This window comes from Lathyrus oleraceus, chromosome 4 (assembly GCF_024323335.1).
Source record: "Lathyrus oleraceus cultivar Zhongwan6 chromosome 4, CAAS_Psat_ZW6_1.0, whole genome shotgun sequence".
NCBI classification, from domain to species: domain Eukaryota; kingdom Viridiplantae; phylum Streptophyta; class Magnoliopsida; order Fabales; family Fabaceae; genus Lathyrus; species Lathyrus oleraceus.
This window is the reverse complement of record NC_066582.1, coordinates 214785959-214858047: the sequence shown is the minus strand read 5'-3', so window position 1 is coordinate 214858047 and position 72089 is coordinate 214785959. Positions and strand designations below refer to the sequence as shown.

At 38.5% G+C, this 72089-nt stretch overlaps 2 protein-coding genes across 3 annotated transcripts; both read left to right on the top strand.

Annotated features, from left to right (window-relative positions):
- The first annotated feature begins 25688 nt into the window (after positions 1–25688).
- On the top strand, positions 25689–28822 carry LOC127136736 (uncharacterized). Its single transcript, XM_051063263.1, has 4 exons — positions 25689–25850; positions 28069–28299; positions 28374–28707; positions 28806–28822. The coding sequence occupies exons 1-4, from the start codon at positions 25689–25691 to the stop codon at positions 28820–28822; spliced, it is 744 nt and encodes a 247-aa protein (XP_050919220.1).
- Positions 28823–47901: 19079 nt separating this feature from the next.
- LOC127074608 (salicylate carboxymethyltransferase) lies at positions 47902–49513 on the top strand. 2 transcript variants are annotated; one of them, XM_051015941.1, is made up of 4 exons: positions 47902–48054; positions 48156–48560; positions 48633–48890; positions 49056–49513. In XM_051015941.1, exons 1-4 carry the CDS (start codon positions 48022–48024, stop codon positions 49431–49433), a joined length of 1074 nt encoding a protein of 357 aa, XP_050871898.1. In that variant the 5' UTR covers positions 47902–48021; the 3' UTR covers positions 49434–49513. The 2 variants fall into 2 exon arrangements, with proteins under 2 accessions (XP_050871898.1, XP_050871897.1); XM_051015940.1 differs by having other exon boundaries at positions 47919–48084.
- The last annotated feature ends 22576 nt before the right edge of the window (positions 49514–72089 follow it).

Genomic DNA, 72089 nt, shown 5'->3' with positions numbered 1-72089 from the left:
AGGAGGTCTTTGACTCTGTACAGGGACAAAGTAAACATACACAAGCATTGCCTCTTAAGGAGGACTTCAGACAATTTGCCCGGCCAAAATAACAAGCCGGGACTCCAGACTACATGAAGTAAAAGAAATTATACCTCAAGCAAATTGCTAAATAGCAAAGCAAAGCAAATCAAGTTCAGAGAACTTAAGCAACTAAAAGTACCTGCAAAAGTCAAACAGATTAGTTCACAGTTCCACAGTTAAAGCCAAAAGGAATGGATAAACAGTCAACTACAGAAGGTCAACTGTGCAAAGCAAGACTCAAACACATGAGTCAAACCTACAAAACAAAGGTTAGTACATGATATGTAATCAAAACCAATCACATTTGCATGATCTCAATGGCAATGGTGCTTAACCTGAAACAGAAACTCAATAGTAAGCACAGAAGACCACTAGGACTAGCCTAGGGTCAAGGATGGAAGAAAAAGTCAAGGTAGCAAGGAAAAGTCAACCAAAACCAAAGTCAAACATTTGAGAAGCTATCACAATTGGTTTCAAACTCAAATCATGCATTATGATCAATTCATGAACATTTGAAGTCAAAGTAAGGCAAAAGGGAGCATACAAAAGTCAACAGAATGACTCGCATCAAAAGTCAACTCAAACAATTTCAAAAATCACCAAATAAATCACACTCAATCCTAACATCTAACATGGTAAGCACGTCAAATTTCATGGCATTTGGATGAGAGGAAGGCAGTCAATTAAAATCAAGAAGTCAAACCAAGTTCAAGCATGCACAATGAAAGTCAACAAGCATGGGTCAACTTCAAAAAATCATATCAAATTGAAAACAGATGAGAAATGAATGAGATTAACACCAATGCAAGATGTCTAGTTATCACATATGAAATTTCATGATCATGTGATATGTTATAAGAATTTCCCAAAAGATTTGGCAACATGTAGCACAAAAAGTCAACCATGGACTAGGCAGGGAAGAAAAATCACAATCAAATGGAAAATTGCACAATAAATTTCAAGAAAATTCACACATCAAATAGACATATAAAGGATCATTCATGCAAAAAATGGGGTCAATTGGATGCAAGGAAGCATGTGAACAAAATTAGGGGAAATGCATGGTCATGGTATGACACCAAATGTGACACATAACTTCAAAAAAATCATATCCAGCAAACCACAAATGGGAAATCCACAAACTCTATATGGAAACAAAGGTCAACATGTCTAGTTTCATCACAAAAAATTTCAAGCTCATTGGATGCAACATCATTATTTCACAATTGAAATGGCAAGAGATATCATTTATGCATACATGTTGGGAAAACAATTGCCAATTAAAATCCAGTCAATGAAAAAATGATAAAAAATCATAATTAAAAACTAGACTCAATCATGAACATGATAGAAAAAATCTCATATTTTTTGGAGTTGAAATGAATAAAAAATAGATTTCACAAAATGGATGAACAAATGACATATTTAAGAATTGAATTAATGTTGAGAAAAAAGGCAAGGCTGGATTCGCAGTGGGGTCCAAACAACCAATAGAATGTTGCCAAGCACAGAGCCCAGCGCCCCATTCAATGGGCCAACACATGGGGACAAGCGGCAGACTGGCACGGCTAATCATTGGAACCATTAATATGTTCCTCTAACGGCCAGCATGCGCAGGAAAGATGCAGACCAACAAATGCTAAAAGCCTGGCTACAAAAGGAATAGCAGGACCTGGCCCACTGTCACGTCAACTACCTCCTCTTTTTCAGAAAAACGCAGGGCAATAAATGGACTGCAAGGCAATAAATGAAATGCAGTAAATTAAAGTTTAAAAGCAAGCAACATTCTGTGCCTGTCGGAGTGATGGGACACTATTCAAAAGCTGGGATTTGGGATCCCTAAACCGGTGGGCCCACGGCCAAACAAAAAATTTCTTTTTAGAAAAAGAAAAAACATACGCACAGCCAATAAGAAAACAGGGACGCATACAGTAGATAAAAACCTGGGTTTTTAATGCTTATTACAGTAAACAATTTCAACATCAATTGTTCATCATTCAAGCATCAATTGTAACCAAACATCAATAATCCAAACAAGCACTATATCATCATCATTAAGCACCCTCAACCAACAACAAAACAAGCATATCGTAGGGAATTCTGGGCAGGGTAGGTTGCAAACAGCAGCATGTATACATTCATCATCATGCATCTCAAAATTCAATGTGCCCAGAAATTAAATGTGAGCATACCAATAGCATCAACAAACCTTAAGCAACAAGAATATATCATCACTTTTCATTAAATCATTGCAAGCAAGCCAAATCGAACAGAAATGCATTTGTACACAAAAATGAAAATCAGGTTTTAAGACAGCATAGTTCACCATTTAATGTGATTCAAGTTGCATAATGCTCAGCAAGGAAGGAACTACACATGGCATGGCATAATTTTGAGAAAAGAATCGGTCAAAACCTTACTTGATTTGGGAGGAAGATGTGAAATCGTTGTTGTTTGAAGGATGCAAGCCCAAACAGTAGTTCACCAAGCTTTGGAATGAAGGAAACTCGAAGGAAATGAGCTCAAACGGGCTTGGAAGCAACCAAATCGAAAACTGCCATTGTTGTAGCTTGAGAAAAACAGAATGTGAAAATGGTTGTACAGCTGGTGTTTGATGCCACAAATCGCTTCTAGATGATGTCCATGTGATGAACCAACCAAGAGTTACTCGAGCTCTTTGAGGATTGGAGCAAAAAATCGAAATGAAAAAAAAGAGTGTTTTGAGAGAAAGAATTTTTTTTCTGTTTGTACTGATGGCTGCTGCTAGCTCTCTAGGTTTAGAAATGCAGAAAAGTGGTTTTTATATGACTGTTTAACATCCCTTAATGAAAAGCTAAACTGGTTTTAACTTAATGACTCTATTTGCAAAAAAAATGCTAAGCTGCACATATGTGGAAATGGAGGGTATGCCTTGCACGAGCTGGGCCTCAAAACAGGCTGCATATGGCAATTGCATTTGCTGTTTGATGTCTGTACATGAAGTGCTTGGCTTGGATTTGCTTAATGAACCAAAATGCAAAAATGCTAGAATGCACATAAGTGAAAAGAGAGGTGTGTTGCTGCACGTTTGGGCCTTGGAAACAGGCTGCAATTGATCTTAACAAATGCTGTTTAAGGACTGCACATGAAATGCTAACCATGCCTTCACTTAATGGAGCTATTTGCAAAAAATGCCAATTTCACACTTTTGGCCAAAATGATAGCATGACGATGAAATGAACATGGAATTAAGCTTGGAACATGTCACAAATATGGTATAGAGTGAATTCCAATTGGCCAATTGCGCAAAAAGTCCATAAATCAAAAAGTCAACCTTGGGTCAAACTTTGATTTTTAATGAAAAAGGTCAAAAAATGCCATTTTGAATGGTAAGGTTTTAGGTCATGAAATTTATATTTTTGGAAAGAGGATGAAAAATGTGGTTTGTAGGAAAAAACCCCACCAAATTTGGCCTTATGGTTTGAGAGATATGCCTCTTTGAAGTTCAAGATTTTGTGAAAATGATTTGATCATATCTTGACAACCATACATGGGATTTGAGAGTTCTTGGACTTTTTGAAAATGGGAGAACAAGATCTTCAACTTTCATGTTGGGCAAAAATTCATTTGGAGCTTGTATCATGATGCAAGTTGAGGATCAAGAAGTTTCTATTTTTGGCAGTTGAAATTACAGGTCCACTTTCTATTTTGGGAAATTTTCTGATTGGCTTCAAATTCTTCCATGATGTTGATTGCCATGACACATGAGGCCTATTAGGACATGAATAAGCTCTCTCAAACCATTTCCATCCATCAAAACCAAAGAATCAATCACAGTTGACCAACTTTGACTTTCTAGGGTTTTGGACTTGACTGAACACTTCTGATGAATTCCAAACCCTAAATCCTTGAGATTTTGACTTCAAATGATGTCCCAAGACATATGAACTCTTGATGACTGATCATGGTGCCCAAATTCCACAAGAATGGCCACCATCCACTGCTTTGACTGACTATTGACTTTCTAGGGTTTTTGCTTGGCTATGCATGAACTGCTGGCTTCTGAACATCCAACCCTTGACTTGAACACTTCAAATGAACCCTCAAGTCATGTGAGCTTGATGGGCAAACCCTAGGGCTTTGATTCCTTGAGAAACAACTTTGCTTGATTGGTTGAGTGATCTCCTGATCAGTTTGACCTAATTCTTGCTTGCTTGCCCTTGAGGCAACTGGGGACAATGCAAATGCTATGCAATGTATCATGATATGCTATGGCTTAATATGAAATGGTATGCACAATGGTAGGTGCAAATTTGAGGTGCTACAGCTGCCCCTATTCAATCAGCTGGGAACCCGAACGGATGATAGCAACGGTTGTCAGACTTTCAGGGTAAACAGGGATTGAATACAAAGAACCGTAGAATTTGCACAATAGGGTTCCACCAATGGAAACGTCCACTGGGATTTGATTTTTATTACTGGGTATATATTTTTTGGGTTTTTGTTTTCAAAGAGTACGGCCACATCCAGACATCGCAACGACGATGAATGGGAAAAGAAAATCACAACTAGCTGCCGACGGACAACTAGGAAAAACTCAACGTTTATCGGAACCAACGGAGAGGTAACCAGACATTATGAATGACTGGGAGGAATACAACCATACGTCAACGGACGACATGGGAAAAACTCAACGTTTACCAAGACCAACGGAGAGGTAAACAACTGGGGACGACCAGGAAAAACTCGACGTTTATCGAAACCAACGGAGAGGTAACCAGACATTAATGAATGACTGGAAGAGGTACAACCATACGTCAACGGACGACATGGGAAAAACTCAACGTTTACCAAGACCAACGGAGAGGTAAACAACTGGGGACGACCAGGAAAAACTCGACGTTTACAGACATCGAAAGATGATGTTTACAGACACCAAAAGGATCAACCAGACATTTACAGATGAATGGGAAGGCTCGACCAGACATCAACGGATGAATGGGAGAAAACTCGACGTTTACAGACATCGAAGGATGATGTTTACAGACACCAAAAAGATCGACCAGACATTTACAGATGAATGGGAATAAGAGAAAAACAACCAGACGTCAACGGACGACTGGGAAAAACTCAACGTTTATCGAAACCAACGGAGAGGTAAATCCACATGGGGAGGGTACAACTAGACGTCATAGGACGAATAGGAAAAACTCGACGTTTATCGACACCAACGGAGAGGAGAAATCTTCACTAGGGAAGGGATAACGATGTTACGAACATCGAAAGATGATGTTTACAGACATCAAAAGAAAACCAGACACTTGCGCATGACTGGAAATCACCGAAAGATGGTGTTTACCGACACCAAAGAAGACCAGACACTTACGCATGACCGGAAATCACCGAAAGATGGTGTTTACCGACACCAAAGAAGACCAGACACTTACGCATGACTGGAAATCACCGAAAGATGGTGTTTACCGACACCAAAGAAGACCAGACACTTACGCATGACTGGAAATCACCGAAAGATGGTGTTTACCGACACCAAAGAAGACCAGACACTTACGCATGACTGGAAATCACCGAAGGATGGTGTTTACCGACACCAAAGAAACAAACACACGCGGGTGCTGACGGGGTATTGATATTCTCAAGATGACAGGGCTAGGCTGAACACTTGCAGGGGGTCTCACTGGGGAGAAACAAACTTTCTGTCACCAACAGGTGAGGAAATAAACCTCTGTGGGGACACCAAATGCTGACTGGAGCAACTGTAGCAAATGCGTTGTACAGGTTGAACAATAATCCGTCTCTGCAGGGGATACGGTCTGACGGGGTTTCGAACACATGAATGCATATGTTTGAATTTTTCTATAGCGTAATGCTCCATTTAGGAATGGAAATGCTACGCGATTTTTGAAGATGCAATGATCACTACATGCAAAATGCAAATGAACCCTGGCTAGGGAGCCAAAAAGATCAGACATTCCAACTCTGTGGGGACACTCTGACTGAGGAAATGCTCTGCGGGGAACTCTGCTTGGGGAATAGCAAAGCGACCTCACTGGGAAGAAGACCCAACCAATCCTCGGATAGGATAAACTCTGCTTGGAGAATATCTGTTATTCCGCTGGGGATGACCCATGCCGTCTATAGGTAGAATCAACTCAGCTGGGGATGCAAATATCAGTCTACTGTAGAAACTCGTCCAATCCACTGGTAGGATGAACTCTGCTGGAGTGAATAATTCTACTCTACTAGGGACGACCCAACCAATCCATATGTAGGTGAATTACTGCTGGAGATGTATTTCACTGAAACCCGCTCCACTCGGGGAACTTGCTGAGAAAAAAAACCCGCTTCCTTCTGCTGATGAGAACAACCATAGTGGTGAGAGTAACAACTCTGTTGAGGATGATAGCACGTCATTTCATACTGGAGATGAATTTCCACAAACCTGCTGGGGATAAGCACTCACGGCCATACTGGAGATAACAACATCACAAACCCAATTGTTGGGGAATCACACAAACAGTCTAACGATAGACTCCGCCGGGGTGCTCCCGAGGAAAATAACTGCCAGGCACTCAGTGGGGATTACCAACTGGGGAAATCTGCAAGCACAGGCCTGCTGGGGAAAGAAGGTACTGTCCACAGACACCTCTGCAGGGGAAATAACTCTGATAGCTTCAATACGGGCTTGGGCCGGGGAACCGCCCTCTACTCTGAGAAACAATCTGCCCCTGCCCCTGCTGGGGATGTGATAACCTTCGGGCTTGCTGAAGAAACAAAGATCGCGAATCTGTCGGGGAGATCACACTCTCAATCCTCTTGGGAGACATAGCTTATTTGACAGGGATGTCGGCCAACTCGTCGAACACTGGTATCCATCATCCACCCACAGTGTTGACTTTCCACTTTTAAGAACTCCCAGACTCTTCTGGACTTTTCTGCTCCATCATCTTGTATTCCCAACTCGTCCGTACTTCACGGAGACCGAACTCCTGGGTTTATACATACTTTCCAGTTATCAGACTTTGAAGAGTCTTCTTGATTAACTTTCCAGGATCGTCGTCGTGACTCTATCGCGGTCCTCACACTGTTCAACTATCTCTTGCCCCTGATCAGGCTCCGCAGCAGAGATTGTTAGATAAAAGCGTGCCCCAGGTATGCCCCAGATGTTCTGGTATTTCAACACTTAGGTCACTCAAACTTCCGAGCAATATTTCCAGATTTCAGCCTCATAAGCATGCATCGAAGGGACCTATATGTTTTAAAATGCAAATATTCTTATCAAAACGAATGGATGTTTTTCGTAATCAAAGCGGTAATGAAAACAAAAACAAAACTATTTGAGCGAACACACGCCTTATTGACTGGAATAAAAGATGGCTCACAATCGAGCAACACCCGAGAAGCAAACCCTGGAAAGAGGTGATTGCACATAAAAGGAAAAAAATCTATCCTAATGGCAACGTGAAACCATGATCTCATCGGGTTCCAACTCAGTTACACCTCCTATGTCCTCAAGACTTTCCGCACTTTCTGTCTTCTGAACAAGGCGCTTCCAATCGGTCTCTGTCAGAGCTTGTCCCAGTCATCATGAGCACAAACGATCATGCCGGACGCAGTTGTTCGTTTCATTCCCCCTTTTGCCTGGACCGCCCTTTCGGGTTTCAGTCCACCGGGATACCCTTTTTTGCCCAAGTCGCCCTTGCGGGTTTTCGACTTGCCGGGTGTACAGTTTTTTTTCTTTATTATCCCTAATTTTTGCCCGAACCTTTTCTCTTTTTTCTTGGTTCGCCGGGATGCCCATTTTTGCCTGGACTCTTTTATTCTTTCTGTCCAGCGGGTCTCTTTCACGAAGTATTTTCTAACTGCGTCCGCACTCAAAGTGGATAGAAAATCGTCGTCATCCGTGGTTATCAACAATCTGGCCTGGTCCGAGAAAACCCTCTTGACCACGAATGAGACACTCATAATTGTTTATCCATCTGCCCCACGATCGTCTTGAGGAGGAAGGATCCTTTTCAACCAATTCTTCCACGTGGTACGCTCGAGGTCACACTTCTCAGTTAACACCACGCTTCGCTCACTGAGTACAATTGCCCCAGGTAGATGCACGTACCGACGTACAACACTCAGGATACCAACTTCGTACTCAGCCACCATCGTTGGTGCATTCAAATGTTAACGAGGAAACCCTAGCTCCTTCACTTTAAACTCTCCCCATCAGACATCAAAATCCGTTCGAATTCAGGGCCAGACCCCTCCTCCGGGATCGGTCACTCTCATTCTTTCGATTCGAGTACCTCGAGATGTCCTCATCAGGGACTTCAGACTTCCTTGATTGAGAATCAACGATGGGTTGCTACTAGCTTTTCAAACATATACCAAATCCATTTTGGATATCCACGAAGTGGTATGAATCAACATACACTGTCTCAGTCGGCGAGCAGCCTATGCCAAAGTACATCAAGTTTTTTCGAACAGTGAGTGTATTGTTTCACCGTCGATAAACTCTTTGCTTAGGTAAATTGCATACTCTTTTCGACAAGACTAGCCATGCTGACTTAGTACGCACCTCATAGACCTCTCGAGGGCTGCCGAGTACCAGATTAACAGTCGTTTTCTTCAGAGGTTCCTGCCACCCCCCCTTTTTTTTTTTTTTTTTTTTTTTTTTTTTTTTTGCAGGATCGACCTCAATTCCTCTTTCATTCGCAACATGCCTCGGCAGCTTGCTGGATAGCACTCCATAAGTGCACTGATTCGAACTCAACAGTATGAGTTATCTTTAAACCGGTCAACCAAACTTGATCAAGTCCACCGGATGCCCCTCTTCTTCTTGGGACTTTGCCATCATGTCATCAACATGGCATTTGCTTTCATGATGAATCATATCATGAAACAAAGTCACCGTAGACCTCTGATACGTGGCACCGGCCTCTTGTGATTGAACGACATCACCTTAGAACGAGAAGGTGCCCCTTGTGTGATGGACCTGGCTTACTTCATATCATCTGGCAGCAATTCAATCTGGTCTTGGCCAAGAAGCCATCCATGAAGATAAACACTGAGACCTGAGCCATATAATCAACCAATACCTCATTGTGAAGTACCGGGAATTCATCCTTCAGATTAGCTCTGTTCGCATCTTGGTGGTCCATACACCCTCTCATCTCACACTTTGTCGGCCTCAGCTTTTGCACAGTCTGAAGAATAGTCCTCTGTTAATGGTAGCTCGTGCCCCACAACATTGGTATTCTACCTTGGTGCATCTAGATACAACCGGGCGCACATATACCATCCTGTTCTTGACTTGTCTCTGAAGCGGCCTCAACTTCCGATTTCTGACCTCGGCGGTGTTTGGAAACAACTTTGAATCACTCCCCGGGTGGTTGAATCACCTTCTCCTCTTGTTTCAATGACTTGGCCAATTCCAGCAGATCACAATCTTCTTCGCCTTCTTCTTCGCCATGATAGATCAGATTGTCGAAGTCATACAGAGATGTAACCGAATCGTTATCGATGAGATCAGGAAAGTAATCACTTGTGAGGTGAGGCAAATTCAAAAGGAAATAGAACAAAAAACATTGCCATTTTTATTTGTTTTTAAAACTGTAAAAATAAACGAAAAACAAGGAACACTGCTTTTAATTACAAAAACATCCATTTATTACTGATGCAAAATGTTGCAAAATGAAACACATGAGGTGGCCCTTACAATGGACCAGTACGTTTCGGGCAAAACGTATGGCTTTCATGCAAACAAGATTAAAACACAGAAATACTACACTCCTGGATGAGTGACAGTGTTGCCTTTGGAGGCCTTCCAATTGCCTGGCACGCACGACTTTATCCACGCTTCAAGCTCGCGGTCGCTGTCAACATCTTCAACCACTGAACGGGCATGACCAGGATCCAACATCCCTGCACTGACGAAGGTGTATGGTGGGCGACATCCTCTATTTGGTCTAGACGACTCTTGACCCGGCTGATAACCGACCCCAAACATGTCTGCTTTTATCACAATGTCGATAATCCTTCCCCAGCCTTGGGCCTCTTTGTTCTTCACCACTTCCAGAGCTTGTTTATAAGAAGAAATGGACAGCTTCTTCTCTTTCTCGGCGACAAGAGCGTTCTCCACCTGGACGGTTTCAACTGCCAGACTGGGTGCCTTACCTCTTTCATTGTCCATTTCTACTTTCTTCATCTTCTGGGTCGGGTCTTCCATCAATACACACCTTTCTGTAGTGATAGTCGCACAAGCATTATCAACAGCAGGGAAAGCTCCATCCTGCATCAGAGATCTTGGGACCACAGCCATTGGAACCTTTAGCTGATCCTCCTTAATCATCTTCATTCCCTTCTTGGCCTTCTGCACCATCTTGACTTGTGCAGAACCCTTCCTGAGCACAGGGTTGACATCCTCCTTCATAATCTGGGCCAAGTTAATGGTCTCGGAGTCCACCAAGTCCTGGACAACCTGCTTAAAAGCTCTGCAGCCCTCAATGTTGTGTCCAGGTGCCCCAGAGTGAAACTCGCATTTGGTATTCTCATCATAGTTTGGTGGCCTCTTCTGCCGTTCTATAGGAAGCAATATCCTTGGCCGTACCAAAGCAAGATCCATCAACCTTTGGAACAGAAGGGCGTAAGTCACGGGTGGTTCCTCGAACCGACGATCCTTTCTACTCTTTTTCACCTGGCTTTCAGCCCTCAGTGTCTTCTGTTGAGGTGGCAGTTGTTGCTGTTGAGCAGGTGGATTGCTGACAGGAGTGGTTACAGTGGCAACATAAGGATGATAACGATCTTTACTACGTTCTTTCTTTGCAGGCGCACCAACCGGCTCAACCTTCTTCTTAAATGAACCACTGTCGGAGGGTTTCTTTGCTACAGTACCAGAAGGTTTGTTCACTTCGGGAGACGGAGCCTTCCCCTGGGCTTTCTCTGCTATCAGCCATTTCTCGATCCTTTCCAAACTTTCAGATATAGCTTTCTGCCCCAAGGCAAGTCCTTGCACAACACTAAACAACTCCCTCATCATCTCTTTCAGCTCAAAGATGTCGGCGTTGGGAAGATCCATCAGCTTGGATTTGTTGACCCCCAGCAGGTTATCTGAACAGATGAGCTACGCGCACTGGTTGAATACTGAGACCTACAAAACAGCAAATGGGTTAGTATGACTCACCCATGCAATGTCTGTCCGTACTAGGAATATTCAGTCCTCTTTTTTTTTCTGGTTTCATTGAGACAGATAAAATTTCATCAACAACATTTTGACATCTGGATGTCTCTCAACCGGGGTTTTTAATTTAAAAATAATGGACCCTGAGTACGGACAGACATGAGTTGAATGCAGATGAATGCGAGATGATATGATGCAAATGAATGCAGGCCACTGTGCCGCCAAGTCAACTGTAGACCCACTGCTTTTCTGAACCAGTCAATTTGCGGGACCAAGTCACCATAAATCCAACTTGGGGAGTTCCGAAATAAACGGAACCGGAGATTACATCACTAGCTTCACAGGAACAAACACTGATCTGGTGACAAACAGATCCTCTGAACAAATGCTCTCAATTCAACCCGGGGATCCGAAATAAACGGAACCCGCTGACAGATATCACGGACAGAATTCTGGCGTCCCAGAAATAAACGTCCATAATTCACAGTCATCATTAGTACCAAGAGTCACCAACAAGTCACCAACCAGTCAGCAACTGTACCTGTAATAATCAACCCCTCCCCACTCACGGGTGTCATCTAGGTCAGGGTAAGGTCAAGAGAAACGCAGCATAAATAACCTTTCGCAGAATATCATCCTGTGCACACCCGATGTATGCACCGATAATATCCCACCAGGGTCTGAACTGCTCGTGATATCAATGTTCCGCTAAGTGGCGCCATACCACCCGCTTCCCATGAATCACTCTATTCCTAAGTTTCCTAGATTGCACTCATAGCCTGGGTATTGGGCCTTTTACCTCAAGTAACACCCACCCCCAATCAGAGAAAACACAGCCAGCACAGCATATGAATAGGAATGAATGCAAACATAAATGCACACATTGAATGCAAACAGTAAATGAAATGAATGCAATAAATAACAGCAGATAGCAACCAAAGCCCTAACCTAGAGAGCGCTAGGAGAGACTCGCTTAGGGAAGAAGGACCAGCACAGGTCAACTTCTCTACATCCCCAGCAGAGTCGCCAGCTGTCGCATCGCGCGAAAAACCGGCGGGAAAAGAAAGAAACAACAGAGCCGCCACCGTGCGTTATTTATCCCAAAAGAGGGAAAGGAAACGCTCGAAGTAAACCTAGGAAAGAACATGGTCTCGCGACCAAAGAGAATGGGTTTGGGAGTCGGTTATGCGAAGGGAAGGTGTTAGGCACCCTACGCATCCGTAGTACTCTACGGGATCCACGCACAAAAGGAAAGAATATGGTTGCTAAACACTGCTCAAACACACACACACTGGCTGAAAGAGACAAAAGAAACTGACTGAAACTGACTCGGCAGGATATCGTATCCTGGGCCTACTTAGTCTATCAGGCATAGACATCAGAGTCGAAGTAGTTCGGACTGGGGAAACGACACATGCTCGCTAGGATATCGCATCCTATGCATACGTATCTTCTCGGACGAGAGAAGAATCAGAGCATTCGTAGCTCGGCTGACACGCACACAAACAAAGCAGGCAAAGGCAAACGTGGAGCCCGACTGCCAATCACTGGACTTACATCAGCATCCGAACCTAAACAACGCAACAGATAGATAGGGAGTCTGGGACTCAGCCTACAACTGTCAAACACAAACAAACAGACAGACAGCAAATGCTAAGGAGTCAGGGACTCGAGCCTAGCAAAGGTCAGACAACACACACAAAAAGAAAAAAGGGCGCCCGGAGAGATCAGCTCAATCTCCTGCCTACATACTTCATCTGGTGTGAAGATCAGGGCGATGTAGTTCCCCTACGCAGGGACAAGGATCTAGCCTAACCAGATAACAGAGGGAGACACAACTCTAGGGAGACTACGACTCGAGCCTAGATGTTGTCATGCAAAAGTCAACCCTAAGTTAAGGTTTCTAGCTAAATGGCACAAGGGCCAACCTATCCTAGACACGGCTTGCACAGGAAGCAAGGGTCTCGATTGCAACTAGGGCAAGAGAAAGGGGAGGTCTCAATCACAACAGGGGTGAGAGAAAAGAATTAGATGTTAGTGGTTAGTCAAACTCGGCAAGACATCGCGTCTCGTGCCTACGTATCTCACCTGAACGTGAGAATCAGAGTTGCCGTAGTTCGGCCGAACAGTTCTAAGCATGGCTCACACAAGGGTTAAGCCACACAACCTACCTTGCACACGGGCAAGTCCAAGCTAAACCTAAAGAGGCAGAGCAAACAGGCAATCACAAAAACAAGAAGCACACTCTATATGCATACAAGAGGCTCAAGCAAAGGGTTAGGCACTAGGGCCAACTGGAATAGGGTAAGTGTGCTCTTAACCTTGCCATTGAGAGGCTAAGGTGAAGCAGATGAAAGGAGATGAGGGGTGTGCCTCATTGCTTCTATCCCTGGCCTGGGAGAGCATTTTTGACAAGAATGTGTGGGTTCAGAAAGTGGGAACCCTTCTACACATTTAAAACTGACTCAACTGTGCAATTGCACAAGATCTTGGGTTTTTATCTGAAGTGCATCAACACAGTGGTGTGAGCAAGACAAAAGACACACTGAATAGTGGGGGATAGACTGCATATCCCTACCTTCCACCAATTGCCTCTTCACTTAGGAGGTCTTTGACTCTGTACAGGGACAAAGTAAACATACACAAGCATTGCCTCTTAAGGAGGACTTCAGACAATTTGCCCGGCCAAAATAACAAGCCGGGACTCCAGACTACATGAAGTAAAAGAAATTATACCTCAAGCAAATTGCTAAATAGCAAAGCAAAGCAAATCAAGTTCAGAGAACTTAAGCAACTAAAAGTACCTGCAAAAGTCAAACAGATTAGTTCACAGTTCCACAGTTAAAGCCAAAAGGAATGGATAAACAGTCAACTACAGAAGGTCAACTGTGCAAAGCAAGACTCAAACACATGAGTCAAACCTACAAAACAAAGGTTAGTACATGATATGTAATCAAAACCAATCACATTTGCATGATCTCAATGGCAATGGTGCTTAACCTGAAACAGAAACTCAATAGTAAGCACAGAAGACCACTAGGACTAGCCTAGGGTCAAGGATGGAAGAAAAAGTCAAGGTAGCAAGGAAAAGTCAACCAAAACCAAAGTCAAACATTTGAGAAGCTATCACAATTGGTTTCAAACTCAAATCATGCATTATGATCAATTCATGAACATTTGAAGTCAAAGTAAGGCAAAAGGGAGCATACAAAAGTCAACAGAATGACTCGCATCAAAAGTCAACTCAAACAATTTCAAAAATCACCAAATAAATCACACTCAATCCTAACATCTAACATGGTAAGCACGTCAAATTTCATGGCATTTGGATGAGAGGAAGGCAGTCAATTAAAATCAAGAAGTCAAACCAAGTTCAAGCATGCACAATGAAAGTCAACAAGCATGGGTCAACTTCAAAAAATCATATCAAATTGAAAACAGATGAGAAATGAATGAGATTAACACCAATGCAAGATGTCTAGTTATCACATATGAAATTTCATGATCATGTGATATGTTATAAGAATTTCCCAAAAGATTTGGCAACATGTAGCACAAAAAGTCAACCATGGACTAGGCAGGGAAGAAAAATCACAATCAAATGGAAAATTGCACAATAAATTTCAAGAAAATTCACACATCAAATAGACATATAAAGGATCATTCATGCAAAAAATGGGGTCAATTGGATGCAAGGAAGCATGTGAACAAAATTAGGGGAAATGCATGGTCATGGTATGACACCAAATGTGACACATAACTTCAAAAAAATCATATCCAGCAAACCACAAATGGGAAATCCACAAACTCTATATGGAAACAAAGGTCAACATGTCTAGTTTCATCACAAAAAATTTCAAGCTCATTGGATGCAACATCATTATTTCACAATTGAAATGGCAAGAGATATCATTTATGCATACATGTTGGGAAAACAATTGCCAATTAAAATCCAGTCAATGAAAAAATGATAAAAAAATCATAATTAAAAACTAGACTCAATCATGAACATGATAGAAAAAATCTCATATTTTTTGGAGTTGAAATGAATAAAAAATAGATTTCACAAAATGGATGAACAAATGACATATTTAAGAATTGAATTAATGTTGAGAAAAAAGGCAAGGCTGGATTCGCAGTGGGGTCCAAACAACCAATAGAATGTTGCCAAGCACAGAGCCCAGCGCCCCATTCAATGGGCCAACACATGGGGACAAGCGGCAGACTGGCACGGCTAATCATTGGAACCATTAATATGTTCCTCTAACGGCCAGCATGCGCAGGAAAGATGCAGACCAACAAATGCTAAAAGCCTGGCTACAAAAGGAATAGCAGGACCTGGCCCACTGTCACGTCAACTACCTCCTCTTTTTCAGAAAAACGCAGGGCAATAAATGGACTGCAAGGCAATAAATGAAATGCAGTAAATTAAAGTTTAAAAGCAAGCAACATTCTGTGCCTGTCGGAGTGATGGGACACTATTCAAAAGCTGGGATTTGGGATCCCTAAACCGGTGGGCCCACGGCCAAACAAAAAATTTCTTTTTAGAAAAAGAAAAAACATACGCACAGCCAATAAGAAAACAGGGACGCATACAGTAGATAAAAACCTGGGTTTTTAATGCTTATTACAGTAAACAATTTCAACATCAATTGTTCATCATTCAAGCATCAATTGTAACCAAACATCAATAATCCAAACAAGCACTATATCATCATCATTAAGCACCCTCAACCAACAACAAAACAAGCATATCGTAGGGAATTCTGGGCAGGGTAGGTTGCAAACAGCAGCATGTATACATTCATCATCATGCATCTCAAAATTCAATGTGCCCAGAAATTAAATGTGAGCATACCAATAGCATCAACAAACCTTAAGCAACAAGAATATATCATCACTTTTCATTAAATCATTGCAAGCAAGCCAAATCGAACAGAAATGCATTTGTACACAAAAATGAAAATCAGGTTTTAAGACAGCATAGTTCACCATTTAATGTGATTCAAGTTGCATAATGCTCAGCAAGGAAGGAACTACACATGGCATGGCATAATTTTGAGAAAAGAATCGGTCAAAACCTTACTTGATTTGGGAGGAAGATGTGAAATCGTTGTTGTTTGAAGGATGCAAGCCCAAACAGTAGTTCACCAAGCTTTGGAATGAAGGAAACTCGAAGGAAATGAGCTCAAACGGGCTTGGAAGCAACCAAATCGAAAACTGCCATTGTTGTAGCTTGAGAAAAACAGAATGTGAAAATGGTTGTACAGCTGGTGTTTGATGCCACAAATCGCTTCTAGATGATGTCCATGTGATGAACCAACCAAGAGTTACTCGAGCTCTTTGAGGATTGGAGCAAAAAATCGAAATGAAAAAAAAGAGTGTTTTGAGAGAAAGAATTTTTTTTCTGTTTGTACTGATGGCTGCTGCTAGCTCTCTAGGTTTAGAAATGCAGAAAAGTGGTTTTTATATGACTGTTTAACATCCCTTAATGAAAAGCTAAACTGGTTTTAACTTAATGACTCTATTTGCAAAAAAAATGCTAAGCTGCACATATGTGGAAATGGAGGGTATGCCTTGCACGAGCTGGGCCTCAAAACAGGCTGCATATGGCAATTGCATTTGCTGTTTGATGTCTGTACATGAAGTGCTTGGCTTGGATTTGCTTAATGAACCAAAATGCAAAAATGCTAGAATGCACATAAGTGAAAAGAGAGGTGTGTTGCTGCACGTTTGGGCCTTGGAAACAGGCTGCAATTGATCTTAACAAATGCTGTTTAAGGACTGCACATGAAATGCTAACCATGCCTTCACTTAATGGAGCTATTTGCAAAAAATGCCAATTTCACACTTTTGGCCAAAATGATAGCATGACGATGAAATGAACATGGAATTAAGCTTGGAACATGTCACAAATATGGTATAGAGTGAATTCCAATTGGCCAATTGCGCAAAAAGTCCATAAATCAAAAAGTCAACCTTGGGTCAAACTTTGATTTTTAATGAAAAAGGTCAAAAAATGCCATTTTGAATGGTAAGGTTTTAGGTCATGAAATTTATATTTTTGGAAAGAGGATGAAAAATGTGGTTTGTAGGAAAAAACCCCACCAAATTTGGCCTTATGGTTTGAGAGATATGCCTCTTTGAAGTTCAAGATTTTGTGAAAATGATTTGATCATATCTTGACAACCATACATGGGATTTGAGAGTTCTTGGACTTTTTGAAAATGGGAGAACAAGATCTTCAACTTTCATGTTGGGCAAAAATTCATTTGGAGCATGTATCATGATGCAAGTTGAGGATCAAGAAGTTTCTATTTTTGGCAGTTGAAATTACAGGTCCACTTTCTATTTTGGGAAATTTTCTGATTGGCTTCAAATTCTTCCATGATGTTGATTGCCATGACACATGAGGCCTATTAGGACATGAATAAGCTCTCTCAAACCATTTCCATCCATCAAAACCAAAGAATCAATCACAGTTGACCAACTTTGACTTTCTAGGGTTTTGGACTTGACTGAACACTTCTGATGAATTCCAAACCCTAAATCCTTGAGATTTTGACTTCAAATGATGTCCCAAGACATATGAACTCTTGATGACTGATCATGGTGCCCAAATTCCACAAGAATGGCCACCATCCACTGCTTTGACTGACTATTGACTTTCTAGGGTTTTTGCTTGGCTATGCATGAACTGCTGGCTTCTGAACATCCAACCCTTGACTTGAACACTTCAAATGAACCCTCAAGTCATGTGAGCTTGATGGGCAAACCCTAGGGCTTTGATTCCTTGAGAAACAACTTTGCTTGATTGGTTGAGTGATCTCCTGATCAGTTTGACCTAATTCTTGCTTGCTTGCCCTTGAGGCAACTGGGGACAATGCAAATGCTATGCAATGTATCATGATATGCTATGGCTTAATATGAAATGGTATGCACAATGGTAGGTGCAAATTTGAGGTGCTACACATGTCTTTGAGTTGATGAGCCAAGTTCAACTTATCAGCCTTGGCTTTGTAAAGCTCCATCTGGGTATCTTGTTCCTTCTCTTTCAACCGACGATTCTCCATCAAGGCTTGTTTGTACTGCTCAGCAGGCACATTCTCAGCAAGGATCAAAGGTGGTTGCTCTTGCAATGACTCCATCCTATCATAGGGCAACAACAAAGTCTCAACTCTCTTCTTCACCCAATCAAGGTAATCAGGCATAGCAACAGCAAACTTCTTCCCTAGAACAGCTCCATCCTTGACACCAATGGTCTTCCAAGCTCTTCCCACTTGCTCCAATCTAGCAGGGTCACTCCGCTTCTCAAAACACACACTTTCAGCTATCTCAGCATCAAGTGGTCTTCCATTCATCACAAACCCCAACTGGCGAAGAGAAAGAACCGGGTTGTAGTTGATGCAACCCTTAGTCCCCACAAGTGGCACATTACGAAACTCTCCACAACTCATGATGACATCACGCACATCCATCCGATAAGATTTCCATCTGATATCATAGGAGGTAAGAGACATAACTTTCTGAGTCCACTTATGAGTGCTCTGAGCATCCACAAAAGGTCCACTGGTTGGCAGGAGAGACAAGAACCATCTGAGTAGCAATGGGAGACAACATCTGATAGCTCCACCCTTACCATGCCTACTGTGAATAGCATAGTAAGTGTCAGCTAACAGAGTAGGAACTGGGTTTCCTCCAAGGAAGATAGTGACTGCGGCAAAGTCCACAAAGTTAGGCATACTCGGGAACAACACAATCCCATAAATCATGATAGCTAACTGGGCATGAAAAGCTTCCCAATTTCCCTTCTTTGCTTCCTCTTTAGCCATCCTCAACAGGTACTTCAAAGGCAACCCCACAACGTCACCACTCGACTTCCAATTGTCACTCACTTCTTTGATACTCAGATGAAAAGCTCTGGCAATGACTCTGAAATCAACCTCCTTTGGAACATCCAAGAAATGAACCTGATACTGGATCGGGACATTCATCAGAATGGAGTACTCCTCAAGAGTAGGAGCTAGCTGATAATCCTGGAAGGTGAAACAACGAAGCTCTGGATCATAGAACTGTAGAAGAGTCTGCAACGGCACTGGACCTACCACCATCTTCAATAGTGTCAACAAATCCCCATACTGATCAACAAACACCTTCTGATTACCGATGGTCACAAAGTTGCTCAACTCTATCAGAGACGTCAATGGCTCACGGTGAAAACTGTAGCTGCAGGTCTTCCTCTTCAACTCTGGAACGGATGTCATCTCTCACAGTGAATAGGCCCCTGAATGAACCTGAGAAATGATATGCATGAGGAGATTAGCTTTTTTACTTTTCTTTTTTTTCTCTGATTTTTTTTTTTGCATTATTTTTTTGAAAATAAATATGCTATGATGCAAATGATGCAGACACGACTGGCTGGCTGTGTATCTCGGAGCACAAATTCAAAGCTTCGGCTTGAATTCGGAACCACAAAATCATCTGAGACTCAAAATCATCTGAGACCCATAATTCTGACCCAATAGTCACCAACAGGACCCAAGAGTCACCAACAAGTCACCAACAAGTCACCAACGGTACCTGTAATAATGATCACTCCCTCCCCACTCACGAGTGCAATCTAGGCCAGGGTAAGGTCAAGAGAAACGCAGGATAAGAAACCCTTTCATAGAATAGCATCATGTACACACCAGATGTATGTACCGATAATACCCCATCAAGATCTGAACTGCTCGTGATATCAAGTTCCGCTAAGTGGCGCAATACCACCCGCTTCCCAAGAATCACTCTATTCCTAGGTGTCCTAGAGTTCACTCATAGCCTGGGTATTGGGCCTTTTACCTCATGTAACTCCCACCCCAACAGAGAGACAAACAACCAGCCAACACAGATGAAAACATGATGAATGCAAACATAAATGCAAACATAAATGCAAACAATAAACAAATGAAACAACAAAAGCAACCAAACCCTATCCTAGAGAGCGCTAGGAGAGACTCGCTTAGGGAAGATGGACCAGCAAGAGGTCAACTTCTCTTTTCCCCAGCAGAGTCGCCAGCTGTCGCATTACGCGAAAAACCGGCGGGAAAACGAAACAACAGAGCCGCCACCGTGCGTTATTTATCCCAAAAGAGGGAAAGGAAACGCTCGAAGTAAACCTGGAAAGAACATGGTCTCGCGACCAGAGAAAGATGGGATCGGGAGTCGGTTATGCGAAGGGAAGGTATTAGCACCCCTACGCATCCGTCGTACTCGACGGGATCCACGCTCGAAAAGAATAGAAGGAAGGTTGCTAAAAACTGCTCACAAACTGCACAAGGTTGGAAGGAAACACAGAAAGACGGAAGAAACGGGACTCGGCAGGATATTGCATCCTGGGCCTACGTAGTCTGTCAGTCACAAACATCAGATTCGACGTAGTTCGGGACATGGGAAACGTGCTCGCTAAGACGTCGTATCCTATGCATACATATCTTCTCTGATCGGAGAAGAATCAGAGCACTCGTAGCTCGGCTAACGCACGCCAAACAAAGCAAAGACAGGAAGCCGACTGCCAATCGCTGGACTTATGTCAGACTCCACACAAATAGGCAAACCTGGAAACCGAATGCCAATCGCTGGACTTACATCAGACTCCGAACCAACAAACACACACGGGAAACCAACTGCCAATCGCTGGACTTACGTCAGAGTCCAACAAGCAAACAAGACACAGGAAACCAACTGTCAATCGCTGGACTTACGTCAGACTCCAAACGCACACAAAAGGGTTGCAAAAGAAAAAGGGCGCCCGGAGAGATCAGCTCATCTCCTGCCTACATACCTCATCTGGTATGAGGATCAAAGCGACGTAGTTCCCCTACGCAGGGAAAGAACTTCTAACCTAACCAGAGACTGGGAAATGACAAACTAGAAGGGAGCCTGACTCGAGCCTAATAGTTATCATGTAATCCACAATGGTCCTAGGTTGAGGTTTCTATCTAACTTGCACAGGGAGCAAGCTATCCTAAACAACACAGTCAAACAAACACAAGCACAATAAACAAGCACACACACTATATGCAATCAATTGGGCTCATACAAGGCTAGGCAGTAAAAGCAAGCCAACTGGAATGGGGTATGGTTAGCTCTTAACCCTAACATTGAGAGTTAGGGTGAAGCAGATGAAATGGGAAGTGAGGATATGACCTCACAGCTCTTATCCCTGGCCTGGGAGAGCTTCGAACAAATGAAAGTGTGGGAGTTCAGAATGTAGGAACTCTTCTCCACAAATGACTGACACTACAAGAGTTTGGGTTTTTATTCACAATGCATCAACACATGGTGTGTGAGCAAAGTGAATGACACACTGAGTAGCAGGAGATGGATTACACATCTCTTTTATCTGCCAATTGCCTCTCAAGAGGACTTTACCTGCTTGGCACAAAAGTAAACATTCACAAGCATTGCCTCTTAAGGAGGGCTTCAGACAGGTGCCTGCCCACATAACAGGACAGGTCTTCCAGACTACATGAAGTCAGAAGAATTATACCTCAGTGGTTAAGCAACCAAGCAAAGCAAAGCAAGTTCAAATGAACTCTAAGCAACTTATGTACCTGTGAAAAATCTAAACCAATTAGCTCAACTGTACAGACAACTAATCAACAGGTCAATAACAAACAGACAGACAATGTTCACAATGTGCAAGCCACAAGGCAAACTCAAATGAGTTAGCATCAACCTACAAAACACACAAGTGTTAGTAATCAAGAGCAAACATCAATGCTCAAATGAGGAAGCATCATCAACTATGGACTTGGATGTTTAAACCTGAAATCAAAACAGACATGTAAGCCACAAACCACTAGGTCAAAGCCTAGGGTCAAAGATGGAGAAAAAAGTCAAAACAGAACCTCAAATTTAACATGAATCAACCTTATCCAATCAAGAACAAGTCTCAAAAAGTCCCACATCAAGATCATTAATCATATTCATTTCATGAGCAAAACATGGCAAGGCATGCAAATGGTGATCGCATTGAGACATCAGAAGAAACAAATGCACATCAAATCAAAAATGACTCAAATAATCTTGGCAAAATTCATGAGTAAACAGGACATATAACATGATCATCACACAAAAAATCAGAGGCATTGGACATCATTAGGCATGGAAATCACCTAGCATAATTCAAACAATCATATGTGTGACACAAATTGTCACACCAAGTTAGCATGAGCATAAAACAGAATGGGAGCATGGGAAAAATCTCAACCCAAAGCCAAAATGTCACTCAACATGTCTAGAACCCACACACAAAATTTCAGAAGCATTGGATAAGAAACAAGCATTTTATGATCAAATGAATAAGGCAATATCATGAATGGATACATGTTCAATCTCCCTAGGGAAAATCACTTTTTAAGCTAGGCACAACTTGCAATCTTATGTTCATAAAAAAATAGACAAGATAAGGAACACAATGCAAAAAATTGGAGATCAATTGGAGCATTTTTCATTTTTATATGATTTTTAGAAGTTTGGAAGGAATTGAAAAAAATGAAATGGAGCCAAACATGAAAATGTGAAGGAACATGGAATAATTGGCAAGGCAATTGAGAAATGTCCTCGCTCGGTATCGAACCAGGGACGATTTTGAATCACAAACGCGCGCCAATCAAAACGCTGACGTTTTGACACACAAAGCCCTAAACACGCGCGCTGCATGGCATTCAAATTTCGTAGCTAATTGCATGAGTTTTCCTAGCTAAATCCTAGCCAGTTTGTAGCGAAATCTGGAAAATGCATGAACTCAAGGTTGAAGATGAAGATCATGATGATCTTCATCTGAAATTTCCAGAAATTTTCAAAAACGCCCAGAAATTGATGAAACCTATGCCATTCGAATCATCACGCTACGTACATGCAAGATCAACTATTATTTCATGCAAAAACAACATAATCAAGCCAAATCGAAGAAAATAAAAAAGTGCATCCAAACTTTAATTGAACATAACTTTGTCAAAACAGCACCAATTCACTCAAATTTTACATCAGCATCATCACCAAACCATGATCTACACAAATATCACAAAGATTTTGAGAATTATTGAGATCAAAAAACTGACCTCTTGATGAACAGAACTGGAATCGCGTGCTTCCAAGCCTAGCCAAGCCTCAAATCTCTTCCAATATGCTTATTGAAGTATTTGATGATGAATGTGAAGCTTAAGTATGCACGAATCCAACAGATTTTGAAATCACCATGGAACCTTCAAGCTTTGAACCTAGCTCAATCTGCCACGATTTCTCTTGATTCCACGTCCAAATTTGCTCAGAAATGCCTCATGAAGATGAATTGATCAATAGAGGATGCTCTTGTTTGAAGAATTTTGAAAAAAAAAATGAGAGAAGAATTTTGATGATTTTTTGTGATTCTAGATCTGAAAATGTTGCCCCTCCTTGAAAACAGTTATGATTAAGTATATATATGCCATGCTAATGAGGTTTTAATCATGTTTAAGCTTAATGCCAATGTGATTAATCAACTATGTGGTGCATGTGCAAAAATGAGTTTTCACCCCCCATGCAAGCTAGCCACGTGAACAGTACTTATTCAAGGCCCAAAATCCCTTAAAATGAGTTAATGCAAGGTTTTGATTTGGTTTTGTATGCTCATGATCAACCAAAATGACTTTATGCAATTTTCTCCCAAAAACTTCATGAATAAGCCAAAGACCATGCAAATGAAATTCATGTCATGTAATGGTATGTTTGGAAAATACATGTTATAAGGATTAAAATGCAAAAAGAACCACTCATTTTGGAGTTTTGGTTTGAAAGTTATGTCCATTTGAATTTTGAAACACACTTTGCCATGATTTGACCATATCTCCTCAACCACACATGAGAAATTCATGATCTTGGACTTTTTGGAAATGGGAGAGAAAGATCTTCAACTTTCATGTTGGACAAAATTTCATTTGAAGCTTTCCTGATGATGTAATCTTGAGTTGAAGTTGATCCAAAACCTTTCCATTTTTGGAAAGTTCAAATTACAGGTCACTTGCTATTTTTGGAAAGTCTTGATCTGACCTCAAATTCTTCAATGTTGATGTTTGAAATGTCAAATGAGACTTGTTTGAACATGAATGAAACATCTCTAACCACTTCCCACCTCCAAATCCACAGTTGACTTTGCAGTTGACTTCTGTTCGCTGTGAAATTTGGCGAACAACCTCTGGTTTACCAAAACGTGTAGAATTGGGTCACTTGCAGGATCAACCACACAAATCCTAGGACATGTGCAAATCTAGATGGTCTCGAAGATGTCTAAAATCACTTTCATATCTTTCATTTCTGTTCTCTAAGTGTTTTACGTCGAAATATGTTGATTAAGATGTTAAGTAGAGGTAAATTTAACAAGATAACGTAAATGGCAGAAATTAACTGATGAAATGTAAAGTGTCGAAAAGTATAAAGTGCAGAAAGATAAATGACTGGAAAGCATAAAAGAGATTTGTAAAGACTTAAACTTTATAAAATAAACTTTGAAGGGATTGGTGTTTGTTTACACATACATTTTCCAAATATGACTCTTTTCTCTCACACGGGTACTTTGAGTGTTTTCAGGAATTTTGTATATAGTAATTCTTCACACCTTTTTTAGATAATAACTACCCTATATATACACAAATAACATAACTGTCATTAACGACTAAATCCTAAAACTATGACACATGGCTCTCCTCCTTTCGCCAGATGCTTCCACGCGTCTTCTGCCAAACGTCACAACCTTTTAAATTCAAATTTACTTTTAAGTCGAAGTGACGTCTTCCTTCAGGCTTTTGTCGAATTATCAACATACTGCAATGTCTTCCGTGTCTTGTCGAAAGTGCTTTTCCTAGGTGCAAACATCTTTGTCGAAATGACGAAACCTCCTTCTGGTCGAAGTGTCGAACCATACTAATCAAATCGTTTCAACCCATGTCATCATTTGTCGAAAACATCATTTCTTACACCAAATCTCATGGCGTCGAAAACGCACGTATACAAATTGCCCCCCAGCAAAGACGTTTCGACTGTTCGTTCTGGGAGAAACAGTCATTTGTTGTCAATCAGCGTTTTGATGCCATGTCACTTAAACCTCATTAAATGTAATTCTGATAATCTCAATTTCCAATGCAGATTCATCATTACACTTTCTCCAAAATGTCACGTCTAGCCCACGTTCAGAGTTCACTTCCATCATTTCCTCACGTCATGGTTTCTTTTCAACTTCCAACTCTTCATTATTCCCATCAGAGATGGCCACGTGTCCCACTAACACCATTACCATCTAAAACTTTTCAACATCTTCTTCCTATAAATACCCATAAACCTTTTCTTTAAACCCTTTCACGTTTCAGATTTCCTTATTTCATACCCATTTCTCAAGCTTTTCACATTTTCTGAGAAATCTTCTTCAGTTGTTTCAGCAATGGCGCCTCAAAAACCCTCAAGCAGTAAACACTCCAAGAAGAAACAAGACTCATCTTTTCCTCCTGCGCATGATTTAAAAGGGCCAATGACCATTGGAAATCAACAGTATGTTCCGGAACCTCCAAACGAAAAGGAAAAAGACTGCATTTATAAATCTCAGGTACTAATCCCTGTTCTTATTTCTGGAAATTATCACGCTATGTTAGGTCCCCTTCCAAACCCAGAGATTAAACCAGAGCGTTTAAGAGAGTTTTTTCCATCTTACTTTCACACAAAACCCATAGGCGCTGGAAGAAAACCTCAGCCTAAAGAGAAAGTTGTAGAACAGAAAGATTCATCAAGTTCGACAGATGTTGGAGAGTTGGACTTAGCCTATTTGAATTTTCCCAGGATATTTAGAACCTGCCCATGGTCGAAAGATCCTTGTGACTACATATCTTGGTTAGATAAAATCGAAAAAGTTAAAGGGTCTTTTTGGAAAGAAGTAGGCATTTTCGACCTTATCCAGTTGTCAAGAGTAGGACCCAATATCTGTCCAAATATGCTTTTGGCTTCTCTCTACTTTTGGGATAGTACTTACAACACCTTCCACCTTCCTTGTGGGATGGTTACGCCTACTCTTTTCGACGCAGCAGCCATTGTTGGTCTTCACCCCAATGGTATAGATTTCGACCCTACTGTCTTAAGTGAAGATACCATTGCCTTCGAGACTAGCCTTGCACCCTACTCCTTATTCATGTCCTATTACCATGATAAGAGTACCACTGAAGTTTTAGATGTCGAACATATAGCCTTTTTGACATTATGGCTGTCCAAATATGTGTTCTGTTCTCGCTCTCTTCAAGTTGCCAAGAGATTTATCACCATAGCCAATCAGCTTCATGCAGGCACGAAACTATGTTTGAGCGAAATGATTCTGGCGAATCTCTATGAATCTTTGAGCGAGAGCGTACATTTCTTAAAGAACACCAAAACCCAAGGGAAAATCAACTTGTCAGGACCTTTTTGGCTCTTGCAACTATGGCTCAATGCCACCTTTGAAGCCAATCTGCCTGTAGCACCAGAAATAGATGAAGAAGAAGTAAGCGATAGGACTGTCGAATGGCCAAGATTAGTGCTACTAACGCCAACTGACGAAGGAATCAGCCTTCGACAAGCTTTTAAAAGCTATGTTATGATGTTTGCTAAAAGGTATCAATTTACTTCGACCATGGCACCTTTTGCTGATAGAAAGATTGGACCTAAGTGGTTTACCCAACAACTGCCTCTGGAGATGCAAAAGGATGAAAATACATTTCTGAATGTTTGGGAATCATTCTTGACCCCTAGGCTCCTTTTTCTTATCGTAACACCACAAAAAATCAGGTTGCTTTGATAGTTTATCAACCCAACCTTGTTTCTAGACAGTTTGGTCTAATCCAAATCAAACCTCAACCTATATTCCCCAAAAAGGGGTCCATCATTTTTTATAACTCCCTTCACACTGAAGACGAAGGCAAAGAACTGTCGAAGAAACTAGCTGATGCTTCTCTCGACATTCGACCAGTTATTTTTCGACCATCATTCTTATGCACTCCTGAGTTTGATGAATGGTGGAAGGATTATTATTCCAACAAATTTTTCGACGTAGCTGCTTTTGCCACGCATTTGACAAATGCTTTCGCTTTTGTGCAGGATCGGACCAAAAAAGGTATTCAACGACATATTAAGGAAATACAGAAATTTCAAAAGTATTTTGAAACTGCGTATAGACCTGATGATCTTAGTCGAACCATATGTGAAGCAGCGGCTGAATTAAAACGCAAATTGACAGAGAAGTTTAAAAAACTGTCATTGCCTTCCAATCTTTCACCAGAGGCGCGCTATGACCTTGCTTTCAATTGTCATCCACCAAAGTTTCCTCCCTTGCCAACTGCTGACTTTGGGGTGGCGTTTGGTTTTCCACTTCCAGACTGGTTCCTTTGTGGGGATTTTATGAAAATTCTTCGTCAAAAGTATCAAAAACCTGCTGAGCGTGTGGTTCCGACTAAGTATCATCTGGGCGAATATCCAGGACACCTTCATATTGGAATAGAACACGTTCGCGTGGAAGATACCATTCTTGAAGGTGTTCACAGAAAAAATATGATTTTTCTTTCTGTTATTCTAACTGTCTTATCATGTATCTCTTATATTTGTTTCTGAATTTTATTTCTTTCCTTAGCCGTGAAGATCCCTGCTAAGAAAGCTGATGTCGAAGCGTCGCCCAGTACTGCTAAAAAGCCTTCGACAAAGGTGCAAAACTTTTTCTCTTCTTATTATTTTCCTTCCATTATTTGGAACTAACTGGCTTTGGCCTGTATGACTAGGTAAGTCGAAAACCCCCAACAATCCAAAAGAAAAAGAATGAAAAGGAGAAAGAAGAGGATAAAGTCCCTAATGAAGAGTCTGGTGATGAATCTCCAGAGTTAATCCCTCCCCCTCAGAAGAAAAAGAAACTCATGAAGGTCTCTTCCCAAAGGTCCATTGCTAACCCAACCAGGAAGGATCCTGCCAGTGCTTCCTCTGCCAAGCCTCAGTCGAAAGATATGGGGAGTGGGAAGTCCAGTTTTAATACTGAAATTCCTGAGGTAATTTTTATTTCGACAGCATATGTTTTACCTTTCCTACGCCTTTCCTTCTAAATCTTAGAATTTATTTTCAGGAACAAGTGGTTGTCGAAAAAACGCCTGAGAAAATTCTGGAGGAAATAGCCCCAGAGGCAGATGTCTCCGCAAGTGACCATGATATGCAAACCGTAGGAGAGTTCGACACCACTGTGGGTGAAGCCTCTGAAGACGAGTCTCCTCCTCATCCAGGATTACATGCTGCACCTCAGGGTGATGATATTGAAATGGAGGTTGTGGTCGAAGATACTCCTGAAGATGAAGCTGCCAGAGATGGGGACAATCAGTCGAAACGAACAGAGGTCGAGCATACTTCGACGCGAAGCACTCCACCTGCTCCTGACCGGGTCCAAGGGAGTAGCAAATCAACTGGTTCGACTAGTTTCTCTCGCGAGGAGCTTGAAAATCTCAAAGTGCAAAGACCTTTGGAGTATCTGAAAGCCATGCTTAGCACCCGTTTCAATTTCCAGGATTCTTCTCAGAGTAGTTCGACCACTTCTGGGGCGACTTCTGAAGCACCATCACTTGGCAGCCTTCTGACCAAGATCAAAACGAAAATTCTTGATGTCGATTTGTTTAAAGTCTTAGAAGAGAATTCCCTTGCTCAACTTAGTCTTAAGAAACTCTTGAAGCAAGTGAATGTTTTGGAAACTTCTGCTGAGATTGGAAGTTTTGTGATGGAGTTGATGACTCTCATTGACTTGGCCACTGCGGATCTCCATCGTCAAAGGGATCTTACCGCTCAAATCTCCTCCAAGTCTGAAACTCAAACTGCTGAATGGGATGCCGTTTCGACTTCGACTGACAAAGTTTCAAAATTGCAAAAGCTTTCTGAAACGTACGTCGAAGAAGTTGCTGCTTGCAATGACAATATTCAAAAATGGAAAACACAGATAGCAGCACTTCAAGAAAAAATCTCTCAAGAGGAGAAACGTAAGGCATCCATTCAGCAACCCGAACAGAGCGAGATTGACGAAGAATTGAGGGTGGGTATTCGACATGCAGAGAAAGCCCATCAACTTAGTCAGGAGATTGAGACTCTCTCTACTCACAAAAGTCTTTGTGATCATCGACTCCAACTCCAGAGGCAGAAGTTTGCCACTTTGAAGGATACTTTTGCCAATTTAAATTTTTAGTCGAATTTATTTTAGCAACTCTCAGCCCTGTGAGGCTTTCTTTGTAATAACTTTTGAATGCCATTTTTATTTGGCCCATCTTATCACAATTATGTTTTGCACTTATTCTGTTACTATTTTTATTTCCTGCAATGTAGGCTTATATTTTTTCAAATACTTGCCATTTATTCTTAGGATTCTCTTATCCTTCTCTATTTCTTCTATTTCATATGCGCCGTTTGAGAATGTTCTCAAAACCTGGAAAGGTCCTTCCCATTTAGGAGACCACTTTCCCATTAATTTATCTTTTCGATCCATAGGAAGGATTACTTTCCACACAAGATCACCTATTAAGAAGGTCTTGGATCTTACTTTCTTGTTGTAAAATCTTTCGACTCTCCTCTTTTGTCTTCTTATTAGGTCTAGCGCGCGCAACCTTTCTTCGTCTAAGTCAACTAGTTCGTCCATCATCATGCTCCAATATGTATCTGATGGGATTTCATGATGCCTTTGCACTCTAACTGACTGCAGATATATTTCGACTGGCAAAACTGCATCATGTCCGTAAGTCAACTTGAATGGGGTCGAATTCGTTGCCTCTTTGGGGGACGTTCGACAAGCCCACAAGGCTTGATCCAAAGTTTTATGCCAATTTCTAGGCTTTTTCCCCACATGCTTCTTAATCAAGTTTATCACTACCTTGTTGGCTGCTTCAACCTGCCCATTTGCTTGAGCGTAGTAAGGTGTCGAAGTAAGGAGCTTAAAACCTGTTTCTTGTGCAAACTTCTGCATGTTTTTACCAGTGAACACAGATCCTTGATCTGTTGTTATTGTCTCAGGTATCCCAAATCTGTAAATTATGTATTTTTGGATAAAGTCTATGACTGCTTCTTGATCCACATTCACCAATGGTATGGCTTCGGTCCATTTTGTGAAATAATCTATCCCAACCAAAATGTACCTTTGCCCTTTTGAGGAAGCTGGTCGAATCTCCCCGATCAAGTCCAACGCCCATCCTCTGAATGGCCAAGGTTTTATAATTGAGTGCAACTCACTTGCAGGGACATGAGGTATGCCTGCATGTACTTGACATTCCTGACAACCTTTTGCGAATTCGACACAATCTTTCAGCATTGTTGGCCAATACATCCCTTGTCGAAATAAAAGCCACTTCATTTTGTGACCTGCTTGGTGCGCGCCACACGCTCCACCGTGTACATTTGACAAGGCTATGTAGGCTTCATCCTCACTCAGGCATTTCAACAAAACTCCTTCTGCAGTCTTTTTGAACAATTCATTTCCCAAAAGTACGTAACTCAAAGCTCTGTATTTTACCTTTCTTTCTGCTTTCTGATTTGGGTCTTGTAGATAATCTTTGACAGGCTTTCTCCAGTCTGTTATTCCTGAATCATCTATGTTGAATATCTCGAAGTTTTCTTCGTCACCGTATCCTAATCTTATTGACTCTAGATCTGATGGGGATAACCTGGTGGATACGACTCTTCTTCTGACTTCGATGGCTTCTTCTAACTTTTCCTTCGACACCTTGTATCCGGACGCTAGTTGAGCAAGATCATTCGCTTCTTGATTCTCCAACCTGGGGATGTGTCTGAAGACGACATTGTCGAACGCCTTGAGGAGTCTATTGGCTATTACGAAGTACATGATCAAATTTTCTTTCACGCACTTATACTCTTTCGTCAACTGTTTTATTACCAGTTCGGAGTCACCCATTATTTCGACTCTTGTTGCCCCCAATTTCAACAAGATTTCAAGTCCGGCGATCAAAGCTTCGTATTCTGCTTCATTGTTTGAACACAGACTTTCAACTTTGTACTTGAATTTTGTTGGAATTTTTTCAGGAGAAATAATCAACATCCCAACGCCCGTTCCGTTTTTATGACTGGAACCGTCGAAGTACAGTTTCCAAGGTTCCAGTTCGACGTATTCTACGTCTTCGTTTATAGAGTGGTCTGCTATGAAATCAGCGACCACTTGTCCTTTCACTGCTTTTAAAGGCAGATATTTCAAGGAGTATTCTGTTAAAGCTAAAGCCCACTTTCCAATTCGACTATGTAAAATAGATTTAGATAACATATACTTTATTACGTCGAAATGGGAAGAAATATATACATCGACAGGTTTTATATAATGCTTTAGTTTAATACAAGAGAAATATACACACAGGCATAATTTTTCTATAATGCTATATCTAGTTTCGGCATCGTTCAGGACTCTACTGAGATAATAAATGGCCCTTTCGACGCCATTCTCATCTTCTTGACACAACATACTTCCTAATGTTTTGTCTGATGCCGAAATGTACAATCTCATATTTCTTTTTCTGCAAGGAGACATCAGGATTGGGGGATTAGCCAGGTACTCCTTGATTTTGTCGAAAGCCGCTTGCTGTTCTTGCCCCCATGCGAAGTCTTCTTTCTTTAGTCGAAGTAGAGGAGAGAAACCTTGTGTCTTCCCACTGAGGTTGGAGATGAATCTTTTGAGAAAGTTGATTTTCCCTAGCAGAGACTGCAACCCCTTTTTGGTTGATGGCGCTTTCGCTTCCATTATCGCCTTGGCTTTATTCTCGTTTATTTCGATCCCCTTCTTATGGACCACAAAGCCTAAGAAATCACCCGCCTGCACACCAAAAGCACATTTAAGTGGGTTCATTTTCAAACCAAACTTCCTCATCCTTTCAAAGGATTGTCGAAGATGATCTATATGATTTTTTCCTGAAACAGACTTAATCACGATGTCGTCAATATACACTTGCATGAAAGTTTCGATGAAATCATGAAAGATGGAATTCATGGCACGTTGGTAAGTCGCTCCAGCGTTCTTCAAACCAAAAGGCATTACTACCCATTCATACGTTCCTATGGCTCCAGGACAACGGAAAGCCGTTTTAGGAACGTCTTCTTCAGCGATAAAAATTTGGTTATAGCCAGAGTATCCGTCTAGCATACTTAAGTACTCATGGCCGGCTGCAGAATCTATGAGCATTTCTGCCACTGGCATAGGATATTCATCCTTTGGGGTAGCCGAGTTTAAGTCTCGAAAATCAATACATACCCTAAGTTTGCCATTTTTCTTAATTACTGGAACAATATTTGCAATCCATTCGACATACCTGGTTGTGCGGATGAACTTGCATCTTAGAAGTCTTTCGACCTCTTCTTTTATCTTCGACAGGATTTCTGGTGCGAAGCGTCTCGGAGTCTGCTTTACTGGCTTCTTCCCTTCCATTATTGGCAACTGCATTTCGACCAAATTTCTATCGAGACCAGGCATTTCGTCATAATCCCATGCGAAGCAATCTTTGAATTCTTTCAGCAACTGGACTATTTCGACCTTGAACTGGGGGTCCATTTTTGCACTTATGTACGTTGGTCTCTGTTCTGCCCCCACTCCTAAGTTTATTTCTTCTAGAGGATCCTGCGCCACCATCTTCTCGTTTGTTGACACTGGATCTTTTTCGAACCCCAGAGGTTCGTCGTCGTAAATGGCGTCAAGCTTTTGATGTTGCCATCCGCCCATTTGGTTGGTGACATGATCTTCCGCAACGTCTTCTTGAGGACATTGTTTGTTGGAGTTCTCTTGGTTGGCTTCGACAGCCATATTTTTTACTTCAGCCTCAAGGGCCTCTTTTAGTTTGTTTTCGGCTATGTAAGCCGTAATCTTTTCGATCGCTGATTGTTCACTCGTCATCGTCAAATTCACTACCCCATCCCGTCGGCGCTATATGAGTGGTTCCCCATATGTAAGTCTCGCCAATCACTTCTTTATCCCACTGGAATCCATGCGTTGGATGCAGGTACATGGAGCAATAGGCATTGTCTGTCGTCTTCAAGTCGAATTCTGCCGGGCTGCAGGGAGGTATATGAGCCAGGTTTTTGTCGAAGCTCTGGCTGGTGACAGTGTTTACTTCGGTCATGAAGTAGCTTTGGTCAGCCTCGATGTTTTCGACGATTCCATCTGGCCTCCATATGGCTATCCGTTGGTGCATTGAAGAGGGTACCGCTCCTACGCCGTGAATCCATTCCCTACCAAGCAGCAAGTTGTAGTTGGCTTTCGAAGCGATGACTATGAACATCGTAGGTCTTGTTATGGTTCCTACCGTTAAGTTCACTTGGATGACTCCCATAGTTGTTCCTATCTTCCCTTCATAATTCGACAGCACCATATTGTGGGGCTTCGCGTCCGAATCGTCTTTTCCAATCTTCTTCAGCATGTAGTGGGGCATCAAATTCACTGCCGCTCCCCCGTCCACCAGTATCTTATTCACGCCGACATTTTCCTACTTTCCTTTTATAAACAGAGGTTTCAAATGCGCTTTCATGGAGTCGTCTGGTCTTTCGAAAAAAGCGTTCTGCTCTTCGACGCATCCGTTGTTCATCACATAGTAGCAGACGGGCTTGTGTGCCATTGTTTCTTCCTCCATTTCGTCTCCTTCATCCTCAATTTCCATGACTCTATCGTAGTCTCTAGGGAGAACAGAGACAACGCTGCAAATCACGTTGAAGGATGCCTCTGAGTCAGAGTTAAAACTGTCGGTTACCTCATCATCTTCCTGCATCTTCTCTTTCGACGCCACTGATTCGACAACTCTGCTAGGATTGATCTGGAGGGGAGTCTCTTTCCTGCTCCTTGTCTGACGATTGTTGCTAGATTCCGCTTCGTTTGGACCATTCATGTTCCTTTTCGCCATCTCCGTTTCTGCCCTCTTTTGCCTTTGGAACCTCCTCCATTGGGACCTGGACATGGGATTTTTGCCTTTGTAATTCTCTGATGGGTATGGTCGTGGCTTGTGTTTTTCCATTTCCTTCTTGCCCTCCATCGACGCACCTCTCTGAACCTCGAACTTTCCCCATTTCTTCTGCCCCTGGGCGTCCCTAATGGGTTGAACCCATTTGTCGTCTGTGGCCTTGTCAGATGGTTTATAGGTGTTCTGGCGTCTCTCTCCGTGCCTCCATTGGTGGGGATTACTTCTCCTTGGGTCGTATCTTACTGTTCCCCAACTTTCTTTCCTTTTGGTCTTATCCACCGCTTCCAGGTTGGTTGCTGCCTTCCTGTCGAAGACTGCGCTGCAGCGTGGGCACAACATTACTTCGGTTTTCATCCTTTGGCATCTCTTGATGAATTCCATTAAGTTTTCCTCCTCTCTAGGGTACGCCAACCTTTGGTATTCTTTCTGACGGCGATTTTCGCCCTCTTCGACCTGGTCCTTCTGAGATATTTCTACCATATTTACCCCAACGTTTCGTTCGTCGGCGATGCTCAATTCGTTCATCTTCCTGATGAGCCTCTCTTCTTCGCCTTCGACGTCTTTTGGTGTCTGGTCGAACTCTTTCTCTGGGCAGCAGCACCAAGATATGGTCCTGGGACCATGTTTGCAACAGCATTTGTTCCAATTCCTTCTGGGATCTTCCATTGTCCTACGCAGAATCCCACTGATCACGGGCTTCGAAGGACCGTCAGCGGCTTCCGCTTTGATTTTTGTGACTTCTTTACTGAAAGGCCCCATAGTGTTGACACAGTTGGCGATATCACCATCCTTCGTTTCGTCAGAACCAAGGCCTTCAGCAGCCTTGTTTTCGATCGTAAGGTCTTCAGTAACCTTTTCCTTCATATTAGGGGAATGCTCAATTGCGTCGACTATTTCCTTATTGTCTTCTGAAGAAGCCTCCCCCCAACCACTTGGTTGGATTGTGTTGATGTCGATCTGAGAACTTGCCGGCGCGTTGTACTTCACAAGATAATCATATTTTCCACTTGGCTGTCCCAAGCGGTCCCAATTCTCCTCTTGTCGAAACTTCACATTCTCGACAGCATTGTCACCATCCTTCTTGTCGAAACCTTCAGTAGTTTCTATTTCTCTCTGGCTTGCAAGATCATCAGCAATCTCGACCATGTTGACATTTGCGTCGAAGCTTTCAGGGGCTTCCACCATTTCCAAATTGCCATCAGGAGCAACTTTGGCCTCCACCATGTTTACGACGGATGGTTCAGCGTAGTGGGCTTCGACTGCTTGCATAGGATTCGAGTCGATCTTCATTTGTTGTTTTGGTTTGTCACCAAACTTGAGCCTTCCATCACGGATTGCATTTTGCACGAGATCCCTGAAAAGGAAACAACGAGACGTCTTATGGCCCAGAAAATTATGGTATTTACAAAAACCTCTCTTTTTCTGTTGTTCCACAGGCGGTTCTTTAGCGCCTGGTGGTTTTATTAATTGACCATCTTTAACCAACAAATCGAAGATTTCGTCACATTTAGTAATGTCGAACGTATAAGTCCTTTTGGGGAACTTATCGTTGGCTTCGACTGGGTTTCCGTTCGACGGCGTTAGTACTTTACACAAATAAGGTGGGCCTTGTTTTAGTTCGGCTAGGTCGATTTCTTGTTCGTCGAAGCTACTTGGTCCGTCTTCGTCGAACTCATCATCTTGGCGAACCCCTACGTAGGCTACCCCTCTTTTTTATTCTTATTTGCCCTGAATTTTTCGTCCCTTAATCTTTCGACCTGTCTCACTCTATCCGCTAATTGTGCCATATCCCTCAGATACTGGGTATCTAGTTTCTTCCTTATGGAATAATCTAGTCCCCCTGCGGCCATTTCGACCAACTCATGTTCTGGCACTGGGGTGAAACATCTAGCCTTTAGCAACCTGAACCTATTTAAATAATCATCTATTGGTTCGGAGTGCTTTCTCTTGACACTGGCCAATTCTTTCAGGCTTATTTTCGTTTGTCCCATGTAGAATTGTTCATGGAACAGCCTTTCTAATTGGGTCCACGTGTATACTGAGTTTGCAGGCAAGGATGTAAACCAAGTAAACGCATTTTTTGTTAAGGAACTAGGGAAATATTTTATTTTCAAATTTTCGTTACGGGCTATCTCCCCTGCCTCGATCAGATAACGTGCCACATGTTCTATAGTGGACTCACTAGTGTCCTCTGAAAACTTTGTGAACTTAGGGACTTTCCACCTTGGTGGCAGTTCTTCTTGTAGAATGTACTCTGATAGTGGGGATGCGTAACTAGGCCTTTGTAAACCCATGTTCATCCCGTTTTGTGCCATTATCGTTTCGACCATGGCTGCCAAGTTGTTTTCGACAGGCGGATTATTATACCGTATCCGTTGTTGCAATACAGCATCCGCGTCCTGGCCTCTCTGGATTACTATCCTTCTAGGCTCTTGTGGAATGGGGATTTCGACACGAGGTTGTTCGACTACATCCTCTTGGTTTCTGACGTTCGTTTGAGGATTGTCTAACGGTATCTGGTTTATCGTAGGCTCTTCCTGGACCGCTACCGCTGGGTTATGAACCACTTGCTCTCTGTGTCGAGTTTGAGGGACTCCAAAGAAATCAGCAATGCGCGTCATTTGCGCTGCCAATACTTGGTTTGTTTGAGTGGTGTTCTGTATCAGTGGATTAAACACCGCTCCCATTTGTTGCGTCAACATTTGGACCATATCGTGATTACTCTCGTCCATCTGCTGTCTAATCACTTGCGCCGAATTATTTGTTATCGGCGGCACGTAAAGTGGTTGTTGATTCAATCTACTCACGTTTCCACCATATCCTGACCCTTGTAAGGGTGAAGACACGTTGGCCATCGAGTCTGAATATATTAACGGGGAGTTATGTAAATTTGCCATCATCGAAGTTGGCATTCCGAAGGGTTGTTCCCTACCAGGCGGAGGCATGGTGAAATTCGTTACAAAAGGCCTAGAAGTGTTTCCCACAGGGGGGGTGTCCCAATGGGCATTTGTTGTGCCCTGAAGGACGAACTAGGCGCGTTTTGTGACATCGAAACCGCTGGTATTGACCCTGCTGACGAAGGTACAGCCTCTGACACAGGGACCGAACCTATATTGCCTTCTGTCGAAGGGACAGGGTTAGATACTGGGATGGATTCGTTAGGATTATTTGGCTGGTTCGCCATTCTCCTTACTCTTGTTCTTTTAGGTAATTCTACTTCGGATACGGCTAATTTACCGCTTCTCAGTCTCATACAAATGAAGAACAGATTTTGACTATCGATTATCTAACTTTCTAAATTTTTGCACTGTCCCACTGGGCGTGCCAATTTGTTCGCTGTGAAATTTGGCGAACAACCTCTGGTTTACCAAAACGTGTAGAATTGGGTCACTTGCAGGATCAACCACACAAATCCTAGGACATGTGCAAATCTAGATGGTCTCGAAGATGTCTAAAATCACTTTCATATCTTTCATTTCTGTTCTCTAAGTGTTTTACGTCGAAATATGTTGATTAAGATGTTAAGTAGAGGTAAATTTAACAAGATAACGTAAATGGCATAAATTAACTGATGAAATGTAAAGTGTCGAAAAGTATAAAGTGCAGAAAGATAAATGACTGGAAAGCATAAAAGAGATTTGTAAAGACTTAAACTTTATAAAATAAACTTTGAAGGGATTGGTGTTTGTTTACACATACATTTTCCAAATATGACTCTTTTCTCTCACACGGGTACTTTGAGTGTTTTCAGGAATTTTGTATATAGTAATTCTTCACACCTTTTTTAGATAATAACTACCCTATATATACACAAATAACATAACTGTCATTAACGACTAAATCCTAAAACTATGACACATGGCTCTCCTCCTTTCGCCAGATGCTTCCACGCGTCTTCTGCCAAACGTCACAACCTTTTAAATTCAAATTTACTTTTAAGTCGAAGTGACGTCTTCCTTCAGGCTTTTGTCGAATTATCAACATACTGCAATGTCTTCCGTGTCTTGTCGAAAGTGCTTTTCCTAGGTGCAAACATCTTTGTCGAAATGACGAAACCTCCTTCTGGTCGAAGTGTCGAACCATACTAATCAAATCGTTTCAACCCATGTCATCATTTGTCGAAAACATCATTTCTTACACCAAATCTCATGGCGTCGAAAACGCACGTATACAACTTCTGTTGACTTTTGTGGGCCTCAGATGATTTGCACATGGACTGATGAGTTCTGACCCTTCAGCACTTGGCCAAACCACTTCAAAATGATCCTTAGGTCATGTGAACTCATGGGAATCACCCTAGGGCTTTTATCTCATGGAAAATGCTCTTGTTGCTTTGCACAGTTGAATCTCCTAACCAGTCTTGCCTGATGCAATGCAATGGACTATGCAATGACAATGCAATGTTAATGACCTAAAATGAGATATATATACAAATGGGAGGTGCAAATTTGAGGTAATACAAAAGTACCCTTGTTTTTTCTCCTCAGTAGAGTCCCTAGTGGATCTATTCCCTAGAAAGTATATCCTTGATATGTTCACCCTCACCGGTGACAAATATCTTTCTCTCCCCTGCCTGATTTTATCCTTGATATGTTCATCCTAACCGATGACGGATACTCTCACCTTTGGTATTCTACCCAGTAAAAAGGTAGTTGTAATCCCTACTCTTGTTCCTCAGAGAGTTAATCCTTGATATGTTCATCCTAACCGATGACGGGTTTCCTTCTCTTTGCGGTCTTCTACCCAATAATTGGTAGTTGTAAATCCTGCTTTTTGTCCCCTTCGCAGAGTTAATCCTTGATATGTTCATCCTAACCGGTGACGGGTTATCTCTTTGGTGGTATTCTATCCAGTAACCGATAGATGTAATTCCTATTTTCTCCCCTCTCAGTGAGTCTATCCTTGATATGTTCATCTTAACCGGTGACAGATTTTCTCTTTGATGGTCTTCTATCCAGCATTCGATAGATGTAATTCCTACTTTTTGTTCAGTTGGTTTATCCTTGATATGTTCATCTTAATCGATGACAGATATCCTCCTTGACACTTCCCAGGCAAGTCTATCCTTGATATGTTCATCTTAACCGATAACGGATTTTCTTCCCTGTCGAGTTTATCCTTGATATGTTCATCCTAACCGATGACGAATACTCTCACCCTTGGTCTTCTTCCCAGTAACTAGTAGTTGTAAATCCTATTTTCCGCAGTTCTCCCTAGCAAGGCTATTCTTACCCAGTAACCGGTAATGAATACTCACTCCTGGCTTTTCCCAGCGAGTCATCCTTGATATGTTCATCCTAATCGATGGCGGATGTTCTCTCTATCAGATCTTTGTTATCTCCTTACCCAGTAACAGGTAGTAGATAATAGATTTCTGCTCCTCTTGTGTTGAAGTTTATTTCTTCCCCGGTTGAGTTGAGCGCATATTTCCTTAGTGAAATTATTTTTCCTGCATGATTCAAATACTTCAGTTCTATCCTGACTTACTCGTATCCTCTGCAGATTTTGTTATTTCCCTAGCTGAGTCTTTCCATGTTTGTATGGAATTCCTCGAGTCCCCCATTAGTTTTAAGTCGTAGCCTGGCCTACGCATAACTCCTTTATCCCCCAGAGTCTCTGTCTACCCAGTGAGTTTTCCTAACGGAATGTGTTATACTCCTGTGGACTTTCGATCTCTCTGATTTCTTTTCCTTTGTGGCAATATTTCCCCACAAAGAATTTACTTTTACATTCATACCATATGCATCATGAAGTCTCTTAGGGACCAAAATTTGTTTCTATGTGTTGTTATTTAAGCCCATTCTACTGAGTCGACATGAAGATTTTAAACTTCGCCTCCTCAGTTAGAATGTCCTTAAATAGGGGCAACTGTAAGACCCCAATTTTGACCCTAAGATCCCTCATGCAATTTCATCATAAGCATTGATATTGGGATCATACATTGACATCCTCCTTACCCCTCATTCATTGGGTTTGTTTTGGGAGAGATCACCAAGCACTTTGGGATTGTATCATACTTGTATATTATCATTTTACTAACCCAAATACCAAAAATATGTCTTTGCATTTGCCTAACTCTTTTGTAGGTAGGGCATGATCACCATTGATCTATCAAGTTCATATTTAGGGTTTGAGACCCTCATGGCAAAGAGCACAACCTTGAATTGATCCAAGAATGGTTATGAGCATCATATATGAGTTCCATTGATTCCTACGTGTTATATTGATCAAGTTTGCTTCAAGAGTTTGAGGGTGATTTGCCTTGGAAACCCTAGTTTGACTGGGTATCTTAAGTAACTTCTCCAACAAGCTATCTCACCAATTGATCAAATTTCTCAAGGGACACTTAAACATTCATCATCTTATGCATATATGATCTACCATGAGCCAAGAAAGTCCAAAGAATTGAAGGTTAGCAAGTTGGTTGATGGTGGTTGGCCAGATGAATTCATCTGATCAAAATTGGGTCTCCCTAGACCATATCTCCTATAATTTTCACCATATGAAAATGACTCCAAGAGAAAAGTTAATCTAAATGACATTCCAAACAACTTTCATGTTGATACCTAGAGCTAGTTTTGCTTGGAAAATCATTTTCTATGTTGAAACATTATAGGTCATTTTGTTTAAACCCTAATTTGAAAGTCAACTTCCCAAGGCCATAAATTGCTCAATTTTTATGAGATGAAAGATTTCCAAGTTGCAAAATCAAATTCAAGATTTATAATTCAACTTTTATGTTTGGAGTGAGAGCTAATTCAACTTTTATGAGCATGTGATATGAAGTTACATTATAGGTCACTTTTGACCTATACCATTGAACAAGTGATTTTTCCAAACTTCAAAAATGCATAACTTTAACATTCCAAATCCAAATGACATGAAATTGGTGACCATTTTGAAGATCTTTGAAATAGGTACAACTTTGATGAAGACACGTTTCTCATTTGAAGCTCACATAAAAAGTAAAACAAGGTGGAATATTGAGATATATGGCTTGACACTTAGAAAAAATTTCAACATGTTGAAATTTCCAAACTTCCACCTCAAAATTCTCAATGTTCCAAGCTCCAAAGGAAAAAGTGTTGAACATAAAACTTGTTCCCCTTGACCCAAGCTTTCCAAAGAATCCAAGTTCACGCATTTTGGATGAGGTTTGCTAGATCTGCGCATGGCTTTAACAGAGCTGCATCTTTGGCAAGAATCAGACTTCAAAACTTCAGTTCACTTTGCCTTGCCAATGAAGATTCCATTCAGACTTCATTTGGATTGATTTTGGACCTTTTTGCATTGCATCATGGGCCTGCACTCGTGCCATTAACATTGCTAAATTTGGAAAAAATTTGAAGTGTGCAAATATCATTCATTCATGCTATAAATACATGCTCTCTGTGCTCATTTGAATGACACCTTACGCGCCAGATTTTCCCCTCGTTGAAACCCTCTCATTCCAAAGGAAAACCTGATAAATTTCTATTTGAAATTTGAGTTTGAATCTCAACTGTTGGATATTCAAAAACTCCAGGATCCAAAGCCTTGCAACCTCACCAATCACTTTCTACTAGCTTCTCAAGTGTGATCAGATCGTGTTTGGAGCAAGCAACATCAAGAACTGCATAGCATTGAAGGTAATTTTCAGAAAACTTCATCTCTTCGATTCTCTCTCAATTTCACTCAGTTATCTTGGATCTTTGATTGTCTAAAGTCCTACCAATGTAGGAAAGAATATTGAGTTGCTGAGAGGTCAAATCCAAGTAACTCAGTTGACACACCTCAAAATTCAACTCCTCATATCTTTCTATATATGTGGAGTTAGTTAAATTGAGGTCAGATTCGTGCTCTACGCCATTTTTACTTTCAGATCATGTCCTCCTTTTTTATTTTGGTGATGGTTGAAGGTGGACCAGTCCGGTGAGGTCCACCGGAGAAGAAGACCGGAGCTACAACTCCGGTCGTGTGTTGGCACATCTCCAACCATATGATCCATTTAAAATGATCTAATCTCGCGCGTTGGTTTTGATTACCATTCCTGTGGCGCATTGACTCAAGTCCACGATGGAAAGCGCGTTGAGGACCACTTGATCTGCCCCCTCAATTAATGAGGGAGATCAAGTGGTCCACGTTTTTTTTATTTTCATTAATTCATATTAATTTTAATATTGATCCAAAAAATATGAGAGTTTCACCAAAAAATTTCAAATAATTTCCTCTTTCATATTCTGAATTAAAATTAATTTTTGGATCATTATTAATATTTTTCATGATTTAATTGATTTTGCATTTGTTTTTAATTGTTTAAAAATACTTTTAAGTCTTTAAAAATTCTGAAATTTTTTCTCCAAGGTCCTTTGACCTTGTTTGACCTATGATAAATCTGATGGCCATTTCTTTGGTGTTTTGATGAGGTTTTAGGAATTTGACAAACCACATTTAATTTAAATGCCTTATTTTAGTATTTTTAATTTGAATAAATGCCAAATAATTTTGTTGACCAATTGTGATGACTTGTTTGTGTTTGACTCTTGTTGTTGGGCCTTGGTCAAGGTTGATTTGACTTTGTCAAGTTAATATCATTTGATTTAGGGGATTGATGGAATGTACATTCCATCTCCCAAAATGAATGGATGATATTAATTTGGTAAAAGTCCTCATTTGATCAACTTATTGAGAAACCAAGTGCTTGCAATTTGAAACTTCATCTGACACATCATTCAAGATCCCTCTGAGTTCATCTGTAACATGATCATTGTGAAGTTGTTATTTTGAACCTGTGACTTGTGGAATTCATCTGCTACATGGGTTAATCTTGAAGAAGATCATTGAATGGCTAAAGCTTGGATGTGGCTATTTTTATTTGATGCCTTTGCTCTTCAGGATAATATAATTGTGCATTTGTGTGTTGCTTGATTTAAATGTCCAAGGGAATTCTGGGTTTCTATTGACATTCTTGTCTATTGGATTGCTACCCATTTGGTCAGATCTTTTCAACTCTTAACTTTTAATTTTGTGCATAGGATTAGTCTCTTCATCTTCTCCCCATTTCTTTAATTTCAAAATATCTCCCTCCCTTTTCAAAATCTTCTTTGATTGAACTTATTTTGTTCTAAACCTTGACCACTTTGCAAAAAGGTAGAAGCTTTGGCCTTATGCCATTGCATTTTCAAACTTATTTTCTTAAATCAAACTTGTAAATAAACTTAACTATACTTGACTTAAACTTTCAAAAATCCAAAAAGAATTAACTCATTCTAACCATTTTTAGGCCTTTGAGCCTTTCAAACTTAATTTTGTTAAAAACAATGCATCCACTTTGAAATTTGTATCACGAACTACGAGGTTTTGATCCCTCATTTTTATGTTGGTACGTAGGCATAAGTCTGAAGGACTTGTCAAACACAAAAATATAATTAATGAATTCTTTTCTCATCCCCCCATTATATTTGTTTGTAAACATCATTTTGTACCAAATACATATGCACACAAAAAGGGCTCCCTAGGAGTACCTAGGACACTTTGGGTGCTAACACCTTCCCTCTGTGTAACCAACCCTCTTACCTGTAATCTCTGATATTTTATTAGTTTTGATTTGAAAATTTCTTACTTTTTGGGTTTTGTTCGTACTTTTTCCCTTTTCCCTTGGAAACAATAAAAGCGCGGTGGCGACTCTTATTATTTGATGTCTAGATTATCCATAGCTTGATGATCATGAATTTATCGCTACAGAAATTAAGTGGCGACTCTGCTGGGGAGTAGTCTCCAATGGGTTTAGCCTACTTTTTGTGTGTATATATTTGTATATATGTGATGTTTGTATATATGTATGTGTGATATAATCTGCTTGTTGTGCTTTGTGATCTCTGAGTGGTGAGATAAGTTCTAACCCGAACTTGAGTGCAATTAAGATAGGAGGATGGTATAGTCATGTTCGACTTGTGTGGAGTAGTCCTTAACAAGTTGGTTTGAGATCCATCTGCTCAGTGGAGACTCTTTTGGATTTGGAAATGTCACATAAGTATTTATGGTTAGGCATTACTATCTCTAATTTGGGTTTGAGAAGCTGAGGACCGTAGAACATTTATTCCCTTTTGATCTATTTAGGACGTAGTGCGGAAACTGTTCAAGTGTAGACTTGATAATAGTTGTTACGCGATACTACACTCTGACGAGTTTCTCTTGAGAATATTATGGGTCGATGAGTCAGTCATCTTAACCTGTAATATCCGATAGATGGAATTAAGACTCTGGGAACTTTTTAGAACATGATCTACAAGTTTTTGTCCTTGGTTCATTCCTTTGGGATGGTTCTTACCCAGACTCCATGCTCGTGACTTGCAACAAACCCTTGATTCTTGGTTGATCCAATCAAGTCTTGTCAATATCAATGGAACTTGGATGTTGATTAGGTGTAAACCATAATCCACCAAAATGGATGATTGATCTTGACAATGACTTGATTCATCCCTTGGCCTTTGTTTGCCTTGTGTGTGATCCCTTATTTGTGATTGTTGCATTCATGCACATCATAAAATTCATCACAGTAAAATTTCAAGGAACTAAGATATTATTTGCAAATATTTTCAGACCATGGATTATGGACGAAGGAACACTAAGAAGTACAGTTTCAGATGTCCCGACTTGAAAGAGTTAAGGAAGCTAGCATCTTTTGTATTAGATCCCTTGGACTTCAAACAACGCCATGGGAAGCTTTTCTCCATCTTATCTGCCGATGTGGTTGAAGGACGTTTGAGTGTATTAGTGCAGTTCTATGATCCTCTCTACCGTTGTTTCACTTTCCCAGATTATCAGCTTATGCCTACATTGGATGAGTATTCTCATCCTTTTGGGGATACATGTTTCTAGTAGAGTGCCTTTTAGTGGTTTGGAGGAGATTCCCCGATCTAGTGTTATTGTTGAAGCTCTTCACTTGAAGAAGTCTGAGATATAGGCTCATTGGGTGAAGAAAGGAGGATTGTTTGGGTTGCCATCTGATTTCCTCATCAAGGAAGCTACTACTTTTGCTCAAGCTGGTAGTGTGGATGCTTTTGAAGCTATCTTTGTGTTGCTCATTTATGGAATAGCTTTGTTCCCTAACATTGACGGTTTTGTTGATGTTAACACCATTAGGCTTTTCTTGATTGGGAATCTTGTGCCTACTTTGTTGGGTGACACATATTTCTATTTTCATCTAAGGAATTCTAAGGGTGGTGGAACTATCGTTTGTTGCATTCCTCTTCTGTACAAGTGGTTTATTTCGCACTTGCCTCAGACACCTGCTTTTGTGGAGAACAAACAATCTCTAAGGTGGTCTCAGAGACTTATGTCTCTCACTAATGATGATTTGGCATGATCCGTCTTTAAGCAGTTTGGAGATTATTGATAGTTGTGGTGAATTCTCTAATGTGCCTCTCATTGGTACACAAGGAGGAATTAACTACATCCTTGCTTTGGCTCGTCGTCAATTTGGGTTCCCCTTGAGAGACAAACCTAATAACACTTTGTTAGAAGGTCTTTTCTATCAAGAGGGTAAAGATCCCCAATATTTGAAGCAGAAGATTGTGCATGCTTGGCATAATGTGCAGAGGAAAGGAAGATCCGAGCTTGGTCCGCGCAATTGTGTAAATAAACTTAACTATACTTGACTTAAACTTTCGAAAAGCCAAAAAGAACTAACTCATTCAAACCATTTTTGGGCCTTTGTGCCTTTCCAACTTAATTGTGTTAAAAGCAATGCATCCACTTTGAAATTTGTATCACGAACTACGAGGTTTTGGTCCCTCATTTTTATGTTGGTACGTAGGCACAGGTCCGAAGGACTTGTCAAACACAAAAATATAATTAATGAATTCTTTTCTCATCCCCCCATTCTATTTATTTGTAAACATCATTTTGTACCAAATACATATCCACACAAAAAGGGCTCCCTATGAGTACCTAAGACACTTTGGGTGCTAAAACCTTCCCTCTGTGTAATCAACCCCCTTACCTGTAATCTCTGACATTTTATTAGTTTTGATTTGAAAACTTCTTACTTTTTGGGTTTTGTTCATACTTTTTCCCTTTTCCCTTGGAAACAATAAAAGTGCGGTGGCGACTCTTGTTATTTGATGTCTAGCTTATCCATAGCTTGATGATCATGAATTTACCGCTACACCAGTCACTTGAAAATTCGATACCATGTTATTAAGGTTAAATCACAAGAAACAAAAAGGTGAGAGAAAGTCTTAATCGAACACTCGCATGATGGACTATGAAAGCCTACTAGGGTTAGATAACACCCCTCTTCTAAATATGTTTACTTTAGAAGGGAATCTATCCTCCAATAATTTTCTGGGGAATACCAATATCTTATACGAAGCCTAATTACTCCAAATAGGAGAAATAATATGAGCCTAGACCGAAAATGAGGTCGTAGAGGAAGCCAAACTCGCTCTGTGGACGAGATAAGCATATCCCACATAGAAAGTACTATCTTTAGAGTCCTTCTAAATCCACTTATCTCTATCTAGAATAAGGTTAACATCTTTTTAGGAAGCCATACAACTCATCAAAAATGATTTCCTATTTATCTTATTACCCCTTCAAATTTTAAAATTTTGTCAAAATGTGTGAGTAAGTCATATTTTGGTGTATTCAACGATCCCTATTTATTTTGTTACACCCTCAAATTTTAATGATAGGTCGTCTTAAAAAATAATCACACTAAATTACAAATAGTTTTATGATAACAATTCATTTGTAACGTTATATACAAGTATTTATTTATTATTTAATTTATTTTTTATATTATTAATAAAAGTTATTTTTTCAATATATAATAAATTATTTTTTAGTATCCGTAAAAATCATATGGTAAAAGACGGATGAAGTAATATATTATTGCAGCTATTTTTTATTATTATTTTCTATGGACAAATATTGTACTACAAATGGACAAATGTAGTTTTAATAACAGCAACCCAACAACCCAACAACGATCCGTATTTATTTGTCACGTACTTAATAATTGAAAAACATGTTCACATATTTTAAGGAGTAAGATAACATTTAAAATTAACTTTTTTAGTATAATATTAACATTTTAGTTATGACCCATTTAAAAATGATTCTATCACATGTTGTCAGTTCTATTCCTCTTTATTTATTTTAAAATATAAAAAATCAAGTATATAAAAAATAAATGAGCGATATGTAGTTAGTTTATAAATATAAATATTTATAATTTTTTTCTTTCCATCGATGGACAAAATGGTATTTGGTATGTCTGATAATACCAAATTACACCACAATTTTGATTCGTTTTATCTATGTTTTGTTATCGTTTTATCTCTATTTTCAATATTATATGAGTGTTTTGTCTATCTTTCAGATATTTAATTATATTGAGATCATATGCGAAGAAAAAAAAATTTCGATACAAAATAATAAAAAAATAAAAAAATTCAAATAGGATTTAAACATAAAATAGATTATAATAATAGTAAAATATAGATTATAATAATAGTAAAATGTAAGGGACATTTTCGATATTTAATATATTTGTAAATTATCATAACATTTATATTTAGATCTATTATTTAAATTTATGCACATGTTAAAATATCCTTTATACCATAATCAGTGGAATATATATTTCTCCCTCCTTTTCTTTTGTTAATTTAATGAATTTAAAATTATTATTTGTTGTATCGATGTAAGCACGGACCATAATCACTCGAATATATATATTGTGGCAAGGGCTGTAGTTTCTTGAACACAATAGCATTAAAGTAAAACTAGTTTGAAAGAAAGACAAAAGAAACAAGAATGGAACTACACATGAATGGGAGCGATGAAGAAGTAAGCTATGCAAACAACTCCTCACTTCAGGTATATTTATAAATAATGCAACTATATAACTATTATACAAAAATATCCATATCAAGTTTGTAAATATGCAGCGAAAGGTGATTTCTTTGACAAAAGCTCTGAGAGATGAAGCCATAACAAGTTTGTACTGCAACACACTGCCCAAAAGCTTGGCCATTGCTGACTTAGGTTGTTCTTCTGGACCAAACACTTTGTTAGTCATCTCACAAACTATCAAGGTTGTGGAAAATCTTTGTCGAAAATTTAATCAGAAATCTCCTGAATATAAAGTCTATCTTAATGATTTACCCGGAAACGACTTCAACAGTGTATTTAAGTCCCTTGACACCTTTAAGGAAAAACTAGTCGATGAATTGGAAACTAAAATGGGTTCTTGCTACTTCTCTGGGATTCCTGGTTCATTTTATGGCAGGATTTTCGCAGATAAAAGTATGGATTTTGTTCATTCCTCTTCCTGTCTTCATTGGCTATCAAAGGTTTGTCTATAATCATTATCTCTTTTCTTATTCTTTTTGTATTCTATATTGATTTAATTGAAAAATGTTTAGGTTCCAGAGGGTGTTGACAACAACAACAAGGGTAATATTTATTTGTCAACTACAAGCCCTTCAAATGTCCTCGAGGCTTACTACAAGCAATTTCAAAAAGATTTTTCTCTTTTTCTCGAGTGTCGCGCACAAGAAATAGTTGAAGGTGGTCGCATGATTCTTACATTTGTAGGAAGAAAAAATGATGATCCATCAAACAAAGACTGTTGTCAAGTTTGGGATCTCATGACAATTGCTCTCAAGGACATGGTCTTGCAGGTATGTATTGTTTTTTTCTGTAAGTAGACGAAATGGAATAACTGTTAAAAACTCACACAAAAACGTGAGTATCAGTGTTCAAACTTTGATGATAATTTTCATCTTAGTAATATTGATTTTTGTCGGTTGAGATAAGATTTATAGACATATTCAATTATGTTGCAGGGAATCATTGACGAAGAGAAACTCGATACTTTCAACATCCCAAACTACTTTCCTTCTCCATCTGAAGTGAATTTTGAAGTTCTCGAGGAAGGATCATTTGCAATCGATAAACTAGAGATTTCTGAAGTGAATTGGAATGGTCGTGATAGTTGGGAAGCTTTGGACATTGGATCTGAAATGTCGAAATCGTTCAAAGACGAAGGATACAATATGGCACAATGCATTAGGGCTGGGACTGAACCTTTGCTAGTTTGTCACTTTGGTGATAGTGTCATTGAAGAGATTTTTGAACGCTATAAAAATATTTTAACTGATCGAATGTCCAAAGAGAGAACTAAGTTCATCTATCATACTTTATCGTTGACTAGAAAACAATGAGAAGAAAAACAATTTGGTTGAAGATTTTGTATTTTGAGTTCAAAATAAAATTCAAAAGTCTTGGTGTTGGTGTTGGTTAATTTGCATCATTTTACTAGCTAGTGATTAGTCAGTAAATGTTAATTAAAAATAAAAATTTAGAAGTATTTTGTTAATTAAATTATTGTGTTAATTTTAAAATGGTCTTTTGTTACTAAATTGTATTTTCTTGTCTTATTTTATATTTGTTTATGTTTTTGAGAATAAAGTTTATGTCCCCTCATCTGTCTTTTTTGTCCCTTATGAACATTATATTATTATAACGATTAAAAACCTAAAAATACTAGTGTAAAAGAAAAGTATAAAGATCGATATATTAATTGCCATGAATATTACTTTTCTTTAACATTCTCTCTGACCGTGGTTCCGCCCCTAACTAAACACCATAACTGATATAAACAAAAGAGGAAAAGAGGTTAATTAAAAACAAAGGAACAGGCTAGGAAACATTCAAGCGACCTGTTAGAACAGGCTCTAATTTGTCATTTATCAACAGCAAAAATCTATTGGTAAAAGTACATAAACAATTGTAAAAACAATCAAATTATGCCGATGGATATTTACTTCCGTCAACTATAATTTCCTATAACATTGGCAAAATGTCATCCCAATATCTTATACTAATGACAATGCGTTTGAAGAAAATTTCAAGATTATAGCAACGATTAATTACACGATTTAACAACTTTACCCATCATATATGTTCGTTTAACAAGATAAAATTAGTTGTTGATATATGTCTCTCATATTTACAAATATTTCTTTTTTATAATTAATATTTTTTAATAATCAAATTTTGACAAATCCACCGCACCAAATTTAAAACAACATAAAAAGAAAACTTCAATTATATTATCAAAATAGCAAGTATTAGTTGTTGGTATATGTCTCTCATATTTACAAATATTTCTTTTCTATAATTAATATTTTTTAATAATCAAACTTTAACAAATCCACCGCACCAAATTTAAAAAAACATAAAAAGAAAACTTCAATTATATTATCAAAATAGCAAGTATTAGTTGTTGGTATATGTCTCTCATATTTACAAATATTTCTTTTCTATAATTAATATTTCTTAATAATCAAATTTTGACAAATCTACCGCACCAAATTTAAAACAACATAAAAAGAAAACTTCAATTATATTATCAAAATAGAAAGTCTTACAACATCAAAATAACAAAGCAATGTAAATTATATAATAACAGTAATCAAAATAAATGTTACGACAAAAAAAATATTCTAATCTTCCTGTCTTCCATCATCATCGGTGCATGTATTTCGAGAATTTTTCTGATTTAGGGTACGGTTCGCACATGGTTTTCGCGCGAATAATCTCTAGCCTCCTATTGAGGTTTACTTGCGGGGTCGACTACAAAATCCTAGACTAAGTATTAAGTATATGGGGTGTTTTGTTGGAATGTTTGGATTAAGAAAAGATAGGCAGAAATTAACTATAAAAGGGTGTAGTTAGAATAAATTGTTAAGAGTCCCACATCGGACAATATATGGGCTGAAAATGTGTTTATAAATGGAGACAGTCCTCACTCTACCAACCGATTTTGTAAGGTTGAGTTAAGTTCAATCACACATTCTTAACATGGTATCAGAGCCTCGTCTAAGATCCGGTGGACCACCTACTATGGTTTCCGCTATCGGGTCACCCACCATTTATTTCCACGCTCCAGATGTCCAGTCCCGGATGTGAGGGGGTGTGTTAAGAGTCCCTCACTCTACCGGATGAATTGGGTTCGGGGATCCTCCTATAATTTTAGGGTTAGTGTGTCCTTGAGATGTTTGTTTTATTAATTATTATTGGTTAATTATTTATCTATTTATTGAAAATTATTTTATTATTTAAAAGAAAATTGATTAATTGAGAAAGGAAAACTTAAAAATGTTTTTGATTATTGTACTCGCTCTATGCCTACGTACCTCCAATTGAAGGATCAGAGTCTCGTAGTTCTGGTAGAAAAAAGTTGTTTGTTGATTGTTTTTATCCCTTGAAAATTCTCACGCATCGGGGGCGGAGAAGTGATTGATTTTAAGAAAATGCCTCAATACACTATGGTATAAGACTTATAGTTCGAAGTGTGTTGAATTTGATTTTATCCCTTGATTATTTGTAAAGATAATATTTAATTTATTTAAGAAAATAAATTAGTGATTATACTGAAATATTAGAGTCCTTTATCTCGATTTTATCCCCAATTTAACCCTTGAAAACCTTAGAATTTTATCCCATATTTTATCTCATGTCCTTGTCCCATTTGATTTGAAAATATAATTTAATTTAATTAATAAAATTAAATAAAATGTAATAAGATATATTCCTTATTCCAATTTTATCCCTAATTTACATCCCTTACAACTCTAGACATTATCCCTAAATTTTATCCCATAATTATCCTTGAATTACCTCATGGTTGTTTCATGAATTAACCTTAATTTCTTAATTAATTATCCTTTAATTAATTATATACTATTTATTATTTAAATGATTAAATAACAAATAAATATAAGTTATTAATTAAAAACCTAATTATTAATTTGATTGACTTAATTTAATTTGAAATAGAATATACTTTTTAAGTTGAAATAGTTAAATGGTTTAATTTTATTGGAAATAGTTTATATATTTTTCTTTGTGACAGTTTTTTTTATGTATAATGATAACAAAACTATTATTTAAATAAAATAAATAAATTGAGAACTAAGTGAAAATTTTAAATAAAACTAAATTAATAGATCAAGACAACAAAATTTCATGGAGTTATTGACATATTATTACACTCACGAAAAAGAAAAACCTTTCTTTGATGAATTTGATTCTATTTTAATTTTTACTTAAATAATAATATCTAATAATTGATATTAAAGTGATAGGAGTACATCAATAATAATAAATAAATAAGATCAATATAAAAGTGAATAAAAATGAAAAAATAACTTTTTTTTTAAAATGACTAATTAATAAATATGAAAATTAAAAAATGAATGGACTTTTTTTATTTCGTTTTGTTTTATAATTTAATATTGATGATAATATAATAAATCTAAAAATCTAATAATAACAAAAACAATATAATTTTAATAATAGTGATTAATTACAACTTTAAAAAGGTGAGAAAATAAAATGATCATAAATAAAGAAATACACTAAAAATGGAAAAGGTGGAATTTGATTTAAACTGATGTTGTTATTACTGTTGATTTGCTTCCATTTGGATTTGATTGATATTGGTTATATATTTTAGACTTTTGAAAACCAAATTATGATATTGAGATATTGTTTTTAGAAAGAAGCATGAAATGATTTTGTTTGGAATGAATCAAGAGATGAATGTATCAATATATTTTAGACTTTTGAAAACCAAATTATGATATTGATCTCTCATTTCCTGATTTTTGCAGATTTTGTTGTTTCATGGAGTTATTGGCATATTGTTACACTCACGGGAAAGAAAAAGCTTCATTTGGTCAAATTTTATTCTATTTTAATTTTCACTTAAATAATAATATCTAATAATTAATATTAAATTGATAGGAGTACATCAATAATAATAAATAAATAAGATCAATACTAAAAATAAAGAGATTAATCATATTCACAAAATCACTCATTTAACTAAAACTAGGCAAAAGAAATTGATTTTTTTTTTTAAATATCCAGAAATTTTAAAAAAAATTCAAAATTAACCATTTTTTCAAAATAATTACACAAATGGGCAAATTTTGCCCTAAGTTACTACATAGGCGCCACCCTAGTTGGCGCCTACCCTTAATGGGTAGGGCAAGTCGCCACTAGGAGTGGCACCTACACCCATCCCATTTTTTTTTATTTTTTTTTATATGTTTTTTTAATTTTTTTTTAATTTTTTTTTTAAAATATTTGATATTTGATAAATTTATATTTTTTATAAATTATATTAATTTATATTAACACAAATATATAAATAAAATTATTTATAAGATATATATATATTAATTTATATATATATATATATATATATATATATATATATTAATTTAATTTATAAACAATTAATATTATACACATGTAAATTAATATATATAAATATTTATTTACAAGATATATATATATATATATATATATATATATATATATATATATATATATATATATATATATATATATATTAATTTAATTTATAAGTAAATATTATTTATTTATAAATTGTTGGGAGAATTAGGGTTAATCATGTTAAGGTTAATTTATCAATTATAATTAGGGTTTATTGATCGGTTATAATCAGAGTTTGTTAGTTATGACCTAATTGAAACCCTAATTAGGGTTAAGTAGATTGGTGTACAACCCAGATCTTTTCCTATAAATAAAGTGTTATTTCCTTGCATTTTCTTCACCACTATTTCTTATCACTTTCTCTATCAAGTTGAGTTCATGGCATCTCCAAGGCCGTCGTCATGGCAGCGAACATCATCAAGGCGCCCGGATCCTAAACAAGTAATCTTAAAAAGGGATGGACATGTTATTTTTTCGCCTTTGAAACCCCCAATGGAGATGAAATTTTGGAACATCCGTTCGTTGGACCAACTAAAAAGGTCCTTGATGTCTTGGTTAGAGGGAGATTACAAACCTGGTGAAGTCATTAGAAGGATTCAGAGGCTTAGAACAAGGTTCTCATTTGAAACTGGAGAAACAATACGTTGGTGGGTTGAAGTTGAAAGCGACATTGATTGCATCCAAATGATGCATGGATCAGACGATATAGTGTTAACTGTTGTAATTTCTTAGATTTTAATGGTTGTCTGTCATGTTGTTGTTGTATTTGTTATTGTTCTAGTACTTGTTCTTGTTTTAGTACTTGTTTTTGTTCCAGTGTTTGTTTTTGTTTCTCAGGTAATTGGTGTTGTAATGTTAGATGTTTGTGTTTGTTGTTCAAGTGTCATCTTCTATTTGGAATAAAAAGTAAACTTTAATGATAAATAGCATTGGTACACAGATTTATGAATATGAAAACTAAGTTGTGGAAGTAGATCCACGATATGGACATTTGTTCTTATTATGCCCTAGTTGTCTACATATGCTACACTTCCTCTGTATTTTCTCTGCGACGTCCATTTCAGTTCTAATGCGCCTGCTATTTGGGCGACCACTTTTATTCCGCCGCATCGATTCGTTGTGCCAAACAATTTCCCCGTCATACTCTGGCCAATACGCCTCCAATGCTACCACCGGAAAGGGATTGTCGTATACATTGAGCAATGTTGCAACTTTGTAGATGGGAGACACTAGCGATAATGCATCGAAGTGGCTGTGTGAACACGCTGCAATGACATGGGAACAAGGCATACGATAGGCCTGAAATTGACCACAGTGGCACCAACGGTCTGGTATTAGGACCCTATACTCTTGTCTGGGCAGCCCTTGGTTGTGGTCAATTGTTTCCTTGACACTAAAAGTGTGGCCATGGCGGTCGAATTCCGTAACCCGATGGCTGCTGGCTTTGGCAGATTCCTGCCTCATAAACTTCATGCAGGCATCACTATATACCTGACTCGTCTGCAACACTTCATGCCAGCGCCTGCCTCTTGTTACGAACAACGTTGCCATCCGAAAATAGGTCGCACTCACCAATGCGGTTACCGGGAGGTTACGTATGCCCTTAAAGACGCCGTTCATTGATTCCACAAGATTTGTTGTCATGTGGCCCCACCTCACCCCATCGTCGTATGATCTAGTCCACTTCGCTCTGTCGATATTATCAATCCACCTCCCTGCATCAGAATTTGCCAACACTATTTCCCGGCGGTAGTATTGGAATCCAGGTTGGTTTAATGCATACCCCGCGTTTATCAAATGTTGCTTCAAGAAGTTATCCTTGAACTCCCGCATAAAATTTTGAGCAATATGCCTGATGCAGTAGACATGGGTAGACGGGGGGTCATGCCAACCATTTGCTGGATTATTGTATGCACTGTCTATTGAAGCGTGCCTGTCAGAAATCACACAGATGCCAGCTTGTGGAGTCACGTGCGTTCGGAGATTCTTAAGGAAGAAACTCCAAGCAGCAGCCGTTTCTCCTTCAACCAATGCAAAGGCTATTGGAAAATATTAGAATTGCCATCTTGTGCGACCGCCATCAGTAACGATCCTTTGTATTTCCCATACAGCCAAGTTCCATCGACTTGAACAAGTGGTTTGCAGAATGTGAAACCGATGATGCAGGGACGAAATGCCCAGAAAAGTCTATGGAATATTCCATTACCTTCTAGACGAGTTCCGTCAGGGGATTGTGCCGGCAAGGTCTCCATTATAGAAACCGTCCCAGGTGAATACAATCGTAGTGCAGCCAGGTAGCGTGGTAGTTGTTTGTATGACTCCTCCCAGTTACCGTATACCAGTTCAATTGCCTTGGTTTTCGCTAACCAAGCCTTTCTGTATGACGGTGTATATTTGAAAACAGCCACGCAATGGGAGATAATTGTTTTGACCTTTAGTGACGGGTCAGCCTCAACTAGAGGTAATATGGAATGGCAGATCATATCATGGCTAAGTTTACGATGATCCTGTGCCATGTTGGTGTTGACGCAAATGTGAGCTTGAGAAATGGACCCTATCACCCACGCATTATGTTTCTTCTTGTACGATGCCATCAACCTATACCCACACTCCGGATTTTTGCATACAATAACGTATCTTTCCGGATTTGATTTGATAACATCGTAGTCAACACAGTTTTTCAAATGCCAGTTCTTTATTGCTAACAGACACTCTTCCTTGGTCCGAAATTGGTCACCCTTCTTTAAGTCCTCATCAGACCTCATATATGGGTTGTAGAACATATCTGATGAGGGCTCATCCTCGCCCAAGTTAAGTGTTGTGAAGTGCGCAGGCGGTGAGTAGCGTTGCGCTATAGGTATTTGAACTTGATCTTCGTGTTCAGAATCACGGTTCACCAAGTCATCAACCACGTCTTCAGCATCATCAACCACATCTGTAACACCCCAAATAAAGAAAAAAAGAATTATTTAATTAAGTTGATAATATAATTATTAATTTAATTAAATAAATTGGATTATTGGATTATTATTATTATTATTATTATTATTTTGGAATAATAATAATTGGAATATATATATAAGTGGGAATAAAGAAAAGGGTTTCATTCTTAACAAAGAAATTTCACGTGAAACTCAGAGAAGCTGCAGAGAAGAGGAAAAAGGGCAAAGAGCCGAAAAGCACGGTTGAGGAACGGAAAAGCTAAAGCTTAGAGAATTGCCGGATTATCTCAGGTAAGGGGGGTTTATCGTCGGTTAATGGGTATTATAGATTAACATGTCATGGGTAGTGATAAGCCGTTGATTTAACCCTAATTGGGACTGTATATGCTGAAATTGACGTTGGATAAACCGTGTTAAAAACTGCAAATTGAATTGATAGTTGTGTGAGTCGTAAATGTTAGACTATAGCACGGATCACAATTAAAAACTTGATTCGGCACTACTAAATTAAAGACAAATTAGGTTTTCTTAGAAAGGGTTTTAGATGCGGAAGCGGCCGGAAAACCTGATCTGCGTAAAGCTGACAGAACTTTGGAATAACTCAGAAAAACTGAGTCTGCGCGCGAGCGGTCGACCATAGGGTCGGCGTGCGCTGACCCGTGGGGCATGCGCCGACTGCATGCGTCGACGCAAGGCATTTTGGCGCCGACCCGTGAGTTCAGCGTCGACCCTATGCGTCGACGCAAGGGGTCTTTGCGCTGACTCCCTCCAGTAGAGCAGAGCCTTTGCGCCGACCGCGAACTTTGAGATGACCCCTACGGTCGACTCAAAGCCTTCAATCTTATTGGTAGACGTGCACGATGGTTTTGTCATCAGCGAAACTTGATAACACTTTGCAGTGTGGAAAAATAGTTGATTTTTATGTTGTAAATGTGGTTGGGATTGAACCATTGTAGTTAATTGTGATGAATAAATCTGTTGGGTTTTATGTTGTGAAATGTTGATGCAAATATGTTGATAAGTTGTTTTGTTGAAAATCCTAAGTTGTAGGCTGATGAGCCAAAGTTGAATATAAGTTGTTTCGTTGAAAATACTAAGTTGTAGGCTGATGAGCCAAAGTTGATTTTAAGTTGTTTTGTTGAAAAAGCTGTTGTGTTGCTGTTGTTATTATGTTGTTGAAGTCGCAAGTCGTACATGTCATATACATTCATATGCATTAAGTCGGGGCTTTTGCTCACACCACGTTGGCCTGGATTGGCAAAAATTATGGGGCTTTTGCTCACACCACGTTGGCCTGGATTGGCAAAATTTTAAGTTGAAAGTTGAAGGCTTATGCCTTGATGCCCACTAAACTGGCAATGATTTTAAGTTGGGAGTTTTACTCCAAATGGTACCACATGCATGAAGAGTCGAGTCTCATTGAGTTGCATTTTATGTTGTTATTGAGTTGCATTGTATGTTGTTATGGAGTTGTATTGACGTTGTGATTGAGCACGATATTTTAGTTGATATGCCGTAAATGACTGCAGGATATAATTAGGGTGATTTAACGTGTAGAATTACTTAACATAACATGATAAATTATAATATTTGTTATATCGATTGAGGAACTCACCCTTACAGCAATATTTTTCAGGTAACGAGCAGTGAGTGAGTAGAAGCTAGTGCTCGGAGTCTAGTATGCTTTAGTGGGTCATGCTCTGATAGATGTAACATCGGGATGGGATGTTTTATCTGTTGAATAAATGTTAATTTTAAGATATTACAGTTGTTGAATGATTTTATCCGCTGCGTATTTTGCAAGGAGTTTTATATTGAATTAAATAATGAGCATGACTGCTTTTATGTTGAAATTTTGTGAAGAAGTTGTTATGTGACACCCTTGAGTTGCAATATTTACTCTGATATGTATGAATTATTTGTTGTTGTTTTAATTAAATATTTGGGGTATTTATAAGGGTGTTACATTAGTGGTATCAGAGCAGGTCGGTCTGTCCGGCCAGTTGTCGTGTCGTTACTGTCTAACAATTGTGTAATTGTTATTAATCTAACGTTAAGTTGTGTTGTATTGATAAGTTGAAATGGCTGGAAGGAATGACGCTGCAATGGCTGCCGCAATGCAAGCAATGGCACAAGCGGTGCAGAACTTGCCAAATGCTGGTGGAGATGCTGGATCACGTAGCTTGGCGACTTTTCAGAGAGAGAATCGCCGGTGTTTAAAGGAAAGCATGATCCAGATGCAGCCTTGGGATGGTTGAAAGAGATTGAGAGAATCTTCCGTGTTATGGATTGTACTCCAGCTCAGAAGGTTCGGTATGGTACTCACATGCTAGCAGTCGAAGCTGATGACTGGTGGCTAGAGACTCACGAGAGGTTGACCGCGGCAGGTGAAGTCGTTACTTGGGATGTATTCCGTAGGGAATTTCTGAGGAAGTATTATCCAGAGGATGTCCGTGGTAAGAAGGAGATTGAATTCCTTGAGCTGAAGCAAGGAAACATGTCTGTCACGGATTATGCTGCGAAATTTGTGGAGTTGTCCAAATTTTATCCTCATTACACTGGTGCTGGTGCTGAATTTTCAAAGTGCATCAAGTTTGAAAATGGATTGCGCTCTGAAATTAAGAAGGCTGTTGGGTATCAGAAGATACGCATTTTTACTGAGTTGGTTGATAGCTGCAGGATATTTGAAGAGGACAATAATGCTCATTACAAGATTGTCAGTGATCGCAGAGGCAAGCAACATCAAAACCGTGGCAAGCCGTATGATGTTCCAGCTGGAAAAGGGAAACAAGTAGCTGCTCCGGCTCAGAGGACTAGTAGGGGAGGTGCTCCTACTGGTATAGTTTGCTTCAAATGTGGTCAGGCTGGTCATAAGAGTAATGTATGTACTGCTGAAGTGAAGAGGTGTTTTCGCTGTGGTAAGACTGGGCATGCAATAGCTGATTGCAGGCACAAGGAAGTGATTTGTTTTAATTGTGGCGAAGAAGGGCATATTGGAAGTCAGTGTCGGAAGCCGAAGAAAGGGAATCAGTCAGGAGGCAAGGTCTTTGCTCTATCGGGTTCTGAGACTTCTGCAGATGATCGTTTGATCCGAGGTACGTGTTATATTAATGGCTTTCCTCTTGTAGCTATTATTGACACAGGTGCGACTCATTCCTTTATATCTTTGGATTGTGCGGTGAAACTTAAGTTAGAGATATCTGAGATGTTTGGAAGTATGGTAATTGATACTCCTGCGAAGGGTTCAGTGACTACTACTTCGGTTTGTTTAAATTGTCCTTTGAGTATTTTTGGTAGAGACTTTGGGATGGACCTAGTGTGTCTTCCACTAGTGCAGATTGATGTTATTCTGGGTATGAACTGGTTGGTGTTTAACCGAGTTTCTATCAATTGTTTTGATAAGACGGTAGTCTTTCCTGAGATTGAGGAAGGAAAGAGTTTGTTTCTATCAGCAAGGCAGGTGAATGAAGAAGTAGCTGATGGGGCAGAGTTGTTTATGCTGTTAGCAACTTTGGAGGCCAAGGATAAGATGGTGATTTGTGATCTAGCCGTGGTGCGTGATTTTCCTGATGTGTTTCCTGAAGAGGTGAATGAATTACCACCAGAACGCGAAGTGGAGTTCTCGATTGATTTGGTACCTGGTACTAGACCGATATCGATGGCTCCGTACCGTATGTCTGCTGTTGAGTTAACTAAATTGAAGAGTCAGTTGGAAGATCTGTTGGATAAGAAATTTATTCGTCCGAGTGTGTCACCGTGGGGTGCGCCAGTGCTATTGGTTAAGAAGAAAGAAGGTACTATGAGGTTGTGTGTGGACTACAGGCAACTGAATAAAGTGACGATCAAGAATCGGTATCCTTTGCCGAGGATTGATGATTTGATGGATCAGTTGGTTGGTGCAAGTGTGTTCAGCAAGATAGATTTGAGATCTGGGTATCATCAGATACGTGTGAAGACTGAGGATATTCAGAAGACTGCTTTCAGGACAAGGTATGGACATTATGAGTATTCTGTAATGCCTTTTGGTGTGACTAATGCACCTGGAGTATTTATGGAGTATATGAATAGGATTTTCCATCCATACCTAGACAAGTTTGTTGTGGTATTTATTGATGATATTTTGGTGTATTCGAAATCGGAAGAAGAGCATGCTGAGCATTTGAGAGTGGTTTTGGAAGTTCTACGAGAAAAGAAATTATTTGCTAAATTGTCCAAGTGTGAATTTTGGTTAGAAGAGGTAAGTTTTCTTGGTCATGTGATTTCAAGAGGTGGTGTTGCTGTTGATCCTTCTAAGATAGAAGCGGTATCTAAGTGGGAAGCCCCGAAGTCTGTTGCTGAGATTCGAAGTTTTCTTGGTTTGGCTGGTTATTATAGGAAGTTCATTGAAGGGTTTTCTAAGTTGGCGTTACCGTTGACGATGTTGACTAGAAAGGGGCAAGCATTTGTTTGGGACTCAAAATGTGAAGAAGGGTTCCAAGAGTTAAAGAGAAGGTTAACTACTGCTCCTATTCTGACATTACCGAGTTCGTCGGAACCATTTGAAGTTACTGTGATGCTTCATTGTTGGGTTTGGGTGGCGTGTTGATGCAGAATAAGCAGGTTATAGCTTATGCTTCAAGACAGCTGAGGATTCATGAGAGGAATTATCCGACGCACGACTTAGAGTTGGCGGCTGTGGTGTTTGTTCTGAAGTTATGGAGACATTACTTGTATGGGTCAAGATTTGAAGTTTTCAGTGACCATAAAAGTTTAAAGTATTTGTTTGATCAGAAAGAGCTGAATATGAGACAGAGGAGATGGTTAGAGTTTCTGAAGGATTATGACTTTGGTTTGAATTACCATCCGGGTAAAGCAAATGTAGTGGCTGATGCGTTGAGTCGGAAATCATTGCATATGTCTATGCTAATGGTTAAGGAGTTGGATTTAATTGAACAGTTTAGAGATTTGAGTTTGGTGTGTGAGAGTACTCACAATAGTGTTAAATTGGGAATGTTGAAGTTAACAAGTGGTATTCTGGATGAGATCAGAGAGGGTCAGAAATCTGATGTGCTTTTGGTTGATAAGTTGACTCTAGTGAGTCAAGGTCAAGGTGGCGAATTCAGAATTGATGAGAATGGTATTTTGAAATTTGGTAGTCGGGTGTGTGTTCCGGATGTTACAGAACTTAAGAAGAGTATTCTTGAAGAAGGACATCGTAGTGGGTTGAGTATTCATCCTGGAGCTACGAAGATGTATCATGATTTAAAGAAGTTATTTTGGTGGCCGGGAATGAAAAGAGAAATTGCAAGTTTTGTCTATTCCTGTTTGACTTGTCAGAAGTCAAAGATTGAGCATCAGAAGCCATCGGGGCTAATGCAACCGTTGGCGATTCCAGAGTGGAAATGGGATAGTATCAGTATGGATTTTGTTTCTGGTTTACCGAGGACAAGTAAGAATTTTGAAGCTATTTGGGTGATTGTGGATAGATTGACGAAGTCGGCTCGTTTCATTCCGATCAGAATGGATTATCCGTTAGAGAAATTGGCTGAGTTGTATATTGAGAAGATTGTAAGTCTGCATGGTATTCCGTCGAGTATTGTTTCGGACAGAGATCCTAGGTTTACATCGAAATTCTGGGAAGGTTTGCAGAAGGCTTTGGGAACTAAGCTGAGATTGAGTTCTGCATATCATCCGCAGACTGATGGTCAGACTGAGAGGACGATTCAGTCATTAGAGGATCTTTTGAGAGCTTGTGTTTTGGAAAAGGGAGGTGCTTGGGATTGTTATTTGCCTTTGATTGAGTTTACCTACAACAATAGTTTTCATTCGAGTATTGGTATGGCACCGTTTGAAGCTTTGTATGGTAGGAGATGTCGGACACCGTTATGTTGGTGTGAGTCCGGTGAGAGTGTTGTGATTGGACCGGAGATTATTCAACAAACTACGGAAAAGATTAAGATGATTCAGGAGAAGATGAGAATTGCTCAGAGTCGTCAGAAGAGTTATCATGATAAGAGGAGGAAGTCACTTGAGTTCCAAGAGGGGGATCATGTGTTTCTTCGTGTCACTCCGATAACTGGTGTTGGTCGAGCTTTGAAGTCGAAGAAGTTGACACCGCGATTTATTGGTCCTTATCAGATTTTGGAGAGGATAGGAGAAGTAGCCTATCGTATCGCTTTACCGCCGTCACTTGCGAATTTGCATGAGGTTTTTCATGTGTCTCAGTTGAGGAGGTATATTCATGATCCGTCGCATGTGATCCAAGTAGATGATGTACAGGTGAGAGATAACCTGACTGTTGAAACATCGCCTATGAGGATTGAGGATCGAGAGTTGAAGCAGTTGCGGGGTAAAGAGATTGCCTTAGTGAAGGTAGCTTGGGGAGGACCAGCAGGTGGCAATGTGACTTGGGAGCTGGAGAGTCAGATGAAAGAGTCCCATCCAGAGTTATTTGCTTGAGGTATGTTTTCGAGGACGAAAACTCTTTTAGTGGGGGAGAGTTGTAACACCCCAAATAAAGAAAAAAAGAATTATTTAATTAAGTTGATAATATAATTATTAATTTAATTAAATAAATTGGATTATTGGATTATTATTATTATTATTATTATTATTTTGGAATAATAATAATTGGAATATATATATAAGTGGGAATAAAGAAAAGGGTTTCATTCTTAACAAAGAAATTTCACGTGAAACTCAGAGAAGCTGCAGAGAAGAGGAAAAAGGGCAAAGAGCCGAAAAGCACGGTTGAGGAACGGAAAAGCTAAAGCTTAGAGAATTGCCGGATTATCTCAGGTAAGGGGGGTTTATCGTCGGTTAATGGGTATTATAGATTAACATGTCATGGGTAGTGATAAGCCGTTGATTTAACCCTAATTGGGACTGTATATGCTGAAATTGACGTTGGATAAACCGTGTTAAAAACTGCAAATTGAATTGATAGTTGTGTGAGTCGTAAATGTTAGACTATAGCACGGATCACAATTAAAAACTTGATTCGGCACTACTAAATTAAAGACAAATTAGGTTTTCTTAGAAAGGGTTTTAGATGCGGAAGCGGCCGGAAAACCTGATCTGCGTAAAGCTGACAGAACTTTGGAATAACTCAGAAAAACTGAGTCTGCGCGCGAGCGGTCGACCATAGGGTCGGCGTGCACTGACCCGTGGGGCATGCGCCGACTGCATGCGTCGACGCAAGGCATTTTGGCGCCGACCCGTGAGTTCAGCGTCGACCCTATGCGTCGACGCAAGGGGTCTTTGCGCTGACTCCCTCCAGTAGAGCAGAGCCTTTGCGCCGACCGCGAACTTTGAGATGACCCCTACGGTCGACTCAAAGCCTTCAATCTTATTGGTAGACGTGCACGATGGTTTTGTCATCAGCGAAACTTGATAACACTTTGCAGTGTGGAAAAATAGTTGATTTTTATGTTGTAAATGTGGTTGGGATTGAACCATTGTAGTTAATTGTGATGAATAAATCTGTTGGGTTTTATGTTGTGAAATGTTGATGCAAATATGTTGATAAGTTGTTTTGTTGAAAATCCTAAGTTGTAGGCTGATGAGCCAAAGTTGAATATAAGTTGTTTCGTTGAAAATACTAAGTTGTAGGCTGATGAGCCAAAGTTGATTTTAAGTTGTTTTGTTGAAAAAGTTGTTGTGTTGCTGTTGTTATTATGTTGTTGAAGTCGCAAGTCGTACATGTCATATACATTCATATGCATTAAGTCGGGGCTTTTGCTCACACCACGTTGGCCTGGATTGGCAAAAATTATGGGGCTTTTGCTCACACCACGTTGGCCTGGATTGGCAAAATTTTAAGTTGAAAGTTGAAGGCTTATGCCTTGATGCCCACTAAACTGGCAATGATTTTAAGTTGGGAGTTTTACTCCAAATGGTACCACATGCATGAAGAGTCGAGTCTCATTGAGTTGCATTTTATGTTGTTATTGAGTTGCATTGTATGTTGTTATGGAGTTGTATTGACGTTGTGATTGAGCACGATATTTTAGTTGATATGCCGTAAATGACTGCAGGATATAATTAGGGTGATTTAACGTGTAGAATTACTTAACATAACATGATAAATTATAATATTTGTTATATCGATTGAGGAACTCACCCTTACAGCAATATTTTTCAGGTAACGAGCAGTGAGTGAGTAGAAGCTAGTGCTCGGAGTCTAGTATGCTTTAGTGGGTCATGCTCTGATAGATGTAACATCGGGACGGGATGTTTTATCTGTTGAATAAATGTTAATTTTAAGATATTACAGTTGTTGAATGATTTTATCCGCTGCGTATTTTGCAAGGAGTTTTATGTTGAATTAAATAATGAGCATGACTGCTTTTATGTTGAAATTTTGTGAAGAAGTTGTTATGTGACACCCTTGAGTTGCAATATTTACTCTGATATGTATGAATTATTTGTTGTTGTTTTAATTAAATATTTGGGGTATTTAGAAGGGTGTTACAACATCGTCTTCAACGTGGTGCTCAACATCTTGTTCGTCATCAATCACAGGATCAATAACCTGTGACTGAATATTCTGAGTTGGTTGAAATTGTTCCAACACAATATACAACACTATGTATTCGTAACCAGAATACTCATGGTTACGAAACATGTATTTTGTCTCCATGTCATTTTGAATCAATGACTTATAAAACTTGACAAAGTTGTTTTCTGAAAAAAAAAGGTTGTTGATAAAAAATTTGGGATACGGGTTGTCTTAGTTTGGACTCAATCTTCCTTTTCAGATAAGAGAAGTCAGCTTCTCTATTTAGAGGCCATATTTGGGATTGGAACATCAACCCAACCCTGAAGATGCAGCTGTTTGGACAGCAAAAACGGCCATAATGCGGTATACCACTGTGGAGATGCACCAAAGTGGTCGTGTCAAGCTTCAATTCGGAATGCATCAAGAAATCCCAGCCCCTCCAATGTCTATGGAACCTTGGCATCTAAAAAAAGTCAGCCACCAGTGGTATGCCCAAAATTGGAAGGAATTTGCTAAGGAGTTTCGTAAAATGTGGAAAGACCGTGCCCACTATGTTCTACAATTTCCGGTGGCGCCCAACGAAATGAAGCCGACAAGGGAATATGTGGATTGGTATAGAGCAAATACAAATCCAGAAATGATTGTGTCTGACCCGTTCTATTTGGACGATCCCCGGATGCAACAGCCATATTTCCAACAACAACAACCACCACAGTATTCCCAACAACAACAACCACCACCTTATTACCAACAACAACCACCACCACCATTTTACCAACAACAACCACCACCTTATTACCAACAACAACCACCACCACCATATTACCAACAACAACCACCACAACACATGTCCACCCCCCAACCAAATCAACAATACATACCACAAACTCAACCCCAATACCATGAAGACTACCAACAACAAACTCAACATTCCCACCACCATCAACAGTCCCAACACCTACCACAATATCAATCCCCCCACTTCCACCAATCCCAACACTTCCATCATGACAATGTCCCGAGCTCTTCCAGTCCTCCACCTAGCCCCGACACGGGTATACAAGAGGACTACCAACAGGACTACTATACACCACAACAAACATTGTACTTTGGCCAACCCGATTCAACCCTAAACTACCAAAGACCACAATTCGAGGGCGCACCCAGCAGTAGTCAGTTTGTCCCACCGAGACAAAGCTTTGAGGGGGCAGAGGGGACCCGTCTTTCCTACAGCACTGAAGGGACTTCGACCCAACCACAACGGCAAACGGCAAGGGGACGCGTTAGGGCAAGGGGTGGTAATAGGGAAGCACCACCACCACGTGAACCGTCTAGGCGAGTAATTAGACCTCCCCCGTGCGGATCGTACCAGGGACCGCATCATATGTGATTAATCATATCTTTGTAATATTTGTCTTGTCTATTATTTAAATAAAAATATTTTCTGTTTATTATCTTTATATCTTTATCTTTATCTTTAAAGATATTGTCTATCATATCTTTATATATATATATATATATATATATATATATATATATATATATATATATATATATATATATATATATATATATATATATATATATATATATATATTAATTTACATGTGTATAAATATTTATTTACACGTATATAAATTAATTTTTTTTCCAAAAATTTACAAATAATATTAATTACTTATAAATTAAATTAATATATATATATATATATATATATATATATATAAATTAATATATATATAAATTATATATATATATATATATATATATATATATATATATATATATATATCTTGTAAATAATTTTATTTATATATGTGTTAATATAAATTAATATAATTAATAAAAAATATAAATTTATAAATTAAAAAAAAAACATATAAAAAAAAAATGGAATGGGTGTAGGCGCCACTCCTAGTGGCGACTTGCCCTACCCATTAAGGGTAGGCGCCAACTAGGGTGACGCCTAGGTGTTAATTTTGGCCAAAAATGGCCATTTGTGTAATTATTTTGAAAAAATGGTTAATTTTGAATTTTTTTTAAAATTTCTGGATATTTAAAAAAAAATTCAAAGAAATTAGATAAAAAGTATTTTATGGACTTTTATTTATTAAGAAATAATAATTGATAATAATAAAAATAATGTATTAGTAATAACAAGAAAAAGATTTTGATGATATTTTTTTTTATCTTGGTTTTTTTTTTGTGTATAGAAGACTTCTATTTATATTTAAAAATTAGGTTTTCAAACTAATCAATAAAATATATTTAATTTGATTTAGTGATCATATTTAACTATTTCTAATTGATTGTTTTTCGTAAAAGTTTTAACTTATTCTCTAAGATTCAATGAAATAGAAATATTTTTTTTGTAATTTTTTCAATTTTATTATTAACACAAATATTTATCTATATATTTTTATATATAAAAGTGATGGTATTAATAGTTGGATGTAATTTTTTGTGATGACATCTTAGTATTAAAATAAAAATTTATAAAACAAATATTATTTTATAATATTTTAATGGAAAATTATTTTAAAATTAAGCACAAAACCATTTTAATTATACTTTAGCCGAACATATTTTAATTTTAAAATTTACTTCTAAAAAAATCAGAATCATATCAAAGGTGACTCTAAACAATTTTTCATAATTTAATGTGAGTTTACATGTAATTTTTAATAATGATATTCTAAGTAAGATTATTTTTTATGGATTGTTTTAATTTATAAAAAAATAATAATTGATCATTTTGGTAAATAATAAAAACTATGTGGTAATAATAATAACAAGAAAATATTTTATTTTAATTTTATCTTGATTAAAATAAAAAAATGATTTTTTTTGGATTAAAAATATATTAAATTCAAAAATTAAAATAAAATATATTTTTTTGATTTTTTAGATTAAAAATATATTATATTCAAAAACTAAAATAAAAAAAGCAAATTTTATTTAAAAATATATTTAAAATTAAATAAAAATACAAATTTGATTGTAATTGAAGTTAAAACATAAAAAATGAGGAAAATTCTAAAAGTGGGTTGAGTGAGATTTGAACTTAAGACCTCTCCCTTGTAACTCCTTACATATGATCTTCTATCAATTATACCATTTCATTTATTCATAACAAAATAGCGCTAGAAAACATGTGAAGGGTGAGCAAAATTTGGAATACGACAGTAGAAATGAACTTTTTTCTCTAGACGCTTGATACTTTGAGTGTTTTTCCTTTGCAATGTTACAAATACCTCCCCTTGAACTAGAAATCAAATCTCCTTAAATAATAATAAAAAAATAATTCCTACATGACTGACCATCTACAGTGTGCCACGCATGTGAACCTGCAACCCCACGTGCTTTGCAATTGCACCCACGTTCTCCTTTGCAATTGCACCCACATTCTGCTCAACCGATTGCATCGTTTTTGCTTGCTTCGCTTCGACTTCGACAATCTCATTCCCCATCGACCTCCTTTTGACCTGGTCTAGGTCCTTCTTGTCTATTGATTTTCCCCTTCGGCATAGTCGAAATTGGTTGGCTAACCGTTACTTGAAACAATTTTAGCCTATTTAAAATAAAATAAAATAAGTTACAAACTTAACTTAATAATTATTTTTATAATATTTAAAAAATAAACTCGAAGAATAAAATATAATATACTTATCTTACGGCTCGATTCTAATTATTAATCTTACTTACTTTCTATAATTGATACAACATAATATTAGTCGAATTAAGTTAAATTTTTTTTTATAATATAACAGAATCTCTATTCTAGATATCCATCAAGAATTATGACTTACTTGTCCATAACTGTAACCCGGGCAACCACGTTCTCAGAGAGTAGATTAAAGTAGTAACCACATCAAACTGATGGATGAAGATTTTACTTTCTGTAAGTCTTAGCAAAGCAAACACCCAACATTATTACTTCTATTCTAGATATCCATCAAGAATTATGACTTACTTGTCCATAACTTTTTACTTTCTAACATTTAATTTCACATAATATTGTAATGTAAATCTTATAGTTGAGATAAAAATATTCCTTAAGTCTGAATTATACTTTGTTGTCACATATAACGTCCGAAGCATTTCTCCATTTCACCCACACAATCAAAAGCAAGCTGAGTAATGTATAAATATCTAAAAATGCAACTTTAAGTTAACAAACAAGTAACACAAAATTAACTTTGACATAACAACAACCTTCTTTAAGAAATTTGATAAGTTAAAAGATCATACAAGAATACTCAAAGAAAAGGGGGCTACCTTTGTATATGGATCTAATTGTTATCCTAGTTGATCAATTTTGCTATCGTGTCTAATGTCATGGAAATTAGATAATTTTTTTAAAATTTAAAAATGCTGGTTTAAGTGCATTTTAGACCGTGTTTTTATGTTAAAAAGAATGGCTAAAGTGCACTTTAGGCGGCGTTTTCTGTTAAAAGCGTTGACTTAAGTGCATTTTAGACAGCATTTTCCATTAAAAACATCCGATTAAGTGCATTTTAGGCAACGTTTTTTAAGTAAAAGCGTTGGTTTAAATGCCCTTAAGTCAATGTGTTTTGTTAAGAGGGTTGGCTTATGTGCATTTAAGCTAGTGTTTTTTGTTAAAAGTGTTGACTTAAGTATAGTTTAGACAATATTTTTTTGTTAAAACACTAGTGTAAGTTATAATTAGACAAACACTTTATGTTAATAAGCGCATAGTCTTTATTTAACTCAAGTCGCCTTTAATTAGGAAGTGTTTTTATTGATAAGTGTTGGCTCAAACCATGTTTAGGAAGCACAATTTTTTTTTCATTAAAACCTAAGATAGATTCTCATAAAATATTTAATTATAAAACAACACAAGTGAATATTCATTATATTTTTTCAATATAAATTTTTTGTATTCAATTCAAATATAATAAGTTCTATAATTTTCATAATCATAGATCACTAATGTATTATGATCAATAAGAACCACAAGTAAACTAACTTGAATTTGCATAAATTTCATAATCTCTAATACAAATTTTCAAAAGTACATATATGTTATATTGAAGTATAATTCCTTTTTTTTTATAATATGATATTTAATTATTTCAATAATGTCTTCTTTCAAGTCTTTTATTTTTATATATCCTGCATATAAAATATTTATGTGACCAATCAACTCATGTAATATATATCATATTTATTATATTTTAATCAACATTTAAGTGACCAATCATCATATGTGATAAACAAATTTTGAAACTAGTGAGTATCATATTTATATATTTATAAATTGAAAATTTTGGTTCATCAAAATGCATATTTTCAACATTGCACTTGAAGTGGTGGGATAAACTATGTGAAATTAAACCGAAATGATACCCAAATATTATATCAGTATCAAATATTTAAAAAAAAACTATTAATTAATCTCTAACTCCTAGAATTACAAATGATAACTTACAAACTTCTCTAAGTAACTATTCTCTGACATATCTATATTCACTCCACTCCTCCTTAATTTCATTCAATTTATGTTCCGAGTAAGTAAAACAATTGAAGTCGTCAAAATATACATAATATAACATAATATGATTGAGTTAAAACTAATTAGATAAAAAATTGTTAAGTATTAAAATAATATCTAAATTATAAGATTGCTTGATCCATGTAATGTTGTTTGATTTAGTCTTTGATACTCAACCTCCCATTTGATTTAGGAAAATAATAGGGGTTCAATCCCCAATTATTGCATAAATATTGGAAATTGTAATTATTTTCATTTTATATAAATTACATTTTCTATAAATTATATATGATGCATACAACATCAAAAGTCAAGTGGCTAAGTTGGTTAAGTAGTTTTCTAAAATGTGGAAGTTCCGGGGTTCAATATTTACTGGTGTTGATTTTTTTGTTGGTGCCTATAGTTGGAGTTGATGTTATCTTGGGAGCATAATGGTTAGCAACATTAGGCCCACATGTTGCTGATTATGTAACATTGACACTCAATGTTTCTTAAATGGGAAGTTTGTGACATTGACATGAGAGACTACTAATGCACCAACTTCAGCTCAACTCCATCAGTTTAAGAGACTTCACACTACTTATGCAATTGCTGAATATATCACCTTTTAATGGCTAAAATCTCATGAGATGGAAGATATTTTCAAAGAGTTACCTACTAACACTGAACCTGAAGTTGCAGTACTGTTGCACACTTATAAAGATATTTTTCAAGCTCCATCATCTCTGGCTCTTGTTAGAGCACGGAATCACACTATACCATTATTGGAAGGCTCAAATCCTATTAAGATCAAACCTTAAAGGTACCCTCATAGTCAGAAAACCCAGATTGAAATGCTACAGCAAGGGATCATTCAACCTAGTACAAGTCCATTCTCATCAGCAATCATTTTGGTGAAAAGGAAGGATGGAACATGGAGATTCTGCACTGATTATGAAGCTCTTAATGCTCTAAAAATCAAAGATAGTTTTCCTATTCCAATAGTGGATGAATTGCTAGATGAACTGTTTGGAGCTAAATATTTTTATAAATCGGATCTCAGGTTAGGCTACCATCAGATATTGGTTCAACTAGAGGATTGGTACAAGATAACTTTTAGAACTCATCATGGCCATTATAAATGGCTGGTCATGCCTTTTGGATTGACAAATGCTCCTACAACATTCCAAAGCTTAATAAATCACATCTTTCAACATGCCTTAAGAAAATATGTCTTAGTATTTTTTATGATATACTGGTTTATATAACCAATTGGATGGAACACTTAAGACATCTAGAGGCAGTTCTCAAAGTATTATAGGAGAATACCTTGTTTGTCAAGTTATCAAAATGCTCATTTGGAGTCATAGAAATTGAGTAGTTGGGTCACATTGTGAACGAAGAAGGTGTTTCCGTGGATAAAGACAAGGTTACAACTGTCTTAGAATGGACAATTCCTCAAAATATAAAGAAGTTGAGAGGATTTTTAGGCTTAACTGAGTATTATAGAAGATTCATTAAATCATATGCTAATTCAACAACTCTTTTAACTGAGTCACTAAAAAAAGATGGTTATGTCTGGAATCAGCAAGCAGATAGTGTTTTTCAGTAATTAAAGTTGGCAATCACTTATGCGCTAGCTTTGGCTTTACCA

Excerpts from the sequence above, each read along its gene's own strand:
- LOC127074608 (XM_051015940.1), top strand. The coding sequence starts at position 48,022 with ATGGAACTACACATGAATGGGAGCGATGAAGAAGTAAGCTATGCAAAC. Across the intron at positions 48,561-48,632 it reads GTCTTCATTGGCTATCAAAG|GTTCCAGAGGGTGTTGACAA; the intron begins GTTTGTCTATAA and ends AAAAATGTTTAG. Across the intron at positions 48,891-49,055 it reads TCAAGGACATGGTCTTGCAG|GGAATCATTGACGAAGAGAA; the intron begins GTATGTATTGTT and ends ATTATGTTGCAG.
- LOC127136736 (XM_051063263.1), top strand. The coding sequence starts at position 25,689 with ATGGCGCCTCAAAAACCCTCAAGCAGTAAACACTCCAAGAAGAAACAA. Across the intron at positions 25,851-28,068 it reads ACTGCATTTATAAATCTCAG|AAAAAGAATGAAAAGGAGAA; the intron begins GTACTAATCCCT and ends ACAATCCAAAAG. Across the intron at positions 28,300-28,373 it reads TTAATACTGAAATTCCTGAG|GAACAAGTGGTTGTCGAAAA; the intron begins GTAATTTTTATT and ends ATTTATTTTCAG.